Consider the following 72,089-nt stretch of genomic DNA (forward strand, 5'->3'; position numbering starts at 1 on the left):
AATTCATGAAAAATTACTTCTTTCTCGAAAACTATTCCAGTTTTGAGGGAGCCATTTCTCACCATGTTTTATACTACAAACCTCTCCCCATTACTCGCTACCAAGTAAGGTTTTATGCTAATAATTATTTTGAGTAATTACCAACAGTGTCCACTGCCTTTAACCTTGGCTTTATATACATGTATTTCTTTGATCTTTGACAGTTTGTTCACATCACAATGGGCACAGAGAACTGATACTGCATTGTAAACTTGGCTACAAAAGCACAACAACCAAAGCTCTAACATCAGAAGCATATTTAATTATGTTTTTTATGAGAGATCGTCAACTAGCCGGACAGACACTTCAAGATGAGGGCTATGCTTAACTTGCTACACTTTGTTGCAAATTTCATTGCTTAAAAGGAAATGAGTGGGCATCAGTCACAGCAATGGTATTTTGTCTGGTCATCTTTTATTGCTTAGCAAAAGTTTCTGTGCTTAGCAGGTTTTTGTTTAGCAAGTGCTTAGAGGTTTTATGGAATTTGGCCAACGAGAGTGAATGCCAATAAACGACATAAGACAAAAACAAATCTGAAACATGGATCAAAAAGTGATATTTCTCATACAAGGGTACATGTATATCCTGTCCCATTAAATTAAAAAAAAATCATAAAACCAACTCAACAAAATGTCAACAAATTTAATAGTCCCGTGTTTTTCTTTCCTTTCTCAGGACAATGGGACATGTTAGAACACTAGGTGGCAGCAGACTAACCAGGAAATGTGCGCATACTCAGAACTACTCACGACTTGGAGATTTATCTGGTAAGTGCACTGTCACCTAAAGTTAAAAGGTCCATTATATAGATGGATTACACTAAGCGTCAACGACCGCCATATTTGATGAAACTTGATGCGTCACCGTGCAAGGCTATATCATTGGCTGAGAGTTGTGTGGAGCGCCTACCAAAGGCACTTTTCCGTTGTTTATCATCAAATCTGGCGGTCAATGACGCTTAGTGCAATCTATTGGTGCGAGTAAATTAATATTAAAAAATTATACAAATAATTCGTAGTACTTTGTTTTATGGTCAATCATTTTTGTTGACCTGGTAAAAATATGGCCAAATGCAAAATAAAGCCATCGATAGCTTGAGGTTAATTTATGTTTTCTAGCTCTGCCGAGTTACCGCTTATTTGATTCAGACATGATATTTGTTCCTTGGATAAAAGTATGAATATTTTATTGAAAATAAGGACTGACCTTCATGGTGAACGTTTTATCCACAATTTTCTCTTTTATTTGTCCAAGGGCATAAAATGAGACTTAAGTAGGAAGAATTTCATGCCTGTTCATTCTTTAATTCTCTTCTTTTTCTTCTCTAAATATTTGTACTTAGTTTTGTACGAGTCCTCGGTGCAAATCAAAGATAGAATACCGCTGCAAGGCATAAGATGAGCAAGTAGAGCTTTATCTACTGTTAAAGTACAGCATGACGCCATTTTGGTAAGCAAATGTTTTGTTATACTATTGTCTGCACTAATCTTTGGTTGCATCAAAAGAGTCGCTTACTGAAACCTGAGCTTGGCCTCTTGCCTGGGCCTCCCGTCATTTATTTTAGAGCAGTCTATAGTTTGATTGGTGTTTTTATATCAATTGGAGCTTAGCGCCGGAGCTCGGGCTAAGGTTTTCAAAAAGTCCCAAGTATAATTATAACCATTCCTTGAAAACACCCTGTAAATTTTAAGGAAACATCTCACTGGTCGCTAGTTTGGTACATCACCAAATCAATAGTATTACTTGAGTGATAATGCCCTCTAATGATAACATATTATGGGTTATGTACGATTAATGACACAAATACAATTATGGAGCTTTCGTAATACATAAAATAAATCATGCATGTTTGACCTTGGCATTGAAACAGTTTCAAGAAAGATACAATATTGATACTCCTTTACATTTCTTACCACTGGCTCATGATTGTTTATTGGATCTATCAAGTCCTAAAGATCTTCAGAGAGCCATGATCATTTCTTTTTGGGATTGCTCGACAAAAATATAGCTCCACATACCTTGCATACAAAAAATACCGAGTGCTTTGATACGCCTTTAGGGTGTGATAAAGTGCAATTTAAGAACCCATTATTGGTTTTAGTATTCTTACGACCTCAGCACTAAAAAAGGAAGATAACATTATGATCTTGGTTTCTCCGTTTACATTTTCATATCACAGTCTCATTTTTGCCTCTTGGATCTATCAAGTCCTAAAGATCTTCAGAGAGCCATGATCTTTTCTTTTTGGGATTGCTCGACAAATTGTAGCTCCACATACATGACATACCTTGCATACAAAAAATACTGAGTGCTTTGATAAACCTCTAGGGTGTGATACAGCGCAATTTAAGAACCCATAATTGTTTGTAATAATTATTACAACCTTGGCACTGAAAAAGATAAATGAAGATACAATCTTTGTATCTCCGTTTACATTTTCCTATCACAGTCTCATTTTTGCTTTTTGATTCTGTTGAGTCTTAAGGACCTTCGGAGCGCCATGATCTTTTCTTTTGGGGATTGCTTTTTACCGGAGCCAGGGGTAGGCTGTTTCTTCCCTGCTGAGGGTCGAGGTGCGGGGCTTGGGGTTTGGTAGGGGGATGCCTTGGTCTTTTTCCCGGTAAATTGGCGTTGTTTCGGGCTGGGGGTTTTCAGGACTGACTGGGTAGGCTGCTTGGATCCATCGAAAGGAATTCCTGGACTCGATTGGAGTTGTATTTGGTAGTCTTTAGAAGCTGAATAAGAAAACGGAAAGAAACAAAAACTAAACTTACAACTCTAGTAATTTTTTTATCCCCAGTGCAAATTTAACATCTTTTAAAGGCAGTGGACACTATTGGTAATTATTATCATAAAACCACAATTGGTAACAAGTAATGGGGAGAGGTTGATAGTATAAAACATTGCGATAAATGGCTCCCTCTGAAGTTATGTAGTTTTCGAGAAAGAAGTAATTTTCCACAAATTTGATTTTCAGACCTCAGAATTAGATTTTGAGGTCCCGAATTTAAGCATCTGAAAGAACACAACTTCGTGTGACAAGGGTGTTTTTTCTTCCATTATTATTATCTTGTAACTTCGACGACCGATTGAGCTCAAATATGAAAATATGAAAATTTAAATGGCCTTGCCCTCTCCAAAAATGAAATTCCTGGCCTGCCTGGACTGGGACTCTGTGACTAGCTGACTAGAGAAGGGGGAAAGTGCTGCTAGTTGAATTATTGAACTCACCATGTGCTTTGTTTAGTCCTAGGACGATCTTGACTCTTTTCTTGGGCGTGGCCTGGTCAGAGTCCGTATCGTCAGTTAGCAGAATCTGTGTCAGGAGACACACCCCAAATTATCAATGTCGGAATCAAATAATGATAGTATTATCTTGATTTAGAACATAACACAGGCCTTTCATACCAGTTGGATTGTCAACTGTAATGGTCTGTTGTATGGGCTACCCTACTCACTCATAAAAAACTCAGCCACCATCAAAGCATATGGGCAAAGAGTCTTTCAGGTTGCACCGTCTGAACTCTGGAACTCACTTCCAAATAAAATAAAACAAAGCTCCAGTCTAAAACAGTTCGAGTCTGTTCTGTCATATCTTTCTATGAAATAACTTGTATTTTTCATTGTATGCATTTAGTAGTTCTTTCTGTATTTTCCATAATTTTTGTATGCAACAGTCCTGGTTTTTTCACTCTTGAATTTCCAAAAGCGCTTTGAAACAGTGAGACTTCACTGTAATTTGGTGCTACATAAAAACTGTTCATTATTGTTTTTATATCGATGAGGGCTCGAAATTTACATTGGGCCGATGCCAGTGATTTGAGCTTTGGGCTCGTAAACTCATGACCAGACAAGTCCTGAGGTATTGTGATTTTCAATTGAATAGTTATCTTAAACAAATAAAAAAAATGGTGTTCAAATGTTGGGTGAACTATTAACTATATTTTCGCTTTGGAACAAGCTAATCACCCACATTCAAGCAGCTCCTTCATTGGACACTTTTAATCTCTTCTTACACATGACTTAAAACCCATTTGTTTTGTCAATCTGGTTATAGAGCCTAGAAACTTCCATATTTAGTGCTCTGTAAATGTAGTTATTATTATTATTTTTGTTCCAGAGAAACAAATTTCCCAAAGGTAAAATGTGAAATCAATCAAGTCCATCCTTGAATATTTCTGAACTGGTTTTGTGGTAATTTTGATGAAGTTTACTTACTCCCTTTCGGCTGGGTGGCTCACTCTGTGGTTCAGTATCTTTACGTGCTACTGAGCGACGCACAAACGCAGGGGGTGTGCTCGTACGCTGGAATGCTGCAAATGGCTTCTCAGGCTTCGGTTGCTTTCTCTTCTTTTGACTCTGTGGTTTTTCTAGATTCACTAGAAGCTCAGGCTCAGCAGTTTCAGGTTTCTCAGTTTTCTCTGGGCTTTTCTCTGGTGTTTTATCTGATTCAGTTGTTTCAGGTAGGTTGCTTTTTGATTTCCTCTTCCTGCGTTTCTTGGTCGACTTCTCTGGACTCTCCTCCAAATCAACTCCGACTGTCTCGCAAGATTCTTTCGTTTCTAGAGCTCCCATCTTGGAATCTTCCTCATCGGTCGTCTTCTGGATGTCCTTTTGAACGACTTGATCACCATTTGATTTTCTCTTCTTCTTCTTCTGTTTCTTAACTGTGACTTCTTCTCCAGCAGATTCCTTGGTGTCTGCTGTGTCAGCTGTGACATCTCCCGCCTGTTTCGTTGTCGACGTCTCACTCATCTCTTCAACATCCTCATCACTCGTCTTCTGGATGTCCTCTTGAACGACTTGATCATCATCTGATATTCTCTTCTTCTTCTTTTGTTTCTTATCTGTGACTTCTTCTCCAGTAGACGCCTTGCTGTCTGTCGACGCCTGACTCATCTCTTCAATACCTGTTGCCTTCTCATCTTCGGTCGCAGCCGACTTCTTAACCTGTTTCCTCTTTCTTCGCCTTCTCCTCTTCCTTTTTGGCTCCTCGTCTCCGTCTTCATCATCTCCTCTCGCAACCTCCTTAGAAGCTTTCCTCTTCTTGCCTTGTATCCCATCCCTCTCCATGTCCAAGTTCTTGAGCCAGGGGCGATCACCGTAGATGAACTCTGGTCCATCCTCTTGGTAGTTCAGGAGTGACGCCACGTTGTAGTCGGGGAACACGCCTTCTTTAAGATCGCGGAATCTGAAATTTATTTGAGATGGGGATTTCAAAATCAAACATTTTATAATTCTATCAGAATTCCTACTTTTTAAATCTGCCCACGTTTTTTTTTACTTTCATAAAAAAAAAGAAATTAGAGTCTGATTATAATTTTAATGTCATAGATGTTAAACTTGCATCGGGGAAAGAGGAATATTAATTTTAATGTCATTTAGTTACTGAAATCACAAGTTATTGATTTGTGCAATTAAACCAATGTTTCTAAGAGAGATTGGCTGTTGCCAGCTTGGCGTTTAAATCCCCTTGTGAGAGTTTGCCGATTTCCATTGACAGGAAAATCATCTAAACGCTTTACTTGTCATCATTGACTCTCACCCTCAACTTCCTACATAAGAATATTTTCACTGTAAAGGGGTTAACCCTGTTTCAGCCCTAGGAGTAGGTGGCAACGGCCTCTGGAAAAAATAATTGTAGCCCACACCTTGAAGTGGCCTTCAGGCCTTGTGTGTCAGGCAAATTGCATAAAAAAAATTTAAAAAAATCATAAATTGATTTGTCTCACTTTTTCACCATGGCGTAGACTTTCCTCCTGTAGGGTCCTGGGGTGGACTCTTTGCTGGCCAAGGCAAACAGACGGTCTGCAATCGCTGCATAGTTGTACTGCAATAATATCAATCATAACATTTTTGTTAAATCAACAGCCCAATTCAATTCTAAAGAAAGATGTGATCAAAAGTCACTTGTCTAAGTTTCAGCTAAAAACAGTGTCTTCTTGCACGACTTGTTGAGAAAACCGCAAAAAATGTTCACTGTATTTTCATGGGAACTTCAAATCTATCCAAATTTAGCGAGCTTACAGCGAAAACCAACTGCATCTACAGTGTATTGCCACGGCATTCGCAATCAGACACCAACCCTCAGAAATCTAAGACACGATTCAGGCAAGAAACATATCTCAGATCAAAATGTTTTGGGGTGAAAAATTATAAATCCAAACCATGCAAAATAATAGTAAATGTCCTCACGTTTCGGCCCTAGTAAACCCCATCAGGCCATTAACTACATTTTGCATTTATACCACAGGTCCCTTTGGTTGGTAAGCACTTTTCAACGGCTAATTCTATTTCCTCTAATCCAAACTATACTACTTCAAAGGAAATCCGTTTTCAAAATAGTTTATACTATCTCACCAAGTAAGTTTTTAAGGTCATGAATTTTTTAGTTCTTATCAAATGATAACCCATGCACCTTAGCAAATTTCTCCTACGGTAAGCAAAACAATGTGCTAACCGTTAAGCAGCACTTCGAAATTGGGTCCTGCTTTGATCATTAAGACACTGCTACAATGTACTTTGAACGCAAGCAAGTCAATGTATATTTGGTTTGCGGTAACACCATGTGTGTATCAACTTGCCAGGTAGAGTTTGTTCTTAGAGATCTGTCTTGCTTTATTCTACCGCCGCGGAGTAGATAAACGGGGGTTCGGGAGACTTCTCAGTTCTGAAAAGAACTGTCCTGCTTTTTAACTATTACCAGGGCGGATGGTATAGAAAATAGACTGGACTACTACTTTAGCTTATAGGATCGTTATTAACTGTACTGCCGCGGAGTCAGTTCTGAATTGGTCTCAACGTTTCGACTAGCTTGCTCTAGTCATCGTCAGGCGACTGAAGAGGTATGTCAAGTAAGCCATTTGCAAAAGTATTTCTTGTGTTTTGGTAGCTCTCTTTTGACAGTAACTGTGATTCACCTTTAACTTTGGCAGTTCTTTCCTCACAGGCTTCATCTCCTTCTCGTTTGTCTCGTCGTCATTGTTCTCTTCCGCCTCGTCTGGTACCCCGTCTCCCTTCTCATCCTCCCCAGAGTCGATACCTTCATCTTCGTCATCAGACTCTACTGGAAACCCGACGTCCGACTCATCGATGATCTCTTGGAAGAATCCTCGTAAGGTGACTTTCATTAGAGTTTTACTACGATAAACAAAAACAAATTATAACCTCGGGTCAACGCAGGGAGTTCTGTTTTGCATAAATTCAGTTTGGGAAGTAGCAACCCCAAGCGCATCTTTCAAAATGGCCAAAATGACATCGCTCCTTAACCAAACTTCTGGCTCGGTATTCTGTGGCTTGCTAAAGGTCTAGCGACAACAGTGAGCTTACCTGTGGGCAGTGGTAACCAGTACACAGAACGGATCAATCAGTTTTAAAACTTGCTCTGGTGTCAGCTGTCCAAGAAAAGAAAAAATATTGGTTTAGAAATAACATTGGTTTATCAACATTGTAATCATCATCAATAACATTATCGATCTATGGTCACTCATTTATGTCATAACCAACACAAGTAGACTTGGCTAAAATTGGTACGCTTGGCCCAGTGATGTGCAATTGTTAGTTGGTATTATTTTTACGCTATATTTTCTGTAAAAGTGTAACTGCTAAGCAAATCTTTGTATACATTCCATAAATTTTGCAAAGCAAAATAAACCATGGATACATTTTGCAGATACATAACTTTGTGACAAGCGTTGATGTTTCCAAGCACAGTTTCAGAAAATGCTGTTGAGAATCCCGTTGCAATTTTAATTCTTTCATTGTTAAATAAAAAATTAAAAAATACAACCATCAACCCTCTTACTTCATAAAGAAGTTTCTGGATAATTTTGGAAGGTTAGGGTGAACCGAAAACCTTCACCTTACCTCGTTGCCAGCACAGAGAGCCAACTCATCTTTGTAGATATCAATGAAATGATAGCACAGACCGTCTGATGACGCGTCGGAGATGCCGCACAGTGGAGTCTTGCAAAGCACCTCCAGGAACCGGTCAACAACACTACAATAAATTATTTGGATAAAATAAAACAATTGCAATGTTTGTCAAAGAAAAATCAGGAGGGGGGGGGGGCACAGGAGGGCTCAGAAGTATCTGTCCCTGTCTTTCACCTCGGTTTACCCCGGTTGGATTTCACTTTCATAGAGCTGCTTAAGCAGATTTTTATGCTAAGCGGTTTTCTGCTAAGAAGATATAAGCAGGATTGTTTTCCACATACAGATTATGCTTCTCAAGACATCACAAGGTACCGCTATTAAAACTTGTAAATTTATTTCAGGATCTGACCCAAAGGCTACTTCAGCCAGCCCTCTCAAAGATGAACTTCAAGATCTGCTTTTAAGTCTAACTTAAAACTTTTAAACATTTCCATTATTTTGATGACAATTTGACTAACCTTTCTTCCCAGTTGTTATTTCTTAGGACGACCAATGCTTGGCGGAAACAGCGACGGATAAACTGGACAGAAAAAAAACAGCAAAGACTTTACAATATATCTTTACATAAACATGAATATTTGATTTACATACCCTTTGACTGAAAGTATAAAGAAACACGTTGCCTTGAAAGGGTCGAGTTGGTCTTTGAAAACCGTTTGTTTTAAAATGCATATGATTAGAAAGATGTTTTAAAAGTAGAATACAATGATCCACACACATTTGCCTCGAAATTGCGTGGTTTTCCTTTTACTCTGCAAAACAACACGGTCCGCCATTTATGGGAGTCAAACATTTGACTCCCATAAATGGCCGACCGTGTTTGCCGACAAGGTAAAAGGAAAACCCCGCAATTTGGAGTGATACTTGTGTGGATAATTATATTTTACTTTTAAAATATCTTTGTAATCATGCATTTTATAACAAACGGTTACAAACTCTTTTCAAAGACCAACTCGACCGATCCAAGCCAACGTGTTCCTTTAAGTTAACCCCCTACTCATAAGATAAAATGTTCTGGGTTCTTTTAGTGCATTACCAAATTCTAGCAAACGGGACCAACGGCTTTAGAGCCATTTGAAGGACAAACTATGATCAAGTATCTTTCTTAAGAGTCATGACCTGGACTCAAAACCCACATTGTTTATCATAAACACCAGTGATTAAGATTGGTGTTCTTAACAGCTCAGCCACAACACAGAACTTTGAAAAATTTTGACAAAAAACATGTTCTTACCATAAAAAACTTATCCATTCTTAATCTGTCTATTCCGAGCCATTCTCTCTTCATTGTGAGGAGGAATGCGTCAAAGAAATTAATCGCTAAAAAGAAATAAAAAACATAAAAGTGTTATTGAAGAAAAGTAACTCCTACACAAGTAGGATTTGAAACTTTGCATGGTGGAAATACGATATGGAAAGGTTTGCGGTAACACCATGTAATGATCATCTTCAACGAGTTGGGGTGGTTCTGAAAAGAACCGTTGGTTTCAACTTGACGTTTCGATCAGTATGCTCTGATTGTCTTCTGGAGAAAGCTATGCTCTGATCGTCTTCTGGAGAAAGAGCTTTCTCCAGAAGACGATCAGAGCATACTGATCGAAACGTTGAGTTGAAACCAACCACCCCAACTCATTAGAGATAGTCATTACATGGTGTTACCGAAAACCTTACCATAACTCCTACACACTTGTACCACAGACTGCCACAATAAACCATACCTTCCAAGCTAGCATGGATACGTTTTCTTTTACGTTTGTACGGCTGGTACTGGTACCACAGACAGCCACAAAGATAACAATTGAGCTCATCATTCTCTGTGTTCTATTTCTATATTGATATTCTACAAGGATGTGACTGATAGGCTGTTGAAAAAATACTAAACTATGAGCACAAAGCAGGAAAGCTTGCGAGCACAAAGCTTGAAAGCTTGCCAGCGCAAAAGTTTCTGAGTGCGAAGTCTGCTTTACATCCAACTATCTTTGGTTTTGAAAGCCCTACTCTGCAGTCTGGGGCTGTTCCAAATGGTTTTTATCTTCATTTATCTTCATTTTAGGTGATCCCCTAGCTGCCGCTTCCCAGGTTGTATCGTAATTTGGGTGTGATCCCTGGCTACACGGCAGTTAACGGTTGTATGGCTTCTGACTGGCACCCCCGAACAAAGATATTGACCAAATAGGGGACACCGCCAATATAGGGCTAGATAGCTCAGTTGGTAGAGCGCCGGCACGTTAATCCGGAGGTCGTTGGTTCGAATCCCACTCTAGTCAATTCTTTGTTCAACCCCAAATATCTTCATTTTCGTATGAATTGATCTTAGTTAGGGGGTGGAAGTAAAAAAAAAAAAAAAAAAAAAGGATTTTCGGTTAAAAAATTTAGAAATCATCCGCCTGACTCTTTGTCCACAGCTGACATAGAATACAATTAAGCTCTACATTCTTTGTGTTCTATTTCTTTGAAAAAGTTCCCAAGGGTCGTAAGTCTGGCATCTAACCTCCTAGTGGTGTTGAGAAGCTGTGTATCAGGTCAGCAATCTTGTCCGCCAGTTCCTCTTGGACGAGTGGCTTGTCACACATCCACATACAGTAGAATAGACCCTTCCATAGACGCAGCAGCTCCTCCTCCATTCCAACATCTGTATAAAAAATAATAATAATAATAATAATAATACTACAATTTTGTCTTCAAATTTTGTTTAGGTGTGTGTGATTGTTAGACAAAACATAAATGTTTGGCCTGACTTTAATTGAATAACACTAATATCAATTTTTTTAATTGATAAGTCACCCTACATGTATCTTTTGCGACACTTGTCTAGAAGTTTCAATGACCTTTGGTGGGCAATGGGCCTACATAATAATAAGCCTAGAGCATTCTAAAGATGACAGTTGACAGCTGGGGACAAGCATGGAAGTGAGCAAGTGCTAGTTTCGTCTTACTCCTATCCTAGCTAGTAGAACTATGAGATTGAGAGGTTATGTCTCCATGAACATGAAGACGATAACAAACGAACCTCATACAGTTTTCTAGAATCTAGCCTAGACTAGTGTGGAGGTCGGAGTAGTTTTGTCTCTGCTGAGATTCTAAACTTTATCTGACATGTCTGACATGTCTGATATTGAGAACTTGTACAAATCATGTCCAGGTCGGCGTGGTCCTGACCCCAACATGCCCAAACATCTCAGTTGGGCCTAGGCCTACATGATTTAATTACCAGTCCATATTGGGTACCATTTTTAATTTAAATTAAAACAAATTACTGTCAATAGTGTCATCATAAACATGATTCGGAGAATATAATATACCAATATTGACTATTTTTATTGATTTGTCACCTGTCGGCAAATGGTCCGTGTCAACTCAATCAAATCAAATTACAATAAAAATAAAGTGTTGTTTGGCCCCTGTAAATTAACTTTTGTCTTTTAAGAAATTTCAAAACAAATGTAGAAAAGATTAGATAAATATTTGGGGTCTAGATCTGGATAGCACAACTCCCGGTCTGCCGGTGCGTGCGAGGCATGATCGCTAGCAGCAGATAGCACTGTAGCAGTAGCATAGCAATGTACTGTACTAGCCCAGCAAGTCAGAAACTCAGATTCAGATCAGATTGATCGTTTTGAAAAGTGTGTTTTCTAAAAGAAACTAACCGCCCTGTTTTGTAGATCGTGCAGATATCCATCTCTTTAGTTTTTTCACCGTCCTCTCTCGAGCTTTGGGGAAATTTCCGGCTAATCTTTGGGCAAAATGCACCTCCAAAGTAAATTTGAAATCGTCTTCCATGGAGGTCGCCATCTTGCTGCTCCCACGTGTGTCTTTCTTCGGATACTCAAAACAGCGATACAACGTTCGTTTAAAATGCACCCGTAAACTGCTTGAAACACGACTAGTCAACCCGTATAAAAAGCATCAAACAACATTTTTAATTTTTTAACTCATCCAAAACTACCCCAACTACAACAAAATAAACATCGAAATGTGTTTTACATTAATTAATCTTGAAAAAGGTGATTTATTATGTGAGAAATACAACTTGTTTCGTAATCCAAACGCCTTGAACTCTTTTAGCCTTTTTAATCGTATCCGAAAAAGACAAAAATTCCAAATGACTTTCAATAAAATAGCGAGAGAGGGCGCCCTTTAGATTGCTCTTATATTTATTTCTTGATCGGCCGGGGTGGGCGGTGAGTTCTAATTCTGTCAGTTTTCAGTGACTTTTCACCATGGCATTTCTTGACATTCGACTAAAAAAAGTGAACAAAATATACCACGAGGGGGTGAGTAGTGGTTTATGAAATAGTTCTGTTAAAGATGAGGCTTGTATGGGTGAACATTGTTATGTAAAAATGTGCTTATTTTGAAGGGGTGCAGTTTTTTAAGTTTGCAAAAAAGAGAGTGACGTGATATTAAACATTGATTCAGGATGGGGTTCCACTCCCATATCATTCCCTGCCCTTGCTGCATGCTGGAACTGGCTCGTGCAGTGTAATTGGTTGGTTGGTTTTGTATTGACTGTCAAATCAGTCAGGAAAGTGCATAACGTAACCTTTGATAAAGTTTTAAAAAACAAAAAAATGTGTGATGAATGATTTGTGATTTCTTTTTACAATTTTAGAACGACTCAAATTCTAGTGTTCCACAATAAAAATCTGTATTCTATTTATTCTGCCGGCCAGTGTCACCACTTTTTCACAAATTTTTACAGGGTTGCTCTAAAACCCCCACGACCCCTCAACGTCCGCCCCGTGTTCAAAGAATGTCCCGTATTCTAATTCATTAAATGTCGCTTTACGGCCGAAGACGAATTAAGGCGTTAAGTCCTCGATTTAGAATTCACGGTGTGTGAATGATCCAAAGAACAGGCGACGGAACTTCCTTCCACGACTAGACTTGATTTCAAGTCTGAGACTGCGGTTATTTATCTGCATCAGCCCACAGAATCGGGAGTTTTACTCTCTGCTTGAGCACATCACATGCACACTGATGGGGAAGGCCCTGTCCGTGTGTATGGCCGGGGTTGTGGGAGACTGATGACAACAACCCCAAAACACGTGTGGGCCATTTGGTCGGTCGGGTCTACAACCTTGAGTTCCGCATAGAGCAACTAGTAGTAGGCCAACACAGGACGGGAGCGATCAGCTGGAATGGGTCTGCCTGATCATCACGTAACGAGTTGGTCGTAGTCATACTCGGGCGGTTAACGCAGCCACATGTAGGTTCCCAGTTGGGATAATAATCTTATTCGTGCTCGGACATGTCGGATCGGCCAAGAGATACGCATGTAAATGCTGCGTTTTGGTTTTTTTTATGTTTCCCAAAATTGCCAGAGGTCCCTATCTCAGCCAATCACCCATAGTTAGCTTCATGCATACCACATGTGTATGGTCTGTCTCGTACTCTGTGTTTAGATGTGCAAGGCATGGTAAGTCGACGTCAGTATACAAAATTGTGTGCGTGATTGGAGGGGGTTTTAGAACAACCCATTTTTACAAGAAAAGAAAAACGAAGTAGATCATAATAGATACTATTTGTTTTTTATTTCATTTAAACGAAATGAAAAAAATTGTTTGGGTCCAGTAATTAATTTAGATCTACAAAAGCCCTGCGATCTTGTTGATTTTTCTCCTAAATTCGAGCCCTGTTATGATACTTTATTGCCCAACTGTTCAATTTGTTTGCTGATCAATTGCATACTTGGTATTTTTCCTTGTACTGTGGAAGGGGGTAACCCTGTTTCAGCCCCAGGAGTACATTACGTTGCAACATGCCTTTTGTGGCTTGTGGCAGTTGATTTGGGTCGGTGAAGTGTAGCCGTTAGCCCTCACCTTGAAGTGGCTCTCCGGCCTTGTGAGTTGGGCGATATCTCATTATAACAAACATAAAATTAAACTTTACCTGTTTTGTTTTGTATTTTTCTAGGAGGTATTAGCTGGGCTGGTTGTAGTTCAGAGTAAAACTGATGTTCAGCATCAGGGTATAACGCTAGTCGTAGATGGCTCAGTCAACCTTCAGCTCAGCTCCAAGAGTGTCGGACTCTTCGAAGCCTTCTATAACTCCATCAAGGTATGATAAGAAAACATTGTCCTGTCCCCCAAAATGCAAAAAGGTTTAGGCTTCGAAACCCCCTTGACATAGATGCTTCATTTTTTAAAAGGCCATAGACACTACGTAAGTCATTTTCTCCTTGGTAAAGGACACCTATAGATGAGGAAGTTGGAAATTTCTGCTGTTCACAGGCACTAAGGCAATGACAAAGGAGTGTCAGCCAGTCACCATGCTTACATCTGGATGAAGAGAAGCAGTTTATGGTTTAGTTTGTTGCTCAGTAACACATGTGTCATGACTGGTCAGGATTTGAACCCCCGTTGACTAGGCCATCTGAATTTGACTTTTGTTGTACTTAAATTGCTCGGCCACAGCAACCAGTGAAGAATTGTGATAGAAAAGTGTGGCAAAGAGAATAATATCTCATTTGTCTCAAACATACTTCATTACTCAATAGATTTGAAAGGTGTAATATCAGACTCGGCATTTTAACATCACTTAGATATTACACAGTGAGCTTCTATTATTCAATTAAAAAGACACAAGACTGTTGGAGGACTTGAGTTAACAGGCCCTGATACTAAACTCACTGGCCTCTAGCCTGTGGTCCAGTGTAACATTTTAGCACCAGCTACTAAAACTATCTAGGGGCAAGTAAAACGCACAGTGTACTAGCCCTGTGGGCTTTTTTACAACAGGGGTCGAAATTAAGTGTATTTCCATGGTAGTCGGCAGGGCTAGTGACCAATAATTTTTAGTAGCCCTGATTAGATTTTGGTAGCCCGAAAGACACATTATGTCTCGCGTCACGGCTCAAACTTTACAATACACCAATAACATAGTTCTTTATTGTTTGTGATGATGATTTTTGCATTTTTTTTCCACTAGCCCGTCGGGCTATCAAACTGAAAAAATCAGTAGCCCGGCTGTAAATCTGGTAGTCCCGGGCTAGCGGGCTAGTGGCAATTTCGACCCCTGTACAAACAAATTCCAAGTGCAGGTCCTTAAGAGTCGGGCAAATTTATTTTAAAGACGCTGGACACTATTGGTAACTGTCAAAGACCAGTCTTATCACTTGGTATATCTCAACATATGCATACAATTTTGAGCTCAGTTGGTCAGTTGCGAGATAATAATGAAAGAAAAAACACCCCTGGCACATGAAGTTGTGTGCTTTCAGATGCTCGATTTTGAGTCCTCAAAATCAAATTCTGAGGTCTCGAAATCAAATTCGTGGAAAATTACTTCTTTCTCGAAAACTACGTTACTCCAGAGGGAGCCATTTCTCACGGTGTTTCTCACGGCCATTTCTCAACAGCTCCCCATTACTCGTTACTAATGTTTTATGCTAATAATTATGTTGAGTACATGTGTTTTTCTATTTGTCCACTGCCTTTAACAACACGTTAATATTGCTCTTTTATCCTCTCTCCAGCCGATACAAATCCTGAACTACGTTGTAAATGTCGCCAAACCAGGCAAGATCCCCGCCGGGAAAACCGAGATTCCGTTTGAGTTACCACTGAAGCCTAAAGTTAATAAGAGCTTGTATGAGACGTACCATGGTGTCTTTGTCAATATTCAGGTATGTTTAGACAAATCCAGGCGTGCAAGTCCTGGGCGTCGCCATGGGCGCCGCGCGCCACTGCTGCGGTGTACCTGTGCCTAATTTTGTGCACAAAGACTCGTTACGAGGAAATCGTTTCCCTTTTCACTTTTTATGGAAATTTAATGTCTTCCTCGACAATCTATGCGATTTTTCTGACATGGCTGCATATAAAATGACGATTTACTACATTCTTGATATTCTTTTTTAAAATTAAGCACAGAGTAAAATACTGAAATTCTGACAAAATACTAATTTTAGTTACTATTTTATGCAGTTTCCGCGTCTTTTCCCCAAACTCACCTAAGAAATCACCGTTTTCAAGATGATTCGGTTTCTATTTAGTTGCAAATATTTCTGGTCAGTGATCTACATATTATATCATGGCGTCCTGGAAAGGAAATTGTGTAAGTCGTTGAGGAAAACATTTAATTTCCATAAAGAGTGAAAATTAACATGATTTCCTCATGTCTTATTGCACAAAAATAGGCACATGTACTCCGCAGCAGTGGCGCGCGGTGCTCAACACATGTGCGCCCAGTGCGTGCCTGAATTTGTCTATTGAACCTTAATAAACTTCAATCTATACCTCATTGCCTGAAATTACACGGAGGCTACAGGGGCCTCTGTTGCCCCTGGTTTGGGCCTTGGTGCCCCTCCAAATATTGCCAAAAATGAAAGTCCCCATTGCAAAATGAAAATGGCTTTGCCCTCTTAAAAAGCTGTGGAGGCCATGCCCTCTGTTGCCCCGGGTTCGTGGCCTTGGTGTTCCCCCCCCAAAAAAAAAAACACAACATTGCCCATATACCAATGGAAGTGCCCTTTGCAAAATAAAAATGGCTATGCCCTCTTCTCTATTTCTTTACCCTTTCATTGCACTTTATAGTGATAAACTGATCTGATAGACACATTAACTGTTAACTCATTTTTACAAATGGCCCGAACAGGTCACATAAGCACCCTCAAGAGTCTTCTTTCCTATACTGAAAAACTCTGTGGTCGTGCACTCTTCTTTTATTTTAACAACTATTTTTGATAAGGGATTTAAACCGGGCCAGTGTCATAAAAGCTGCTTTATTAAAAGCAAAAATTACTGCTCAGCAATTTTTTCTTTGCTTAGCAAAAATTGAGTGAGTCACAACAATGTAAGCTTAATGTAATTTTGGCTGCTAACTTTCTTCTGTTAAAGGGAAGGTACACGTTTGGTAGTTACTCAAAACAAATATTAACTTAAAAACTGACTTGGTAAACGAGCACTGGAGAGCTGTTGATAGTAAAAAACATTGTGAGAAACGGCTCCCTCTGCAGTAGCATAGATTTTGAGAAAGTAATTTCTCACTCCTATCTGAATTTTCTCGCAACTTCGATGACCAATTTCAATTAAGTTCAAATTTTCAAAGGCTTGTTATTTTATGCTTATGTTGGGATACACCAAGTGAAAGACTGGTCTTTGACAATTACCAAACATGTACCTTCCCTTTAAGCAATAATTTTAGGTGCTTAGCTAGTTTTGTGCCTGCAGGCTTTATGAAATTGAGCCAAGGGATCTAGCAACTGATTGCGGCAGGAAAGAGTTAAAACATGAATAACGAACCATAGCCAAATGTCATCGATTCTATTTCAAGCCATTAAACGATTAATCTCACTTTATTTCTTACAGTACACCATAAAGGGTGAAATGAAGCGCCCTCTACTGGCCAAAGATCTGACCAAGTCGTTAGAGTTCATCGTTGAGTATAAAGAGCAGAAGGAGAAGGCTCAGCCTAAACCGGTTCCGTTCAGCATCGCTCCAGACTCTCTACAGAATATCAAAGATGTAAGTTCAAAATATCTGATACGCCTGTCTTCCAGGCACACAAAGTATGACAGGCCATTAGCCACGGTGGGTCGTGCTGGGCAGGCCTGCCGTGGGGTTGATTTCACAAAGAGTTAGGACTATTCTTAACTTACATGACTTAGGGTTAGTCCAAGGAGATATTGAAAACTCAAGACTAGTCCTAAGTTACTCGAGATAAGACCAGTCTTAACTCTTTGTGAAATCCACCTGTTGACATGTTTTTGCCACCGCCTTGTGCACCAAAGGGTCAAACATGAATATTTGTGTTGATCCGCTTGCCATAGTGGACGAAAATATTTGATTTATTGCCAACCACTAGATTTGTTCTTCATGTAGCTACATGACAACCCTGGCCAAAAGCAAACAAAATGGTTTAGACTTGGAAAAAAAAATGTGTCATTACGGTTAAAAAAAATTACTCTGGTTTTACCCGTATACACCAATGTGTGTTAGCACTGTATGCTCAGTATTTTCGCTAACATAATACTCGGGTGGGATTCAAACCCCTGACTTTTGCAATTCTAGATCAGTGTCTTTCCAATTTGTTTTTCAAAGAGCTCGGGAAAGTACCATACTGAGTATACAGTGCTAACACACATCTAGGTGTATATATGGGTAAAACCAAAGTTAAATTTCTTTATCCCCGATGCAAATTGCCATCTATTATTAACAAGATGTTATGTTGTTAATTGCAGAAAAGCGGTCTGCCACGGTTCAGCATCAAGGGTAAGCTAGACTCGGCCTCGTGTTGCATAAAGAACCCCCTGACCGGCCAGGTCATCATTGACTACTGCGACGCACCAATCAAATCTGTGGAACTACAGCTTGTACGTGTGGAGACATGCGGCTGTGCTGAGGGCTACGCAAGGGATGGTGAGAATGCTTTACAAAGTTTATTACTAAACCTGCACATAATTCACCTACAAGCACATAGAGTCGAATTTAACACTACTGGACTGCAGGTCAAAGGTCGATGGTCTTTCAGTGTCGAGCCAGTACATTAACCACCTGACAAGTTTGACGGTCTTGTGTTTTTCAGTTGAGCATCAATACGTGTGATATCTTGGACAGAAATAAGTTTGTTGAAATGTTGACTTTGAAAAAGGCAGTGAGATAAATAAATGTTGGAAGGGCCTACATGTAGGAATTTTGATTTTGATTCTGGTTACCTGTACACACTTTTTGGATCCAGTAGGCCTAAACATTTTGTCATTTAAACTTCAAGCCCTTCAGTCTTGTGGATTTTTCTCCCCAAATTCAAACCCCACTCATATCACCTGGTGATTTTTTTTCATATGATGACAGTGCTTAAAGCCATTGGACCCTTTCGGTAAACAGTATTGTCCAAGGCCCACACTTCGTGTATCACAACTTCTATATCAAATAACAAACCTGTGAAAATTTAGGCTCAATCGGTCATCGGAGTCGGGAGAAAATAACAGGAAAATCCACCCTTGTATCCGCGCGTTTAGCTGTGTCATGACATGTGTTTAAAATAAATCTGTAATTCTCGTTAACGAGAATTTATATTTTTTTACTGTTTTCTCAAAAAGTAAAGCATTTCATGGAATAATATTTCAAGAGAAGTATTTCACCACTACCTTCTGTAAACTCTGTAAGTTATTTGTAAATCTGTGAACTTTTTTTTTTCTGTACAGAAAGGGTCCAATGGCTTTAAACTTATCAGTGAACCTTAGGCCAGAGGCCAGTGATTTTAGCATTTGCTAGTAAATACACTATATGTGTCGTGACCGAGCAGTCTAAGTTGTCCAGAACTTGTCTCTGGTGTTTTCTGTAGCAGAGTGTGTGGGTTCGATACCCAGTCATGGTACATTTTCAAGTGCCCTTCAAATTAGCAAAGCACTTAAAGGACGTTACAGAATTGGTAAGAAACAACATTCGTTACACGGTCTAATGATGATGGTAGTAGAAAACATCCCTTGAAATATTTCTGTCTGGGAAATGTCGTATTTGATGAGAAATAAATTTATAATCTACTTTCACGTTTGGAGTTTATCGCTCAGTGGGCGTTTTATTCATTTTTGTTTTGGCATCGATGCAATGCAAAATTTGCAATCGTTTTTTTACTATTCTATCGTGACCCAGATGGCCGATCGATCTCAAACTTCTACAGGTTTGTCAGTTTATGTACATGGTGGATAACATAAACTGCTTACACTGCCAGCAACTATTATGTTAGCAAAACCAATTCTGTAATTGCTATGTAAAATGATGGGAAGGTAATGCATTTTGCTCTACCAGCCAGGCTGATAGTTGATGATACCCATGCCTACATCCTTATGGACTGTGAAGGGCGTAACCCTGTTTCAGCTCCAGGAGTAGGTGGCAATGCCCCTGGTGGCAGTTGATTTGGGTCGACAGCACCCCTTGAGAAATATAGACTGTGAAGGGGATAACCCTGTTTCAGCCACAGGAGTAGGTGGCTTCTGATGGATGATACCCATGCCTACATCCTTATGGACTGTGAAGATGGTAACCCTGTTTCAGCCCCAGGAGTACGCGACATTTTGTGTTCATGGGGGCAGATGATTTGGGTCGATAGCCCAAAGTCTTTTAAGTGAAGCCCTCACCTTTGACGTGTTGGAGTAGCTGTCTGGCCTCGTAGTGTTAGGTGATCTCCCATAAATATAATGTCACATATTTGTTTGAAGTCCTTTGATCTTGTGTTTTTGTTTCCAATGTTGACCCTGAGTCCAGGTCTCTACAATTGAGATCTCTCCTCTCTTTGTTCTTGTTTAAACCAAAATAGTTTCAATTCAAGTGTTAAAGTGCGTAGGCAACATCTATTTTTTATTGTAATAATATAATTATGTAATAAATGTTAAATTTGCATCGGGATAAAGAATGTTAATTTTGGTTTTTACCCATACTGCTGTTGTGTGTTAGCACTGTATACTCAGTACTTTCCCGAGTCCTGTGAAAAAATCTCACAGGCATATTACTCAGGTGGGATTCGAACCTAAAACCTTCAATTCTAGAGCAGTGTTTTACTAACTAGACTACCGAGATTGCCCGGTAGCTAGAGGCAGTTCAAATTGTAATGTATGTTTTGGCATCGGGTAACGCAACGATATATAATATAATTGTTTGTTCGCTTGTCAAACAAATTCTGGTCCAGTACTTTGTGAGCTATCCCTGTGGTTTTGAGAATTTTCACCCTAATTTGAAATCCAGTTTACTCTGGAAAGTTGATTTGTTATGTTGTTAATTTTGGTGAGCAATTATTATTATTTTTTTTTTGCTGATTTATTTATAGCATAAATACATGTAGGAGCTCTAAATCTGTATAGAACAAGTAGATTACCGCTTAGAACTTCCACCCATAGTCAACCATGCTTCCCCATCCCAAACAGTTGCAGAGCAAATTGAGTTTTTTTGATATATTTACAGCGACAGAAATACAGAATATTCAGATCGGCGAGGGCGACGTATGTCGTGGATTAACGATACCAATGTACATGGTGTTTCCGAGACTCTTCACTTGCCCAACGCTCTCAACGAGTAACTTCAAAGTCGGTGAGTCAAACTTAAATATTTTTCACCATGCGAGGGCGCTTTCAATAGCGAGTTTCCTTGCATCACATTTGTAGTCTTATTCTATTTTGACTGCCTGTACATGTATGTTGTTTTCTTTTATTATCAACATGATCAATAGCCAAATGAATAATAGTAACAATGCAAAATAAAAGTTTGATTTATTTCTTCTGCATAATAAATTATTAGTCATAAGTTACTTGGTTCTAAAATCTAAAAGTCTATTATATGGGACTCTTTTGAAAAGGTACAAGCCCAATTTCATATTGCTGCTTAAGCATAAACAAAATATGCTTACCAGATTAAGGTTACCAGCCAAACTACCCTGTACTATATATGTGACTGCTTAATTTCCTGCTCGTTTCTACTAAGCAATAAACTGTCAAGCAATATGTTTCTGCTTAAGCAGCTCTATGAAATTGGGCTCAGGGGTAACAGAGGCAGTGGCCATTGTGTAGTTCCAGGCCCGGTTTGTTAAGGTAAAGGACAATTTGTTGAGCAGAAACTTTTATAATAACTTTTATCCAACTGTTTTTTGTTTTGTTTACAGAGTTTGAGATCAACCTTGTGGTAGTCCTGCAAGATGACCATTTAATAACAGAGAATTTTCCCATCAAACTCACCCGATTTTAGATCGCAACAAAGAACAGAATTTCCTTCCATAAAAACAAATGTAAAGTTTGCATTTGGTTTTTTTTTTTGCCAATGAAACCCGTGGGTCAGCAACTGACTAGCACAGTCTATACTCAGGCATTTTGTAAATACGAATTCTAATCATATATGCTTATAGGAACATTACAGAATTGGTATGAACAAAGCTTGTATAAGATCACAGATTTACATAAAACTTACACGGTCTAATCATGATGATAGAAAACGTCCCTTGTAATATTTCTGTTTGAAATGTCATATTTGATGAGAAATAGATCAAACTAATATCCCGGTTGGAGTTTATCGCTCAGTTGTTTTCAATCGATGTAAATGAAAATGTGTACTCGCTTTTCACTATTTTCTTGTGACCTAGATGGCCAACCGATCTGAAACTTCTACAGGTTTGTCAGTTAATGTATGTGGTGGATTACATAAAGTGCGTACACTGCCAGCAACTGTTTTGTTAGCAAAAACCAATTGTGTAATGTTCCTTTGAATATGATTCAGAGATACCAACATACACGATTTGGGCGTTGCAAATACGATTTCGAGCCGTGACTACGACGCTACGATAATACTCAATAAAACACGCTAAACAAGCCGCCCAATATAATTTTATTAAATCGTACAATACATGCAAACAACGAATGAAGTATTAAATATCAAAACAATTGTAACAGAAAAAGAAAAAAAACACTTTTAATTTTAGAACGCAGTGTTGAATAATAGCGGCGAATTCACTCCAACAATGTACGTGTCTCGACGTAGCATCGTTCAGAATATAAAGTCAAGGTAAATTTTGGACCGTTTCATATTTTTATTAGCAATTTTCTAATTACTCTAAATGTTCAATATAAAGTGGGCGAAAAAGGCAGGTATCATTTTCATTAATTAGTTTGTGAAAGTTGAGGGTGGTTTTAAAGGATGGGTATACCATTGGTAATTAACTCAAAACATTAATGACCATACAAAAATACTCGGTAAAGGGCACGGGAGATTATTAAAATATTGTCAGAAATGACAATTAATGTGATGTAGTTTGGGAGAAAGAGGTAATTTCTCATTAAATAGTTTGATTCTGAGACCTTTCTCTGGCATCTGAAAGCACACAATCCGCTGTATTTTTAATTGTGTGAGGGCACTCTTTAAAACTGTTTTATCACTTCCGGTGGATATGCGATTGTCCTGCACAGTTTTAGTAAGCCTTCTGTCATTTCTGTTGGGCCGTAGTTTATTCGGCGCATTCTGTGCAACAAGGGTGTTCTTTCTTTCATTATTTTCTTGCAACTTCGATGACCAAGTTTGTACAGGCTTATTCTTTTTGTTGGGCTACACCAACTGAGGATACTGGTTTTCTGGCCAAGCGGTTAAGAGCACCGGACTCAAGCTCTGTTGTTTCTGATCAGCAGAGTGTTGGTTCGAGTCCCGATCTTGTTTGTGTCCTTGAGCAAGATACTCTACCAGAAATTGCTTTGTCCTTCGGATGGGACATTAAGCTGTAGGTCCCATGTCTTGGGATTGGCATTGCACATAATCCCAGAACACTTTACATGTGGAAGAATAGGGGTTAATCACGGTGTAAGCTTTTTGCCGTCGATTTCACCAAAATCTTCCTAACTTAGGATTATGCTTAGGACTTAGGAAAAGTTCATTTTCCGTATCCAATGACAGTAGGACGCATTGAACCCATTCTAAGTTAGGACTGGTTACTCGTCCTAATTCGAGATAGGATTAATCCTAGCGTTTCGTGAAATCGGCTGCAGGTTCACGTAGTAAGCACTATTATCTACTGGTTTCCTCAGGCTTGCTTGCTAAGTTAATTTATGAGGCATCCTTAGTTTCATTACCACAAATATAAAGTTTCCAACTCTACAAATGATGTATCTCACAAAAACGGATGTACACACAAAACTTTGCTGAGCACGGAACAATCTTGCTCAACAGAAACTGGTTACCAGACAAAATTCCATATAATTGTCATTGTTGCAACAGGGTGGATTTCATAAAGAGTTAAGACTAGTCTTAACTCGAGGTACTCGTCCTAACTTAGGACTAGCCATACATTTTTAATATCTCCTAGGACTAGTCCTAATTTAAGACTAGTCCTAACTCTCTGTGAAATCGACCCCTTTGTGCCCCACTGCTGTTTTTGCTTGGCTAGGCAAGATTTTCTGCTTAACAGCTGCATGAAAATGGGCGATGTTGTTTTCTCACAGACCCTCTCAAAATCATGATAAAATATTTGTGCATTCTGGGTCGTCAGCCACGATCTTGAAATCCAAGGAAAATATCAAGTGAACTAAGAATCGTTCCTTGAAATTGTAAATATAAACTTATATTATATTTTGTATGTAAACATAAATTACTAATAAAAAGAAACAAAGACAAATTATACTTGGTGTACTTGCATTTATTTCCTCTGTTATAAACACTAACATGTATATTTATGATCATATTTATATTGATCACTAAATTTTTACATATTATAAACATTACATTGGAATGCATGTTTTGCCCCATACTTGGGTTGGTGTAATTTTGACTGAACATATCTTGGACATGTGCCATCTTTCCTGCTATATTTAGTGTCCGGCATATTTTTGACTCCAAATTAAAAGTACTTTGTGACGTGTCACAGCCGAGTGGTCTAGTTCACCGGAGCAAAGCTCTGGTGTTGTCAGAAGCAGAGTGTAGATTAAAGGCGACAGTTGACAGTTGATTGCACTTTAGTCGTAACAAGTCAACTATTTTTTTTTCACACACTTAAAATTTGTATCAACTTACAAAAAAAATGTTTTGCTACTTGGATATAGTTTGCTGTTTCCCCCAATCCACTGAATATATCCTTGATTTGGGATTGAACAAAGAACATTTTACTAGAGTGGGATTTGCACCAACAACCTTGGTTTAACATGTCGGTGCTTCACCAACTGAGCTATCTAACCCTATGTTGGCGGTCTTCTTATTTTGTCAATATCTTTGTTTGAGGTGTCAGTCAGAAGCCATACATCCAGTAACAATTTTAACTGCCATGTAGACAGGAATCACACCAAAGTTAAAGGGATGCGACTTCTTTATTTAAAAGTTCAAAATATTAACCACAAGGGAAACCGACTAGGTAAAATATATCATTGTGTGTTTTCAAACGGATTCCGGTTCATTTTTCGGTACAAACTCAAAAATTTACGACTTTCTTTGAAAATCAGTTGGAACAATGGTAAATCTAAACCGACTGGTCTAGGACACTTTACAAATTTACATCCATATTGCTTGCTGTTCATCTTTAATTTTATACACAAATTCACACTTTGAGTTTCTGTTAGAGTAGGGTCTAACAATTACATGTAAACTGAATGAAAGGCATTGGGTCCATTTAGGACCTTGTTAACTATTAAGCAAACCTATAGCACTAACCGACACTTTATCTATGTTTAATATTTCTTTTAATTTAATTAATTAACACATAGTTAGACATTGTAATTACTTAAATACAAAAAGCTATTTGTAGTGTATAGCATCTTATGGTGGTAGTAACCAAACAGACAAGAAAGGTGGAAGAACAAAATGATGACAAAATACAAATTAAATTTTTGGGCGAACAAAAGACAAATGGACTGGAACTACCGGTAAACAAAAACCGGAAATCAGACTAAAGAAGGATAAATATCATGTCTGCTAGAACCACTGTGCTCTGGCGTTCGTAGGTCATGGGTTCGAATGCCAATCCAGTGGTTTGAATCCAACCCCAGTAGTTCGATTCAATCGTTGCCAAAATGTAAAAGCAAAGGTGCACAAACAGTTTCCCTAATACCTTGTAACAATACACACCAGGTTCGACTAGTCTTGGAAAATACAATAAATTTACACACTTAAATAAAGCACCATAACGGGGTTAATGATACAGTTTCTGACGAAAGTAACTAGACAGTCTGGGAAGTGTGGACAAAGTATGACAGTCGGTGGTAGCCTCCCCCCAAAAAAATAACTGCCAATCCTCAATTGCAGAGTTGCTTGAATGCATGATACTTGGTGCTTGAGAAAAAGTAGGAAGGTTTGTTGAGTAAAAGGGCTGACCTATGTTCATGTTCACATGGAGTCAACTTTAATACTCGTTTCAGGCTACTTAGCATGTTAAATCGATATTAATAAATCACAAATTTTCTGATATTTCAAGGGCCACAAAAACCGGAAATCAGACTAAAGTAGGAGAAATATCATGCCTGTTAATGTTTGGCCAGGTACATGTATGGTAACCTAAGTTCTTCATGTGGCCTGGCACAACAAACACAAAAGTTGTTGTACTGGCATTGTAGTTTTTGGTGAGGTTTTTTTTTTTCTTTTACATTTTTAGAAAGCCAGTTTATAATCAGCTGAACATTTGAACATAGTGTTGAATATGTTTACCCGAAGAAAGTTTCATGTTGAAATATCTTGGGTTAGCATTTTGTCTCTTCAGTCAAATAAAATATTAACAGCCCGTATAATCGACCCAAACATGTTAAAAGTCAAACACCCAGACATGTTAAAAGTCAAACACCACCCCCGCTACACTATAACAACAGGGACACTACTGACAAAAACACCTGACGTTAGAGGGAAAATATATACTATACCACTTAGAACAGATGTTTAATAAAGTACTATTATCGTTAATACTGTAATATATTTATAAACCTTTTTTGAATTTGTTATCAGTTGTAGGGAGTTATTAGTTTTCTAGTCCTCTAAGTTTCGGAACTGTGTCTGCATGTTTTCGGCGAGCTCGATGTAGTCGGCTTTGATCTTGGCTTCGCCGTCCTTAACAGGATCCTGAAAAGGCAAGAGGATAAACAGTTAAAAAGTGTCTATGGACCCCTTTCTCTAATGATTTCAGAACAATGCAATCCGTGAGTCGATTTAAGCTCTTGTGTAAAATAGTCGTCCTCTCTCACTATGTAACATAGCTTTTTCTCTCCTTCACTACGTATCTATTTACTTTTGTTGTCTTCAGTTAGCCTAGTACTTTAATTCTTTGTATTTTGTCACAGCATTTTGTAATGTCGTTGTTCGATTTGTCTGTCTGGTCCTCGTTATGTGATTTGCTGGGGTTTTTTCTTCTGTATTTAGGCTGTTTATATAAGCCTCGAGTTTTGCTAACAGCATCATAAAAACCTTTCAAGAGTCTTATAAAAACCTTTCAATTCTTTGGGTAATGAAGTATGTATGCCCATAAAGACCAAAAAAAAATAATTCTCTTTGACCAAACGATAATTATGTCATAGTGCTTGTTCAAATAAATACAGTACGTTTTTAATTATATTGTGGAATGAAGTACGTACACCCATCAAGAAAACCGAGATAAATCTTCTCTTATATACCATAATATGCCATCGTGCTTGTTTAAATACCAAATAGTATACAGGTTAAACAGTCTGGTCTTGTTAGAACCATTTCTGGCCAGTAAACAATTCGAGCAACAAGCCCTTTTGTCTTGTTGATTTGTCACCCAAATTCCATCTCCATCTCCATCTCCATTGGTTTAGTCAGCAAAATATCCTGCCGGATACATCAACGCTAACTTGCACAGTGCGTGTGGAAATGGACTACTGGTGGGTATTTCTTATGCTTCCCTTAAATTCAGCTAGTGTTGGGCTGTTCACAGCAGCCGAGGGGAGTGAGTTCCAGAGTTTAACAGTTGATACGAAGAATGAATCTTTGAAGGCCCTAGCTTTGTGACTGACTTGAATGAATTTTTGGTTTGAATTTCCCCTTGTATCTCTGGTATTACCACACATTATTTTTTTTGTTCAACCCACAATTATTGACCTTTCTAACAAACGAGTATGGTAGAGAGATATAGCGGAGGTCAGATATGGAAAGATTGGCAAGACCTACCTTGAATTTCATACTACTGAGTTGGTACATAATGTCGCCCATGTTCTCTCGGATAATTGCCCAGGTGATCTTGTTCTCCGATTGCGCTGTCGTCTCCACGGCGTGCCTCGCAAGATCGTAAAATAGAATGATATTCTGCAGCATTCCGACTGTCTTGTAGAATGGACAATACCTGGAAGGAAAGAGAAGGAGGGTCACCCACAGGGCGTGAAATTTATACTGGACCACTGGTCCGAGGCCAGTGATTTCAAACTGGACTACTGGAAGTGTCGTGGCCCAGTGGTTACGAGCACCAAATTCAAACTCTGGTGTTTCTGATGTGGGATTTGAGTCCTGGTCGTGGCACTTAAGCTAGCTATTGCTTCGTCCTTCAGATGGGACATAATGCCATTGATCCCGGGTGTTGTGTAAGGCACGTAAAAAAAAAACAGTGCACTCATCGAAAAGTGAAGGGGTTCACCCCGATGTTCCTGGTTTGATTGGCAGCATATTGCACCACAGCACCTTGTACATGTTGTAAACCATTACATGGTGCATTGTAGTAGATCACATTGTTTAAAACGTAGTCCCACTAACTTCAAGGATGTTAATCCGCCTTTATCACAAAATCCAAATCTCTTCTCAAAACTTATCTTATGTCACAGGTTTGAAGGACTAATTTTATTTTGTCTCTTTACTTTCGTTTTGTTTTTGGTTTTACTGCGCCTTGAACGCTCAGCAGGCTAATTATGTGCGCATTCCAAGTCTTTATTATGTATGTTCTTCTAGGTTGAGATACTAACCGATCATAGGGCGTGTAACCGTTCTGTTGTAAGAAGTCATCCTTGAGAAGTTTGGCAACCTCTAAGGTGATCTTGTCTGACTCGGCCAGAGATGCCTTGCCTACCAGCTGAACAATCTCAGATAGATCTTCCTCCTCCTGCAAGATCTCCTTGACCTGTTATGCATATTCATGAGATGGGTTCAAGGTTAAAGGTTAAAAGTCACATGTTTGTCTCTCCCTTCTTCCAATATGAATATTCATAAGGTTCATGTCATTGATTCTTCTCTCCCTGCAAGATCTTTTTGACCTGTTATGCATATTCATGAGATGGGTTCAAGGTTAAAGTCACATGATTGTCTTCTGTTTTAATCTCCCAAACCAGTATGCAACATTCATAAGACTAGTTTAAATTCAAAGGTCACATGTTCGTCTAAGCGGTACTAACTCTGTGAAGTTCTTGTAAGAACTACACCCCATTCAACCCCATGGTCTGAATATCCAAGAAGGAAATGACGCATACCCTTTTGTCTCTCTCCTTTTCCCTACAATATCCCCTTTTTCGCCTGCCTCATTCACTAGTTAACTACCTCTTCCCCCTCTTCCCACCTATGATATTATCCTTTGTGTTTTCATCTCCTTGTGGTCAAACAAGCCCCTTTCCCTCCAACCCTCCCTTTTGTCTCCCTATTCATTATTTACCCCTGATATTTTTCTTTGTGCTTTCGTGCTCTCTCTCTGTCTCTATCATGTCTATTCATACTTCACTGCTTATGTTACGCTTATGTTACTCTTGTATGTTGTGTTGTCATTTAGCCTTCTTCGAAACGTCTGGCCATTAACTATTTTTTTGCAACCTCAACTTACTTTAGTTCTATGTGGTACAAAATCTGTGTTATTCTTGTAAAAACTTACTCTAGTTCTAAGCGAAGAACTTTAACTTACTTTAGTTCAAAGCAGCACAAACTGTGTATTTCTTGTTAGAACTTTAACTTACTTTAGTTCTAAGCGGCACACACTCTGTGTTTTTCTTGTTAGAACTTGAACTTACTTTAGTTCTAAGCGGCACAAACTCTGTGTATTTCTTGTTAGAACTTTAACTTTCTTTAGTTCTAAGCGGCACAAACTCTGTGTGTTTCAAGTTAGAACTTGAACTTACTTTAGTTCTAAGCGAAGAACTTTAACTTACTTTAGTTCTAAGCGGCACAAACTCTGTGTAGTTCTTATCGTAGAAGTCGTCCAGCACCCTCATGTACTTGGAGTAACTGATAAGCCAGTTGATCGAGGGGAAATGTTTCCTTTGGGCAAGCTTCTTGTCCAACCCCCAGAAGACCTGGACGATACCGAGGGTAGCGGTGGTAACGGGGTCAGAGAAATCACCACCTGGTGGGGACACACTGTTAAGGGAGGTTAAAGGGGAAAGTTAGAAAGCCTGTTCACACGGCGGAAACAAACCATGATTCATGGTGACATTTTCTCAATGTCAGTGAAATATTACCCGAAGAGTCAAATGTGTGAAACAGCAATTACGATCACCATTCTCCGCTTCGCTTTTATGGTCCTCGTCTGTGGAACGTTATTTGGTAAAGACCAATTCTGTGTGTCATTTTAAAGCCTTGTTCAAAAGAGCTCATTATGTACACTTAAAGAGTCATTTTACAGGCCTCGTTCAAAAGAGCACCACTCGCTCATTATGTAACTTGGTTTTCTCTCTTGAGTGCTCGTCTTCAACTCTCTTTTTGTTCTGCTTTGAACTGGTCCTAATTTTGTCACTATTTCTTTGGCATTATCTGTATAACTAGCTCATTACTGGTACATTGCTTTGTTATGTTGTCTTTGCTTATTAGGTGTTCGGGCAACAGCCCGAACAACTCTTTGATTTTGTTCGTTTTTTTTTTTTTTTTTTGGTTTTTCTTATTCTTCTTCTCGTCGATTGTCCGCAAGAAAAAGCATAGTTGCGAAGCTTGCATTAAGTTGAAATTTTGCACACAGGTAGACAATAACCAGTAGATGATGCAAAAGTTGTTACGTCACGATGACGTCATCAGTTGACGAGATACACGCATTCAAAGTTTATTATTTCAAAAAATCATAGCTTTAGATCTACATGAGGGATTTTTACAATCAATACATCATCGGAAAGGGCATTAAAAACTCCGTAAACGCCTCACAGACATGACCCCATTTTGATTTTGTCTTTCGGCTCAAAAGAGAGGTTGAAAATTTCAAAATTCATGTATAAAGAACTACAAAATTCCCCATTGATTGCGCGTAAAGATTTTACGATTACATGTACATGTACTTTGTCACCACGTGTAAGCATGTGGTGCATTGCGGTCACCACGTGTAAGTATGCGGTGCATTGAGGAGCATAACCACGCTCTGCACCACGTGTTGAGCGTTTTAGTCTGCGTTCGAGGCGTTCTCAACACAATGTCAATTTTAAATACTTGGTTTTATCTACGACCATACTGCGTTGATATCACCGGTTCTCGTCCGGTCACTGAGGTTAAGCAAAATCGGGCCCAGTCAGTATTTCGATGGGAGACCACGTGGCGACCAAAATTTGTACTATTTATTTTTGTATTTAATTTTTTTTTCTCCTATAAATAGCCTCGTTTTTAGTCTGTTTTCAAGGCGTTTTCAACATACATTTCCCTTCCGGTTAGTCTCTTCTCCAGTCGTCATTATGCATTAAGCTCCTATATCCTCAACCACAAAAGCTATTTTGACAATCTATACATCATATGAAAGGGCTTTACGTATGTAGTCTGTTTTCAAGGTGTTTTCAACAAACACTTCCCTTCCGGTTAGTTAGTCTCTTCTCCAGTCGTCATTATGCATAGTTCCTATGTCCTAAACCACAGACAAAGGCTATTTTGACAATCTGTACATGATATGAAAGGGCTCTACGTACGTAGTCTGTTTTCAAGGCTTTTGAACAAACATTTCCCTTCCGGTTAGTTAGTCTTTTCTCCAGTCGTCATTACTCATTAGTTCACATTTCCTCAACCACAAAAGCTATTTTGACAATCTATACATCATATGAAAGGGCTTTACGTACGTAGTCTGTTTTCAACAAACATTTCCCTTCTGATTAGTTAGTCTCTTCTCCAGTCGCCATTATTCATCAGTTCACGTTTCCTCAAACACAAAAGCTATTTTGACAATCTATACATCATATGAAAGGGCCTCACGTATTTCACAAAAATGGGTATATTGGTGACCTTCTCTTGACTTTTTGACCTTTTTAAACTGGAAGAGACTTTAAAATGCTTTGAAAAGGAATTATCTAAAGGCTTTTAGATTGAAATGTACACTTTTTGATGCTTTTTCCATAAAATTTTTACACATCGAGAAAACTGTTTGGTTTTGATTTCTTTGTAATTTGACGGGATACTTACAATTCTTGTTTCATTTATTCAAACACTGACCCAACAACAGCCGAACACCTAGTGTTTGTTTTTACAAACACTATATCTAGTTGTTTATGTATTTGTCTAGGGCTGATCCCCACAAGCCTCTCCTTACTCATAACTTAGGTAGTTACATTGTTTTCAGTATCATTATCATCAGTCATGTTTATTCTTTGCTTGTTGAACTACTATTTTTTTGTCAATATGATTCTGACTTTTCTGATTGTGGGTACAGAAACAAATTTTACATTTTACAGTCGTTATTATTATTATGAATACTTACGCTCCTACGATACTGACACTTCCTTCTCTGCTTGGGTTACCGAGGCATTTGACTCGGCCCGCACGCTCGTAGAAAGACGCTAGGCGCGCACCGAGGTAAGCTGGGTAGCCACTGTCTGTAGAACAGAAAAAACAAAAACAAATGACTTCCACTGCTCTACTCTAACAGAACAGAACTATTTTATCTGATAAAGTATATTTGGTTTGCAGTTACACCGTGTGTCTACTTGCTAGGTAGATTATGTTCTTTTGCAAACTTGCCTTGCTTTATTTTCTACTACCGCAGGCTAGATTTTTCATAACTCAGGAGACTTCTCTGAAGTAACATCGTGTGTCAACTTGCTGGGTAGATTATGTTCTTTTGAGAACTTGTCTTGCCTTATATTCTACTACCGCAGAGTAGATTTTTTGTAATTCAGGAGACTTCTCTACTACTGCGGACTGTTTTTTTTTTTTATTTGGGAGACTTCTCAATTCTGAAAAAAACTGTCCTGCTTTATTACCCGGGCGGAAGGTAGGACGTCGGTCAGGACTTATACTTTCTCTTAGTGGATCGAGGGGACTTCCCATTATTAATTTCATTAACGCAGAGTGTTTTTTTATTTAGTCTCATTGTTTTGACTAGCTTGCTCTGGTAACTTTTCTGTGTACAGCATAATTTGTTTCTGTGTAGATCAGTCACCACATGATATAGTACTGTACGGCTCGCATAGTTTGTAAATCTAGCACTAAAAACCACAGCGGATGATATTTAACATGTTTAATGGTCAGACAGTAGGAGGGTTGACTGTGATCTGTGTATTTTTATATGCATTCAACACATGAGATTACAGGCTGACATAGTTTATCTATCATTTATAACCACAGTAGATGGTTGAATGGACATACAGTAGGAGGGTTGACTGCATACTGTGATGTTGCTGTCACCACTAGGTTGGCATAGGATCATTTAAAACCAGAGGATAATATTGAATAGTCAAACAGTGAGAGGGTTGTGACTATGAAATACATTCGCCAAACATTGTATCTTGTTGAAGAATGTCATAAGTTACATGTAATCTTTCAAAACCATCGTGGATGATATTAAATGGTCAAACAGTAGGAGGGTTAGAGAGATGATTAGTCTTCCTTACCAGCAGGCATTTCAGCCAATCGTCCAGAGATTTCTCTCAAGGCTTCGGCCCATCTGGATGTTGAGTCAGCCATCATGGAGACGTTGTAACCCATGTCACGGAAGTACTCTGCTAAGGTGATACCTGCCATCATAGATAACACAAGAATAACTCTTAAATTACTTATTCTCCCACTTCCCACCTTTGATTTTGTCTTTTGTGTTTCCAATCCATCGTAAATAAAGGTAGAGTATACCTTTGGTTTTTGGAACGGTATCATTGCTATTCCTACAAAATTGTAGATGTATTTTTATACCTGAAATTCTTAATTTGTTGTTGAATAATTTTACTGTACTGTTTGAATCATGGCCGGTTTTAATTTCCTCAGTGTGGGATAATTAAGTTCTTATCTTATCTTATCTTATCTTATCTTATTTTACTATAAAACTAACATGTAAGCACTTCATTTCAAAAGGTGGATGCGTCTTTAAGATATTGACGAAAATCCGGAGCGAATATTATGTACATGCAGGAATAACACTACGAATACACAATCTGAGATGGGCCATATCACACCCTGCTATTGCACTTTTCTAACTCCACGTATTGAGCAATGTTAAACTATACGCAGACTGTACAGCTGTTCTAACACTGCATATTGTGCTAAGCTGCGCATCAAGTTTGCTTGAAGAAAACTCATTATCACAACACACACACTCGGGGAATACTGAAAATTGTAGTGCGTCTGCGTCCCATATCCAACTTGGCCAATATGGGATGCACAATCTGGAAGAATTTGTTTGTTTAACTACGACTGTACTTTGTCTATACTTTGTTTCAGACATTGTTGTGTTTAGATCTTGTATTTACCTGTGTAGATTAGAAGCCTCTCTAGTGAGAATACTAATCTTTGACAATAACCAAAGCTGATCAGTTCCTTAAAGATATTGCACTCATGTATTTACCTGTGTAGATAGAAGCCTCTCTAGCCGCTACTGGCATGTTGGATGTGTTTGCTACTAGCGTCGTTCTCTTCATAATTGATTCTGTCTTACCACCGATCTCAACAGTCAACTACGACACAGAAGAATAAACTATAAATAATAGTACACTTGCGGGTACAAATCTCTTTTGAGGGAGTGTTGGCTCTAAAAAGAGCTGGTTTGGGTCTCGATGTTACAAACAGTATGTTCTGCTTGTATTTAGGAGAAAACTGGAATGCTGGTGGTGATGCTGCTCATGTAGTGCTCAAAATTCAAGAGACTTCTCAGATCTAAAAAGAACTGTCCTGCTTTTTAACTACTACCTGAGCGGAAGGTATGAAACCGGTCACGATCTACTACTGTCACTGAGTGGATCGAGGGTAATCCTACTTCTTGTTATTAACTTCACTACCGCGGAGTGAGTTCTTAATTGGTCTCATTATTTCGAGTAGCCAGCTCTAGTCGTTGTAAGGAGACTGATTATTTATCATTATTAATCAAAGTTGCCGACACTTGGCTTAGGATTTCACTCGTACCTCAGGGAAATCTCTGAGTACTTCAGACATCTCGTTGCCACGTTCCCCGCATCCAACGTAGCAGATGACATCACTGTTGGAGTATTTGGACAGCGACTGGGAAATGACGGTCTTACCGCAACCGAAAGCACCGGGGATGGCAGTTGTCCCGCCTTGCACACATCTACACAAACAGGAGACAAATACAAATACATTGCAATGACATGGCCTGGTGATATACCATGCTCAATATGGGTGGAGGGAGTCCCCCCTATTGTTTCCGTATTTTGAAATCAGAGCAATTCCAGCAATGGCTACATCAACCAGAGGGGACAACAAAACCAGGTTATGAGGAACTAAAGCAAACTTACAACCCCTAAATCTCTTGAAGCGCTTTGAGCAATGAGTCTACTCTCTCTGTGTGTTCTCAATACTAACTGTAGGGTGGTGTATGAATTGATTGTCTCAAGAAACAATAATAGTAGGAGGGTTAAGAAAACATCGATTGAAGAGATGCTTGTATGCTCTGTAATTTACAGAATGTGGGTTCGAATCTTGGCATGGTCAGTCCCCACACTTGTGTCCTTGAGCAGGGCACTTTTTTATAATTGCTTCTCTCCACCCAGGAGTCCAATTTGTTACCGGTGTTAGCTGGGGAGTAATCTGTGATGGACTGGCATTGAATGTGTGCTGTTTGTAGGGGAAGTTTGAGACTGACAAGTGGATGGGGTAGAAGCGAGCACTGAATTTTGTTGAAGATTGTTTGAGCCAGCAACTCGTCTTCCGTGGGTTACTTACGGGAATAGAGCATCGAGAACTCGTTGTCCGGTTAGGAGAGGATGATTTGCCGGCAGCTTCTCTGAGACTGGTCTCATCTGTCTAACGGGCCAAACTTGCAACATGCTGTGTTTGGTCAGTTCACCGTCAAACTCTGTCTCCAGGATCACGTCCTATTAAGGTTACAATCAAAGATAAATAATGTCAGTCCTAGATACACAGTGGTCCAGGAAAGTATGTAGTTGATGACACAGCACAAAAACTTTTCCATTGGTATTCCCTTCTGGGTTTGAGGCCTTGTTTGTTGTTTGTTTCTATTATTGTGGAGTCAGGTTGGTTCAGTGGTATTCTGCCCTGCTTGTTGGTTTGCTTAGATGATTTTCCCGTCAAGAGAACTCAGCAAACTCCCACAAGGGGATTAAACACCAAGCTGGCAACAGCCAATCTCTTTCATACAAACATTGGTTTAACGTATATGATTATAAATTGCACAAATCAGTTACTAGACGACAGCACTTATTTTAGTAATTGTGAAACCAGCGGTTGGCTTGTAGGATTTAAACCTACAACCTTGTGATTGCAAGACCTGTGGTTTATGGTGAGGTATCAAAGTATATTCAGTTGCGCCACATACACAAGTATGTATGTATGTTTATTTGTACTTTGCTGTGTAGATTTTGCTCTTTGAGAACTCGTCTTGCTATTTTTTTTCTCCTGGTGTGGAGTAGGCCTGGAACTTCACGGAGGACAGGACTCAATGGCCTCTGTTGCCCTGCTCTTGGCCTTGGTGCCCCTTCAAAAGTTCCCCATAGACTTTAAGACTCCCCATTGGAAGTGCCCATTCAAAAAAGGCCTTTCCCTCTCAAAGATTAAATTCAAGGCATGAGTAAATTGAAGACTTTGGGAGACTACTTAAATGGAAGGTACATGTTTGGTAATTACTCAAAACAAATATTAACTTAAAAACTGACTTGGTAACAAGCATTGGAAAGCTGTTGATAGTATAAAACATTGTGAGAAACGGCTCCCTCTGAAGTAGCATAGATTTTGAGAAAGAGGTAATTTCTCACGAAAGCACACAAACTCGTCCAACAAGGTTTTTTTTTCTCTAATCATTTTCTCGCAATTTTGATCCCTTTACTTCTGAGGCATCCTTGGTTTCATTACCAGAAATATGTAATAATATTTCATGCTGTTAGCCATTACTAGTATCCGATACTTACAGTGATGTCGTAGTTACCAGGAGGTGCCATCCACTTGACCGTCCCACGACATTTCGACGGAAGCATCAGTCTGTGTTCAATGAGGGAGTTTTCATGGACGATGCCATAGAAATCACCACCTGTGATGTGACTGCCCACCTGTGGAGTCAATAGTAAACATGCGTGAGAACTGTTCACACTATCGAGCTAAATCCTGGAAAATTCCTGGGAAATTGTTACTCAATCCTCAAAATTCTATACAAAATGTAATGTGGATGTTACACACAACCTATAACAATAAATAAGGGAATAAAAGGGTAGCGACGAGTTCTTCAACGGCCGTTTAAAGCCGGCAGGGTTGGCGGCCGTGTGATAAAGGACTGAGCCGCAGGCGAGGGCCTTTATCTCATGGCAACGACCCTGCAAGGTTTTAAACGGACGTTTAAGAACGAGTCACTACTCTTTTATTCCCATTCATAAATTCCCTTTTGTTAAAAAACATTAAAAAATACAAATATAGACACTTTAACAATTGAAAATTCAAGGTTTGAAAAAAAAATTCTAAAAAACTTTGTGAAGAATCTGTTCGATGCACGTGGGTTGTGTACGCGCACGCGCTTAGATTACACACGCGCACTTAGATTACGCGCTGTTACTATAGCTTTCGCGCTTGACACGCAAAAGCCAGCTTGTTATTTATTTAAACAGCTCCAGCTGGTCATTATCAAAGGTTTAAACACCCCCACGTGACGCGCTCTCCACCAATAGGAATAGCGAAACTGTCTGGAGTATTTATGAATAATTGTTGACGGTAGTGTTTGCCATTTGAGGCATTGCATTGTGATGTATCAATGTCTTTAACTTGAATCCATTCTCACCCTAATCCCTTGGTAGGATTGATATTCCCATTTCAGGGATCGATTCAGAGCAGAGATGTTGATACCACGTGGAATGTAGATACTGTCTGTCAGTACGTTAATGTCCTGTTACATTAGAGACAAAAAAACAGAAGCAAAAATTAATCAAGTTTTCTCAACCCCCTGGTCTGAACATCCAAAAAGGAAATGACTAATAACTTGTTGTCAATGCCTTCTCATTTTCCCCACACATATCCTCCTTTTAAAGGCAGTGGACACTATTGGTAATTGTCAAAGACTAGCCTTCACAGTTGGTGGGTCTCAATATATGCATAAAATAACAAACTTGTGAAAATTTGAGCTCAATCGGTCATCGAACTTGCGAGATATGAATGAAAGAAAAAAACATTCTTGTCACACGAAGGTGTGTGCGTTTAGATGGTTGATTTCGAGACCTCAAGTTCTAAATCTGAGGTCTCGAAATCAAATTCGTGGAAAATTACTTCTTTCTCGAAAACTATGGCACTTCAGACATGTCAGAGGGTGCCGTTTCTCACAATGTTTTATACCATCAACCTCTCCCTATTACTCATCACCAAGAAAGGTTTTATGCTAATAATTATTTTGAGTAATTACCAATGGTGTCCACTGCCTTTAAGCCAGCCTAATTCACTTATTAATTACTGACTGCAATGGAGTGAGTTCTTATTATTGGTCTCAACGTTTTGCCTAGCTCGTCAGCAGACCGAATAGTGTGAGACATGTTAGCCTATTTATACTAGTTTAGAAGTTTCAGTGTAGAGTCAGTCACTGCTCTGATTGGTTATTATGAAAGGAGAATTATGGTTGGAGGGCTCAGGGTTATTGTGTGGGTTGCCCATTGTGTATGAGAGGCCTTTGTGAAGTACCTTTATCTAGCTACTTATGCGATATGTACAGTTAGAACTTGATATGTTTAGCATTATTCCTTATGCCCTTTTTTTAGCCAATAGCAGGAACTTACTCGGAGCGGTCTTTGAATACCATCAAAGATAGAGCCAAGGATCCCGGGTCCTAGTTCCACGGAAAGTGGTTTACCGGTCCTTAGCACCGGGTCACCAACCGTCACACCAGCTATAAGAAGAAACATGTTAAGGATCTAAAGTTCTGTCCTGTCGATCTTTTTTGTTCAATTACCAGTAGGTTTATAGCATTTGAGGCATTGCATGGTGAGGTATGAATATATATTTGGTTTGTGGTAACACCATGTGTGTATTTACTTGCCAGGTAGAGCTTGTTCTTAGAGAACTGTCTTGCTTTATTCTACTACATTGAGGTTCTTCTCAAATGAGGGTACCACAATGTTGCCAGTGTACCCTTAGCCCTTTAAAGTTATCATTGCAGTCAGTACAATAGAGATCTGGGCGCAAAATTCATAAAGCCTGTTAGCACAAAAACTTGCTAAGCACAGAAAAATATTGCTTAGCAGAAAATGGTTACCAGCCAAAAGTGCATTACATGTAGTTCTTACTTTTTGCTCAGCATAGAAATTTACCAAGCAGTATTTTCAGCTAAACAGTGGGTAAAAACAAGACGGATGCAGTTTCTTTTTAATGTTGTTATAACTTTTTAGTTTTTTGTTTGTTTTTGTTCTTGTTGATGTTTTTGTTGTTGTCATTGTCATTGTGGAAGTGACGGTTGTGGTGGTATTATTGTTGTTGTTGTTTACAAAGTTAAAGGATACAAGTTTCCTCGTAGACCTGAATGGTTGCAAACTCTCCTTCCAGTCTGATGATCTCTCCTACCAGCTCGCTGTGTCCGACACGGACGAGCTCGTACATAGCAGCTCCAGACATCTTCTCTGCTGTAACAACTGAAGAAACAACAACAAAATCAAGAGCTTTTTTAGCCTATGGTCGGAGTTACATCTCTTGTTTAAAATCAAGGCAAGAGCACAAATGTGATCTTGAGAGGTTTTCACAATACCAAAGCCTACCACCAAGCAGAGAAAAGAATGTCCTCCACCATTACCAATGAAGAAACAACACAAAACTACAATGAAATTGATTTTCTTTGTCTGCAGAGCTCAATCGAAAGTTTGTCTAACCAGGGGTGGCCATGGATTTCACAAAGAGTTAAAGGAACACGTTGACTTGGATCGGTCGAGTTGGTCTTTGAAAAGCGTTTGTAACCGTTTGTTATAAAATGCACATGGTTAGAAAGATGATTTAAAACTAGAATACAAAGATCCACACACATTTGCCTCGAAATTGCGTGGTTCTAACCATATGCATTTTATAACAAACGGTTACAAACGCTTTTTCAAAGACCAACTCGACCGATCCAAGGCAATATGTTCCTTTAAGACAAGTCTTATCTCGAATTAGGATGAAATACCTCTTCCTAACTAAGGGCTAGCCTAAAGTTTTTAACAACTCCTAAAGAGTCCTAGGACTACACTATGTAGTCTCAAGTTTGGACTATCTTTGTGAAATCGACACCCCTGGTGCGAGTTACATTCTCTTGTTTATGAAATCAAGCCCAGAGTCCAACCTCATTCCCAGTAGTGTAAGATCTCGCCAGAATGTCTTGCTTGACCAAAACGATCATATGAGGAAAATTTCAATTTGTGTTGAACTTTGCGAAGGGCACCAAAGCAAAAGCACAGGGCAATAGCTGTGGGTGCTGTTGGGTGTTTCGAGGCCTGCTCTCAACAGGAAAATTCCTGTGGGTGCCGTGTTTTTTTTTTAGGCTATACACTAACCAGGGCCGGAGACGGCGTGGACGTAGCCATACTCGCTCTCCTTCTCTGCATCTCGGACCTTGGCAAGCTTCTCAAACTGGGACATCTTGAAGTCTGAGATTTATCTGGAAAACAAAATCATCAAAAATAATAATAACAACTAGCTCGTATTTAGCCCATTTCACAACAACGGTCTCAATGCACTTAGGACCCTGGTCATTGGGCCAATATCGTTCCTTTAATCTTTCTCAGCTTCCTTGGGAGTACTACAACCTTGGCAACTGTACAATGTAGGGCTCCAAATGCGTTTTCATACACATTATCAACCTCTACCCTCGCAAGTACCCATTTATACCCCTGGGTGAAGATAAGCTTGGCTGTAAAAAGACTGAGATCACTCAATAAAAATAATAAAAAGAGCGACACAGCTTTTTTAATAAAATGTAATCTCGATCCAAAGTCAAATTCAAGGCAACTATCCCCAATGCATTTTGATGAAACCATTTGGGATCAGAGCAGCTGTTTCTTTCACATGCATTGAACTTTGTTCTCTTGAGCAGAGGTTGTAAAATATTAAATGTGAGACACAATCCACAGAGGAATCTATCAAAATGTGGAGTTGGAGACGAACTTGTACAAAACATTCTGACAAGAATTTAGAAAGAACATGAAATATCAAGAAATATAATATTACTTAGTTAGTTTGTGGGACAAGTAGTATTACTAAAAACCCAGGAGTTTACTTTCTACTAAAAACAAATATACTGTCCAATTTTGACTGCTGAATACTGGATGAACATTGATATTGTTTTTTGAATGAAGGACTGTACATGCTGTACACCAGTACACTACTAAATAATAATAATAATAATAAGACTTGTAATGCGCACATATCCACCCTGCTGGGTGTTCAAGGCGCAGTAAAACCAAACACAAAACAAAAACAAAACACAACACAAAGAAAAACAGACACAACAAAATTAGTCATTGAAAACCTGTGACATAAGATAAGTTTTGAGAAGAGACTTGAATTTTGCGGTACAAACACAAGATCGAAGATTAAGTGGTAGAGAGTTCCAGATGCACTACTAAAAACATCTATGGTAGGCATATTTTCATTTTAACTTCACATTAATTTACAAATGAGTATGTAGATAGAGCTGAAAATGAACTACTTTATGTACTATTTAGCATGATAATAAAAAAAGGGAGACAAACTAAAACAATCGCCTGATCACTACACACTACTCACTAGCCAGGCTAAAAAACAATTGAGAGGGGGAGGGGTCCTGTGTTTTAGTTGTTTACACTAACATATAACACAATTATTGTCCTTTTCCTAAGTTTTCTACCACCAAATGGCTCTTTCTGTGTAAAACCTTATCTCAAAATGATAGTTCAAACTAATTAACGTAAGCGTAATCAATTATTAATTTAATTAACCAAGTAATTAATTCGGATAGCCACAAAATGTGTTTTTTATTTTTTGCCTGTGCAAAAATTAATAGGGTTAGGCATAACGGGAATGAAAAAAAGGAAAAAAATACGCTGGTGAAAATGCACTGTCATTTAGTTGTGAATATATAAAATTTCACTATTTATATTGGAGTAATATATTATTTTTTAACAAATTTTACAGGTAGCTTACCGTTCAGTGTAGTGGCTCAGTGAATTGTAAATCCAATACAAAAACACCAAGCTGAAGCTAGCCGCGAATTCTCAGCCGCGAATTCCCAGCCGCGAATGCCAGCCGCGAATTCTCAATTTACGGCCGAAAAGTCCAGCCGCTAATTCGAGTCGCCGCGGCAGCCGCGCTTTTCCCGTTTCACGAAGCGACAACATTTCCTAAATTGTTCACCCACACTTTAGCCACTGTTTGTTTAGTTTGGTCATGGAGGTAGGATTCCTACCTCCATGGTTTGGTAAATTCATGACAATTTTGAATATTGGTTTTGTAAAATTTCGTTCATTATAACAAAATGGAGGCCAAATTAGGGTAAGATAATTGATTGTTTAATGCTTTATTCGATCCATCAATCTTTAATAGTAACGTAGTCGACTCTCTCTGCATTTGTTTTGAAAAAGAAAATCGTTAAACCAAAATACCGTACGTAATTAACAAATAATTTAATCATTAAGACCATTTCATAACACATCTAAATATTCCGTTGAGCTAATTAGAACAACAAATTTGTTCCTAGTTTTACCATTTAATATATTGTTTGGGGTTTGTCTCTTTTGAAGGGAATTTTTACTAACTAAATCAACGTACTTAGTCACTTTAAAACAAAATGTACCTCACAAAATTGACAAATAATTAATTTTGAGTGTTTGATCATCAAGACCATTTCATAACAGATTGAAATATTCCGTTGCAGCTAATTACACCATCTAATTGGTGTCTAATTAAACCACTTTATATGTTGTGGGTTTTGTCTAATTTGAAGTGAATTTTTATCAAAGAAATAACGTAAGTAGTCACTTTAAAACAAAATGTACCTTAGATAATTAACAAATAATTAATTTTGAGTGTTTAATCATTAAGACCATTTCATAACACATTGAAATATTCCGTTGCAGCTAATTAGACCATGTAATTAGTTCTTAAATAAAACACTTTATAAGTTGTGGGTTTTGTCTCATTTGAAGGGAATTTTTAATCAAAGAAATAACGTAAGTAGTCACTTTAAAACAAAATGTACCTCACATAAATAACAAATAGTTACTTTGTAGTGTTTAATCATTAAGACCATTTCATAACACATTGAAATATTCCGTTGCAGCTAATTAGACCAACGAATAAGTTCTTAAATAAACCACTTTATATGTTGTGGGTTTTGTCTAATTTGAAGTGAGTTTTTATCAAAGAAATAACGTAAGTAGTCACTTTAAAACAAAATGTACCTTACATGATTAACAAATAATTAATTTTGAGTGTTTAATCATTATTACCATTTCATAACACATTGAAATATTCCGTTGCAGCTAATTAGACCATGTAATTAGTTCTTAAATAAAACACTTTATAAGTTGTGGGTTTTGTCTCATTTGAAGGGAATTTTTAATCAAAGAAATAACGTAAGTAGTCACTTTAAAACAAAATGTACCTCACATAATTAACAAATAGTTACTTTTTAGTGTTTAATCATTAAGACCATTTCATAACACATTGAAATATTCCGTTGCAGCTAATTAGACCAACGAATAAGTTCTTAAATAAACCACTTTATATGTTGTGGGTGTTGTCTAATTTGAAGTGAATTTTTATCAAAGAAATAACGTAAGTAGTCACTTTAAAACAAAATGTACCTCACATAATTAACAAATAGTTACTTTTTAGTGTTTAATCATTAAGACCATTTATAAACACATTGAAATATTTCGTTGCAGCTAATTAGACTAACGAATAAGTTCTTAAATAAACCACTTTGTATGTTGTGGGTTTTGTCTCTTTTGAAGGGAATTTTTATCAAAAAAATAGCGTAAATGGTCACTTTAAAACAAAATGTACTTCATATAATTAACAATTAATCACTTTTCTGTGTTTAATCATTAGGACCATTTAACAACACATTGAAATATTCCGTTGCAGCCAATTAGACCATGTAATTAGATCTTAAATAAAACACTTTATATGTTGTGGGTTTTGTCTCTTTTGAAGGGAATTTTTAATCAAAGAAATAACGTAAGTAGTCACTTTAAAACAAAATGTACCTCACATAATTAACAAATAGTCACTTTTTAGTGTTTAATCATTAAGACCATTTCATAACACATTGAAATATTCCGTTGCAGCTAATTACACCAACTAATTAGTTCTTAAATAAAACACTTTATATGTTGTGGGTTTTGTCTCATTTGAAGTGAATGTTTATCAAAGAAATAACGTAAGTAGTCACTTTAAAACAAAATGTACCTTACATAATTAACAAATAATTAATTTTGAGTGTTTAATCATTAAGACCATTTCATAACACATTGAAATATTCCGTTGCAGCTTATTAGACCATCTAATTGGTGCCTAATTAAACCACTTTATATGCTATGGGTTTTGTCTCATTTGAAGGGAATTTTGTCCAGCCCAAAATAGCTAAAGTAGTCACTTTAAAACAAAATGTACCTTACATGATTAACAAATAATTAATTTTGAGTGTTTAATCATTAAGACCATTTCATAACACATTGAAATATTCCGTTGCAGCTAATTAGACCATGTAATTAGATCTTAAATAAAACACTTTATATGTTGTGGGTTTTGTCTCTTTTGAAGGGAATTTTTAATCAAAGAAATAACGTAAGTAGTCACTTTAAAACAAAATGTACCTCACATAATTAACAAATAGTCACTTTTTAGTGTTTAATCATTAAGACCATTTCATAACACATTGAAATATTCCGTTGCAGCTAATTACACCAACTAATTAGTTCTTAAATAAAACACTTTATATGTTGTGGGATTTGTCTCATTTGAAGTGAATTTTTATCAAAGAAATAACGTAAGTAGTCACTTTAAAACAAAATGTACCTTACATAATTAACAAATATTTAATTTTGAGTGTTTAATCATTAAGACCATTTCATAACACATTGAAATATTCCGTTGCAGCTAATTAGACCAACGAATAAGTTCTTAAATAAACCACTTTATATGTTGTGGGTTTTGTCTAATTTGAAGTGAGTTTTTATCAAAGAAATAACGTAAGTAGTCACTTTAAAACAAAATGTACCTTACATGATTAACAAATAATTAATTTTGAGTGTTTAATCATTAAGACCATTTCATAACACATTGAAATATTCCGTTGCAGCTAATTAGACCATGTAATTAGTTCTTAAATAAAACACTTTGTAAGTTGTGGGTTTTGTCTCATTTGAAGGGAATTTTTAATCAAAGAAATAACGTAAGTAGTCACTTTAAAACAAAATGTACCTCACATAATTAACAAATAGTTACTTTTTAGTGTTTAAACATTAAGACCATTTCATAACACATCGAAACATTCCGTTGCAGCTAATTACACCAACTAATTAGTTCTTAAATAAAACACTTTATATGTTGTGGGTTTTTTCTAATTTGAAGGGAATTTTTAATCAAAGAAATAACGTAAGTAGTCACTTTAAAACAAAATGTACTTCATATAATTAACAAATTGTTACTTTTTAGTGTTTAATCATTAAGACCATTTCGTAACACATCGAAAAATTCCGTTGCACCTTATTAGACCATCTAATTGGTGCCTAATTAAACCACTTTATATGCTATGGGTTTTGTCTCATTTGAAGGGAATTTTGTCCAGCCTAAAATAGCGCAAGTAGTCACTTTAAAACAAAATGTACCTCTCCTAATTAACAAATAATCAACTTTTGCAGTTTAATCATTAAGACCATTTCATAACACATTGAAATATTCTGTTGCAGCTAATTATACCAGCTAATTATACTTCTTAAATAAACCAAGGAAGTGCATTTTTCTAATCAAATAAATAACTTGTAGTCGCTTTAAAACTATATGTACCACACATAATTATCAAGTATGGAATTGTTAGTGTAAAATTACTAAGAAAACTTAATAAAACGTCTTAATATTTCGTTGCAGCAAATTTGACCCACTAATAAGTGTACAACTACACCCTTTTGTGATTGTGTTTGTTTGTTTGTAGCTGATTAGGCCCGCCGTGAACTTCTTTATTTTATGTGAATGTGTTTTATATTTCTTTAATGACATCTAACGAAATAATGTAGTCGCTTTAAAGTAATACGACTTCACGTAATTAGCAAGTATTTAATGTTGGTCTTTACTCATTAAGACCATTCAACAACGCATTTATTTATTCCGCTGCAGCTAACTACACCAAATAATTAGTTCATAATGACACAACTTTATATAATGGTCTGGGTTTAAAGTCGTTTAAAGAGAATTTCACACCAAAAAATAAAAAATAAAAAATATTTGTTTATGTTTGCGCATTAAGACTACTCCATAACACTTGTTGTTTTAAATTAATTGTTTTTCCAAATCTGAAAGGTATAAGGGTATTCACTGCCCTTTTAATATCAATACATAAAATGTTTACACTCCATTCGTTGTTAAAATGTAAAGAAAAAAGTTCGACAACCCGCAGCATCAACAAATGCACCTACCCACCTTCCACTTGACCGTTTACATCATCATAATAATTGTATAGCCTAATGATCGATGCGTTTAAAGACCATGATGATAACAATTACTACAAGTGTGCCTACCCTTTTAAACAAAACTGCAAAACGTGTTTAACCTTAAACATTTGCTGCAATTCTAGTGTAAGTGTAAAAATACACTTATGAACAGGGTGTTTTAAAGGCAGTGGACACTATTGGTAATTACTCAAAATAATTATTAGCATAAAATATTTCTTGGTGACGAGTAATGGGGAGAGGTTGATGGTATAAAACATTGTGAGAAACGGCTCCCTCTGAAGTACCGAGGTTTTCGAGTAAGAAGTAATTTTCCATGAATTTGATTTCGAGACCTCAGATTTAGAATTTGAGATCTCGAAATCAACCATCTAAACGCACACAACTTCGTGTGACAAGGGTGTTTTTTTCTTTCATTTTTATCTCGCAAATTCGATGACCGATTGAGCTCAAATTTTCACAGGTTTGTTATTTTATGCATATGTTGAGATATACCAAATGTAAAGGCTAGTCTTTGACAATTACCAATAGTGTCCACTGCCTTTAAGCGCATGGCAATAAACGGATGTCTAGTTCGACGTCTCACATACTCTTTGTAATAACTTTCAACTTTAACGTGATGTCTCAAACTTACCAATTGAGTACTGCTGATATGCAAAAGAAACAACAACTTGCTTATTTATAGACCAAGAAAAATTGGATGAGGTAAGTGTCTGAAAATGTCCTCAAGTTGCCATAAAAAAGTACAACTTAAAAAAAAAACAGGTGTGTCTCATAAAAATGTATTGTGAAAACTACGGTGTTGTTAGTTTTCTTAGTTTTAAGAAGAACAGACAAACCTTAGTATGAATAAAATGACTCCTTTTCCTCGAACCTGAGAGTGCAATTTGATGCATCAAAGGGTTGTTTAATGTTAGCCTGCATTGAAATACTGACTATAAATCTGTTTTACATGATTCAAACTGGCTTCTCAATGAAGGATCAACGATTGTGGATCTTGTTAGTAACTGCTTTGTTATGTATATCCTAAGATTTTCAGCAGTATCTTTGCAATTCATGTTAGTGGTGAGGTACAGTTCTTCAACAAATAAACAACAGTAAACGCCACAGCTTGCAGAGTCAGATTGCTGTACACATGTTGCTTGTTTGATTGTGCATTTATCTCGTACCTCAAACGCACGCGGTAAATTTGTCCAAAACCTCTGTACTCTTCCATTTATGAAAAATTGTAACAAAGCATGTCCGTGTGCAGTCATTTTACTTCTTGTGTCATGGCTGAAACTTAAAGAGTCGTAACATTGGACTGTGTTGAGTTCGTTGTCTATTATGTAAACAGTGAAATGTTTGTTTTGCAAAAGTGGAAGTATAAGAATGTCGCAAAATTTTGCATTCTTGAACCACTTTCTTGAAACTGACTTAAATGTTTCAGTGGTAGGTTTTTCTGTCAGAATATTCAACGAATCAATGCAGTGTATGACACCAAACTTGTTTCTCTTGTGTTCGTCATTTAAAATTTCACACACCTGGGACAAGTAAAAGTCAACTAAATCTTCACTCAACCAGCCACGGTGATAACTTGGATACAGTCCGCGTATTTTGTTGTATACTGCTTTTGATGGGTGGGGATCTAGCATTGCTAAGTTGTAGAAAGTTAGCACATCATTAGTGCGGTCATCACGAAGAGCAACATAATGTAAATTACTCGAACTGATTCTTTTCCACATAAGCTGTATAAAATCAGTTTCATTGTGAAGTACATTGCAACCATCGTCGTTAAGTGTGGCTTCAGAAATAGCAGCGGAGTCTACTGTTAATATGTTAAGTGGGTCTATTTTTTCATAAAACAACAGATACCCAGATGAGCATGCATAGGCAGAGAAACGTAAGTTACTGACTTTTCGGACCCGATCATCATCAAATTCAGTTATTGAGCCATTGGAGTGACGTAAGAATGTTTTATAATGACCACTTTCCAAAGAATCTCCCGTATGAACAATAACTGAGCGCAAACGATAACACGAAGGCGTATGGTTTACGCAGTAATTTGACAAATCTATGTCAATATCGGGGTTTACTGTCGAAGTCACCTTCTTCGTCTTGCCATTTTCTACTGCGAAACGTAATAGTTGTATTACAATCAACGATGGACAGTTAACGATACGGTTGGTGTACAATTTAGGACACCTTTGGTTGCAGTGACTGCAATAAATACCATCGACAGTTTCATCATTAAAATGAGACTGCAAACATTCAACAATGTTTTGTTTTCCTATAGCAAGTGGCAGTACACCTGAAGTAGAATTTTCGACATCGACTTTAGCATTACAGTTGAGACACAAAACACTTTGGCAGATTTCAATTTTGTTAGTCAGGCATGATTCTTCCAAAAAAGTAACCATAATCTCCGCATAAAACTCAGCAGCGTCTTGCTGTTGATTGGCCTTTAATTTCATTTGTCTAGCACAATCTTTTACCATCGGTTGGATGTGACGAAATGGGACCGGTTGAGAACTGTTGGATTTTAAACTTTCGTACAAGAGTACAAATTTTCTCCAAAGAAAAGTGTCACTTCCCTCCCACTTCGAAACATCCAATTTAGCGTGGTGTATGAAAGGCTTGAGCGCTTGCACTGTCGCAATCCACCAACAGGATACACTGTTATTTGCAATACCTTTAACACCAAGTTCAATCTCGGAGGCAAGTTTAAGTGATTGTTGTGGGTTACTTGCTGGTTCCGGTTTCGGGCTTTTCGCTTTTGACTGAGCATTAGGTTTATTAGGCTGTGGTTCTTGTTGTAGAAGATTGGCAGAATTCTTTTTGCCACTTTTGTTGCCCTTGTTTTCTTTCTTTGTGCTGTCATGTTTTGTTTTCTTCGTCGGTTTGTCTTTAAAGTTTAAACCTTTCAATGGAGGTGTCAAATAAACTCCTTTACTTTTGGGAGTACTGTTCCTCACCCGTTTGCACCATTTCTCGCTTGTGAGTGTTACTAACTGTCTACGTGTTTGTTTCTTTGATTTGCAAAACGCTTCGCAGAATTCTCTGTGTACCGGCAACAAGTCCTGCTCATACAGTAGTACAAAATCATTTAGCTTTCTACATCGGTTATGCTGTAACTTTACGCGTTTAACTTCACCCATACTTTTCTCAATGATTCCCTGGGTGCGATTATTTGAAGTGATGTTTTGAAATTTAGATGTACTAAGAGACTTGTAAAATTTCGAGTATCGTGAATATATGTCAGATGTTCCATGCCTGCCTAAATCGTGGATCATAAGCCCAGACCAATTTGGTACATTTGGAAGCGCAAAATCCAGTAAGTACTTTAAGAAATCTTTGCCAGCGTATGTGTTTTCCGTTAAAAGCGACGTGTCGTTGTGGCTTTCGTATTGAGTCACTTCTGCAATAGCACCTTTAACAATTGACTGAAAGTGACGCTTAAAAGGTGAATTGGGTGATTTTGAGATAAACTCGTCTTGTGTTAATAAATGTCCATGTTCGATGTCAACATATGCGGGCTGTACGCTGTCTGCACCTTCATCCTCACAATCGTCATCTGACCAGTCATCATGTAACTCTGTTGCTGCTGCATCATCCAAATCCTCAACTTTGTGCTTGAGTTTATTGAAGTGAAATTTTACGAGGTCAGTAGAGAAATGTGATCTAGTTAAAACTGCAAGTGATTTGACTATTTCGTTTATTTCCGCCATGTCAGCACTTTTTACAAGCAAACCGATCCAAAACATTGCTTCGCGATAGTTCTTCTTATAGTACTTTCTTATCATCCTTGATGCATTTTTCAAAAAATGACTGGCACAACAATGCATTACGGTTTTATTCAGATCTTTGCCTTCTGCGCAGCCGGTGGTTATCCGATAACAACGATTAAGGTACTCTAGCACAGTTTCTTTACAAAAACTAGTTAGGCAAGAAAGTAGAAGAGTTGAGCTCCCGTCAATCATCACCATTACTGGTTCTTTGGGGGAGTTATAACCGTAAATAGTTTGCTCTTTGTGCAAAAACATTTGTAGAAAATGCGACACTCGGAAAGCGCTATGATCTGTCGTTAACATTGAAGCAATCACAAGAGGCGGTGATCCTTTAAGTGGATGGCGAACAACGAGATCGTACAGTTGGTATTTCTTTGTTTTTGAGAACGTTGAGTTGTTTTGCATTATTGAACCAGTGGCATCAAGGTAAATGATATCTCTAGAAGAAATGTGGTGATAAACGTTTAAGCTGTATTGTGAGAACAGTATCACAGTAGGTGGGTATAGAGAAACGTCACGCACAATACCGGGGATTTTCCTTCTTGAGTCGCTTTGTTTTTCACATATACTTAAAAGTCCTTGTAGCTCGCTCTCACTAGGGTCTGACAATTGTTTGGCTTCGCTAGATATTTTTTGCAAAACCTCCTTGTTCGGGGCTTCGTCCCTACAGCCAGAAAAAAATTGTTTATCACTTAATGACCTCAGGTTGTCAATGTATTCACGTCGTGGTTTTTTGTACTTCAATACCTTTTTTAACTTTTCTCTGCGAGTATTTCTTATATATCTTGCGCGTCGTTCAGTTTTATCATGCTTCATCTCGCCATCAAATTGTACTTTAACCTTCAAAGACTTTTCGTCTTCCATTGATAGATTAAACTTGACAGTGCAGTCCGTGAAATTGCAATACCCATTTGCTTTAAACGCAAACTTGGATTTCTTTCGTTTGTTCCCGGAGACGTAGTGTCGTTTTATTTGAAAAGAGCAGTACGGGTGGATTTGCTTAAGTCCTTTTATAAATACATGAATCCACGACCTTCGGAAAGAATTTCCAGTTTGATTTTGTTTAAGTTTTTTCCATTCCGATTTGTCTATGGAAAAAAAACACTTCCGACGGTCTGGCAATGGGACTTTGCAAAATTTTTGTATGTTATTTATGTTGTTGCTCCGTGAACACATGCCGACGATAACATCATTGGGCAAGAACTCATCGGCATGATTCCTACTAAGGTCTGATGTGTTACTATTATATGTGTTAGAACAATGCGGTTCATAAATGGCGTCTTGTGAGTAACACTCTGAAAACGAGAGGGACTCAAATTTGCGTTTGTTTCCCCGTTTGTGAAATTTATCCACAACAGGTGAAAGTGTATTTATTGACGAGAAGCATGCTCCTATTGAGGAGACATCAGGTGTTGCTTCAAGAAAATTAGTGTATTGATGGGAGCTTGCACTGTTTTCTTTGTCCGCCATTAACCATTGCCAAACTTTTGTTGTGTTGGAGTGCTCATAATCGGGTAATTTCTCAGAAACGAGGTCGTCTTTGTATTTCTCTTGATGCAAATCATTTCCTTTGTATTGTTCTATATTTGTTTCTCTGTCTACTTCTCTGTGAGGTATTCTGTAATTTAGTTTGCCTTTTTCTTTGATATGTTCTTTATTTTGTAATATATCTTGGTATTCTTTGTATTGTTCGTTGTTTTGTGATGTGTCCTCCTCATTGTCTGACGTTGCTGTGTCTGGTTCTGTGTATTGTGCTCTGTCTTGTGCTCTGTCTTGTTCTTTGTCTTGTGCTCTGTCTTGTTCTTTGTCTTGTTTTTTGTCTTGCTGTTTGTCTTTTGCTGTGTCTTGTTCTTTGTCTTGTGCTCTGTCTTGTTTTTTGTCTTGCTGTTTGTCTTTTGCTGTGTCTTGTTCTTTGTCTTGTGCTCTGTCTTGTTCTTTGTCTTGTGCTCTGTCTTGTTCTCTGTCTTGTTCTTTGTCTTGTTCTTTGTCTTGTGCTCTGTATTGTTCTTTGTCTTGTGCTCTGTCTTGTTCTTTGTCTTGTGCTGTGTCTTGTTGTTCTTTATCTTGTGCTCTGTCTTGTTCTTTGTCTTGTGCTGTGTCTTGTTGTTCTTTATCTTGTGCTCTGTCTTGTTCTTTGTCTTTTGCTGTGTCTTGTTCTTTGTCTTGTGCTCTGTCTTGTTCTTTGTCTTGTTTTTTGTTTTGCTGTTTGTCTTTTGCTGTGTCTTGTTCTTTGTCTTGTGCTCTGTCTTGTTCTTTGTCTTGTGCTCTGTCTTGTTCTTTGTCTTGTTCTTTGTCTTGTGCTCTGTCTTGTTCTTTGTCTTGTTCTTTGTCTTGTGCTCTGTCTTGTTCTTTGTCTTGTGCTTTGTATTGTTCTTTGTCTTGTGCTCTGTCTTGTCCTTTTTCTGATTGTCTGTCTTGTTCTTTGTCTGATTGTCTGTCTTGTTCTTTGTCTTGTGGTTCTCTGTCTTGTTTTGAGTCAGGGGTACTTGGGCAAAAAAACACCCTCTCACCCTTATTACAGTTATTAACACCACATATAAATGAAACATTGTTCATGTACGATTGATTAGTAGAAAGCGGTTGTAGATTTAGGCAAGTGTAATGGTACCATGCATTGCATAGATCACAAGCAACCATACTAAGCGAAGGGTCGTACGGTTGATTGCAAATGCAATATAATAATGGTATGATTGTCGAATCTGATGAAATGTACGAATGTGTTGATGAAATTGTATCGCCATCGTCTTCATTGTCAGCATAGTTTAAATCGCTTAACTCGTCAATATTCGCCAGTATTTCAACACTTGGACTTGCAACCCGAGGAACATTTTCATCGTGTTGGATGTTGTCAGAATATACAGATTGCATATCAGCATCACCACATTCACTGCTATTCTGGTTATTCGCACCCTGTTCACAACTTGCTGTTTGCTTTCGACACTTTGAGACTTGGCTCTCCGTATTTATTTTGTCATGAAACAAAGCCCTAACTGTTTGTCTAAACCCAAACCTGTTACACTTCCACATCAACTGAATCATTTTAAAACCATTATTTTTTCTTAGACAGTGTACCTGGTCCCGTAATTGTTGCATCATTTGTGCGGAAATATCTAGAGAGTCGTCGTTTCCCGGATAAGTGTGGAGGATGTCAACCAAGACTCTCGCAATTCGAGTTGTTCTCTTCTCCCCAGTTAACTTCTTTCCACCACCAGTTTCGCCGTAGACAGTTTCCGTTTTCTGTATAAGAGAAATAACGCGATATTTGTTTTACTTAAAGCGTATTTCTGAACAGTGTTGAGGACCTTACCGGCCAAGCTTCTTATTCAAGTTTAATTTGTTTGTGAAAAAAAACAATTATATATTATGTTTTCAATTACTGCAGTAGACCTACTTCGAAGTGAAATGCACCATCAAAAGATGATGTAGGTCACGTAACTTTGTATACTTTCCAGAGTCATTACCGAACGTTAATCACAGATCGTTCAGCAGGATTCACAATCAGTTATCTAGGTAAAGTCCTATACTATGATATGACAAGCTTTTATAACAATTAGTTTAAACGTGTGACAACCGGTTGCATTGATCGCTATTGCTCTTTGACAGCTTGGCGGACATACGCCGTTGTAATGGGAGCAGACCAACTGTGCAATTGTTGATAATATTATGCTATAGGGCTATGAGATAAAATAATACATCTTCAAAAATATCATATTGTACACGATGATGAATACGAAATGATGTACAAAAAAAATATGTATTGCCCAGTAAAGTGTAAACCCACTTTGAATGCTTTCGTCACATGCATACACATTGGATTTAAATGAACCATTGAAAAGGGGATTGGGCTACAATTAGCACAATATTGTAATAGCGCGACATCCACAACTACACCACCCGTGACACTAAAGACAAAACAAATAATTGGTTTCACACAAATTCAGATTAGAGTTAGTAGGGACCTTTAGATTTAAGTGAACGCGGACTTCGTTCACGTTGTAACGGTGGCCTTTATTCAAGGCGCCTCGCTGCGTCGCTACTCTCGCTCTTCTTATTTCTGATTTATGTGTTATATAATGAATTATATGTAAATAATTGCGTTTAATAAATGTTTTACATTTGGCGCCCCATAGAGTCGCGACCCCTAAACTATGGTTATGACGTCACTTCGAAAAAACACAACCGTGGTCGACGTGAACGAGGTCCACGTTCACTCAAATCTAAAGGTCACTAGTGTTGACTTACACTTGCCTCTTTCGGTCGATGTTTGGCGTAGAAATGGTCTAGGAATGCAAATTCAGATGTGCATATTCGTTTGCATTCGAAACAACGAACTGCAAGAACGGTTCTCCTGTTGCTTGTTTTGTGGTCATTGCTGGTCCGTTTTGATTTGTGGTGAGATGTCATCCGAGGACAACATGTTGTAGTTTCATGTCGTCGGTCCTATATTGCATAACAAAATATTTTCCACATTTTAATTATATACAGTTCCAAACACAATTGAATATCTATGGCCCACAACTTGTTTACCTTCAACAGTTTAGGGATTCCAAATATTTGTCTGTTAAACATCCCTAAACCATTGAAAATTATACGAATAGGTCGAATTTGTTGGACAGTTTATAAAGTGATTAAATTTTAAAGAGGGCAGTGGACATTTTTAGTATTGACTCTCACTTATTCATTAAATTACTCAAAAGAGTTTTTAGATTCACGTCGATATTACTTGGTGTATAGTTTTTAGGAAAAATAATGAATAAACTAAAATGATTTGAAACGTGAAACTTGCCTTATAAAGTGATGCCCTCGGAAGTGGAATGATGTACTCCACAGACCACATGTCATGCGCCCCTCTGCCGGATACGCAAATCCCATTTCTGTAAAGTAAGATTATTTGAACATAATTATTGTGGCACCAAGATTCCTATATGGAAACATATATACATTAAGTATTAAAGATGCTATGTCAGATTTTTGGTCACAAACATTCAAAAATTGATTTGTTTGAGTGAATGGTATTTAAAGTATCACCCGCTCTAACGAATAAAAGTTTAACTTTTACTTTTAATAGTCAGGATTCATGACACAAATTTAAAACGTTTCTTATAAAACACATGAGAATTGGTCACGTGATATATTGACGGGATCCCGACAAAAACTAATTTTGAGCACTTTATTTCACTGCTAATTGGCGAACAGTTTCGAGCAATGGCTCAAATTCGACCCCATCAAAATACCTATTTAAATCAAAACTTTGGGGTAAAATCGGCCAAAAATCTGACATAGCATCTAACCATTTGTAAACCATATGTAAAGTGCAGGGTGTTTTAAAGCGACTATTTACCTTAATTCTATGATATAAAAATGCGCTTCAAAAGAGACAAACCCATACCGCATTTAAAGTGGTGTAGTTAGGTACCAATTAGTTGGTATAATCATGGTCTAATTAGCTACAACGGAATATTTCGATGTGTTACAAAATGTTCCTAATGATTTAATACTAAAAATTAACAATTTGTTAATTATGTGAGGTACATTTTGTTTTAAAGGTAGTACTTACATTATTTCTTTGATAAAAAATCCCTTCAAATGAGACAAAACCCACAACTTCTAAAGTGGTTTAATTAGGCACCAATTAGATGGTGTAATTAGCTGCAACGGAATATTTTAATGTGTTATGAAATCTTTAACATTACTAAACGTATCCTGTAAAAAAAAACACGTCCATTGTGAACGCGTCTGTTTGTTAATTTTTTAGACGCCTCCTTGTGTATGACGCGTTAAGTGTTGATGTTTAAACGTGTTTTGGCGTTCATAAAGTGTGACCAGCCTTTAAACGTGTAATTGTGTCTTGCTACACAACAATGTGTCTTTGGTCCACATTTATAAACGAATAAACGTGTTTTTGTATATAATAATAAACACCGCAGTGCGTTTTTGATGTAAGGGTTAACTCAAAAACGCGTTCATATAAAGTGTTACCCAAAATGCGTTTAAAAGGCTTTTAATTAAAATATTAACACTTGTTTTTACATTGTGGAATCTTGTAATGATTACTGTGTTTTGATGTCATCTATGCATTCAAAAAAGGGATGAGATAGAGTGACCCCTTAATCAGACGTTAATGTTAAAAGCGCTACAGTAATTGTCTTATTATTTTGAAGGGTATACGATCGCGCAACGACGGTTAATAAAAATGACCGCATTTATTATATAGGCTGAAAATAGACTTAAAGTAGCTACGACTATAGTTGGTTCTTTATTTTACTCTTAAATACCATCTTGCAAAAGGCAGCAACTTCGCAATATCATTTAACAAACTTTATGTTCACACATCAGTTAATTAAGGTATATTGTTTAGAATAGTGTTTTTCAACAAGAGAATTGTACATACCTGACATGTCTACTAAATACCTCTTGGATGCGATGTTTTGAAGGTTCTGTGATTCCTTGTACAGTGGAATCGCTGGCGATTGGCTGAGAGACTCCCTCCGTTTCCTTTCGAGTATCCCTCCGTAAAGGTTGGATATTAGGATTACAAGTGCTGGTCATGTCTTACAAGTTTAGCCATTCGATTTTCATTTTAAAACGGCACTGTCCAAAAAACCCGGAAGAAAAGGCTCTTCATGTGTATTACGGAACACCACCAGGCCGAAACTACGCAGATTGAAACTTATGGGATCAATATTAAATTTGTTTAAGTGTACATGTATGTTTAAAAGGCCCCCAAAGGGAGGGGTAATTTATCAACATTATCTCTTTAACAGGAAGGTCTTTGTTCTTACTCAAATTCGGGAGGTACCGCAGCCGTGCGAGTTTCGTGTGTTTGTAACCTTAAACTTTTAACATTAAAGTCACGGTCCAATTAAAAAAAAAATGTATTCAGTCACAATTCTTCAGGGATAATTACGTCATTTTTGTCGTCATTCAAAACTGCGATGTGTGTTTAAGGACATAACCAAAAAACATGAATACTGTAATCAAGCTGCAATCATAAAAATTACACTTTTATTTATTTGTTAAAAACCTTAATGGTGTTAGAGTGTTATTCCTTTAATCCCTTTGGTCATCTCGAGAGACAGCATGGTGCCATTGACCACTTCAGATCACTCATCACTTGTCTCATGGAATGCAGCTTGAGCGGACCACACCACATTACGCAATTGAATTACATTAAAGTGAAACAACCCAGTCAGGGTGTGTTTACGTTGAATTAATTGGGCACCTTAACTTAATTTGACGACCATCTGCCAGGAGCAGTCAGGCTACCGGTTCAAAGTATTGCCTACCATACCAGCAAATCTTTTTAGTGTTTAATAATTAAATTGATTAAACTTTAAAGTTTTATTTTTATTGGATAACTTTCCGTATGCCATGGTCACCTGTGATGGTGCCAACACTTTTTCACACTTTTTTTACAAAAAGGGTTATCTCATTCTCATTGACATGATTGAGGTAAATTACATACTATTATTATTCCATATCGAATGAAAAAGTGGTGGCGCCATACAAAAACTTTTCCTTTTTGTCATTCATCATTATTAATTGATTGTAAAAAATAAGTTGCGACCACGTAACTCTCCTGCCGACATTGTAACACGATTCATTTAAATTAAGAGTTAAAATTTTTGTAATTTATTAGGCACCAATTAGATGGTGTAATTAGCTGCAACGGAATATTTCGATGTGTTATGAAGTGGTCTTGATGATTAAACACTAAAAGGTAACAATTTGTCAATTATGTGAGGTACAATTTGTTTTAAAGTGACTACTTATTATTTTTTAGTCTAAAAATTCCCTTCAAATGAGACAAAACCCACAACATATAAAGTGGTTTAATTAGGCACCAATTAGATGGTGTAATTAGCTGCAACGGAATATTTAATGTTTTATAACATGGTCTTAATAACTAAACACTAAAAAATAACTATTTGTTAATTATGTGAGGTACAATTTGCTTTAATTAAAGTGACTACTTACGTTATTTCTTTGATTAAAAATTCCCTTCAAATGAGACAAAACCCACAACTTATAAAGTGTTTTATTTAAGAACTAATTACATAGTCTAATTAGCTGCAACGGAATATTTCGATGTGTTATAAAATGGTCTTAATAATTAAACACTAAAAATAAACTATTTGTTAATTATGTGAGATACATTTTGTTTTAAAGTGACTACTTACGTTATTTCTTTGATAAAAATTCCCTTCAAATGAGACAAAACCCACAACATATAAAGAGGTTTAATTATGCACCAATTAGATGGTGTAATTAGCTGCAACGGAATATTCTAATGTGTTATGAAATGGTCTTGATGATTAAACACTAAAAAGTAACCATTTGTTAATTATGTGAGGTACATTTTGTTTTAAAGTGACTACTTACGTTATTTCTTTGATAAAAATTCCTTTCAAATGGGACAAAACCCACAACATATAAATTGGTTTAATTAGGCACCAATTAGATGGTGTAATTAGCTGCAACGGAATATTTCGATGTGTTATAAAATGGTCTTAATAATTAAACACTAAAAATAAACTATTTGTTAATTATGTGAGGTACATTTTGTTTTAAAGTGACTACTTACGTTATTTCTTTGATAAAAATTCCTTTCAAATGGGACAAAACCCACAACATATAAATTGGTTTAATTAGGCACCAATTAAATTGTGTAATTAGCTGCAACGGAATATTTCGATGTGTTATGAAATGGTCTTAATAATTAAACACTAAAAAGTAACAATTTGTCAATTTGTGAGGTACAATTTGTTTTAAAGTGACTACTTATTATTTTTTAGTCTAAAAATTCCCTTCAAATGAGACAAAACCCACAACATATAAAGTGGTTTAATTAGGCACCAATTAGATGGTGTAATTAGCTGCAACGGAATATTTCGATGTGTTATAACATGGTCTTAATAACTAAACACTAAAAAGTAACAATTTGTTAATTATGTGAGGTACATTTTGTTTTAAAGTGACTAGTTACGTTATTTTTTAGTCTAAAAATTCCCTTCAAATGAGACAAAACCCATAACATATAAATTGGTTTATTTAAGAACTAATTAGATGTGTTATGAAATGGTCTTAATAATTAAACACTGTTCTTAATAATTTAACACTAAAAAGTAACAATTTGTCAATTATGTGAGGTACAATTTGTTTTAAAGTGACTACTTATTATTTTTTAGTCTAAAAATTCCCTTCAAATGGGACAAAACCCACAACATATAAATTGGTTTAATTAGGCACCAATTAGATGGTGTAATTAGCTGCAACGGAATATTTCGATGTGTTATAAAATGGTCTTAATGATTAAACACTAAAAATAAACTATTTGTTAATTATGTGAGGTACATTTTGTTTTAAAGTGACTACTTACGTTATTTCTTTGATAAAAATTCCTTTCAAATGGGACAAAACCCACAACATATAAATTGGTTTAATTAGGCACCAATTAGATGGTGTAATTAGCTGCAACGGAATATTTCGATGTGTTATAAAATGGTCTTAATGATTAAACACTAAAAATAAACTATTTGTTAATTATGTGAGGTACATTTTGTTTTAAAGTGACTACTTACGTTATTTCTTTGATAAAAATTCCTTTCAAATGGGACAAAACCCACAACATATAAATTGGTTTAATTAGGCACCAATTAGATGGTGTAATTAGCTGCAACGGAATATTTCGATGTGTTATAAAATGGTCTTTATAATTAAACACTAAAAATAAACTATTTGTTAATTATGTGAGGTACATTTTGTTTTAAAGTGACTACTTACGTTATTTCTTTGATAAAAATTCCCTTCAAATGAGACAAAACCCACAACATATAAAGAGGTTTAATTAGGCACCAATTAGATGGTGTAATTAGCTGCAACGGAGTATTTCGATGTGTTATGAAATGGTCTTAATAATTAAACACTAAAAAGTAACAATTTGTCAATTATGTGAGGTACAATTTGTTTTAAAGTGACTACTTATTATTTTTTAGTTTAAAAATTTCCTTCAAATGAGACAAAACCCACAACATATAAAGTGGTTTAATTAGGCACCAATTAGATGGTGTAATAAGCTGCAACGGAATATTTTAATGTGTTATGAAATGGTCTTGATGATTAAACACTAAAAAGTAACCATTTGTTAATTATGTGAGGTACATTTTGTTTTAAAGTGACTACTTATTATTTTTTAGTCTAAAAATTCCCTTCAAATGGGACAAAACCCACAACATATAAATTGGTTTAATTAGGCACCAATTAGATGGTGTAATTAGCTGCAACGGAGTATTTCGATGTGTTATGAAATGGTCTTAATAATTAAACACTAAAAAGTAACAATTTGTCAATTATGTGAGGTACATTTTGTTTTAAAGTGACTACTTACGTTATTTCTTTGATAGAAATTCCTTTCAAATGGGACAAAACCCACAACATATAAAGAGGTTTAATTAGGCACCAATTAGATGGTGTAATTAGCTGCAACGGAGTATTTCGATGTGTTATGAAATGGTCTTAATAATTAAACACTAAAAAGTAACAATTTGTCAATTATGTGAGGTACATTTTGTTTTAAAGTGACTACTTACGTTATTTCTTTGATAGAAATTCCTTTCAAATGGGACAAAACCCACAACATATAAAGAGGTTTAATTAGGCACCAATTAGATGGTGTAATTAGCTGCAACGGAGTATTTCGATGTGTTATGAAATGGTCTTAATAATTAAACACTAAAAAGTAACAATTTGTCAATTATGTGAGGTACAATTTGTTTTAAAGTGACTACTTATTATTTTTTAGTTTAAAAATTTCCTTCAAATGAGACAAAACCCACAACATATAAAGTGGTTTAATTAGGCACCAATTAGATGGTGTAATTAGCTGCAACGGAATATTTCGATGTGTTATAACATGGTCTTAATAACTAAACACTAAAAAGTAACAATTTGTTAATTATGTGAGGTACATTTTGTTTTAAAGTGACTAGTTACGTTATTTTTTAGTCTAAAAATTCCCTTCAAATGAGACAAAACCCACAACATATAAATTGGTTTATTTAATAACTAATTAGATGTGTTATGAAATGGTCTTAATAATTAAACACTGTTCTTAATAATTTAACACTAAAAAGTAACAATTTGTCAATTATGTGAGGTACAATTTGTTTTAAAGTGACTACTTATTATTTTTTAGTCTAAAAATTCCCTTCAAATGGGACAAAACCCACAACATATAAATTGGTGTAATTAGGCACCAATTAGATGGTGTAATTAGCTGCAACGGAATATTTCGATGTGTTATAAAATGGTCTTAATGATTAAACACTAAAAATAAACTATTTGTTAATTATGTGAGGTACATTTTGTTTTAAAGTGACTACTTACGTTATTTCTTTGATAAAAATTCCTTTCAAATGGGACAAAACCCACAACATATAAATTGGTTTAATTAGGCACCAATTAGATGGTGTAATTAGCTGCAACGGAATATTTCGATGTGTTATAAAATGGTCTTTATAATTAAACACTAAAAATAAACTATTTGTTAATTATGTGAGGTACATTTTGTTTTAAAGTGACTACTTACGTTATTTCTTTGATAAAAATTCCCTTCAAATGAGACAAAACCCACAACATATAAAGAGGTTTAATTATGCACCAATTAGATGGTGTAATAAGCTGCAACGGAATATTTTAATGTGTTATGAAATGGTCTTGATGATTAAACACTAAAAAGTAACCATTTGTTAATTATGTGAGGTACATTTTGTTTTAAAGTGACTACTTACGTTATTTCTTTGATAAAAATTCCTTTCAAATGGGACAAAACCCACAACATATAAATTGGTTTAATTAGGCACCAATTAGATGGTGTAATTAGCTGCAACGGAATATTTCGATGTGTTATAAAATGGTCTTAATAATTAAACACTAAAAATAAACTATTTGTTAATTATGTGAGGTACATTTTGTTTTAAAGTGACTACTTACGTTATTTCTTTGATAAAAATTCCTTTCAAATGGGACAAAACCCACAACATATAAATTGGTTTAATTAGGCACCAATTAAATTGTGTAATTAGCTGCAACGGAATATTTCGATGTGTTATGAAATGGTCTTAATAATTAAACACTAAAAAGTAACAATTTGTCAATTTGTGAGGTACAATTTGTTTTAAAGTGACTACTTATTATTTTTTAGTCTAAAAATTCCCTTCAAATGAGACAAAACCCACAACATATAAAGTGGTTTAATTAGGCACCAATTAGATGGTGTAATTAGCTGCAACGGAATATTTCGATGTGTTATAACATGGTCTTAATAACTAAACACTAAAAAGTAACAATTTGTTAATTATGTGAGGTACATTTTGTTTTAAAGTGACTAGTTACGTTATTTTTTAGTCTAAAAATTCCCTTCAAATGAGACAAAACCCATAACATATAAATTGGTTTATTTAAGAACTAATTAGATGTGTTATGAAATGGTCTTAATAATTAAACACTGTTCTTAATAATTTAACACTAAAAAGTAACAATTTGTCAATTATGTGAGGTACAATTTGTTTTAAAGTGACTACTTATTATTTTTTAGTCTAAAAATTCCCTTCAAATGGGACAAAACCCACAACATATAAATTGGTTTAATTAGGCACCAATTAGATGGTGTAATTAGCTGCAACGGAATATTTCGATGTGTTATAAAATGGTCTTAATGATTAAACACTAAAAATAAACTATTTGTTAATTATGTGAGGTACATTTTGTTTTAAAGTGACTACTTACGTTATTTCTTTGATAAAAATTCCTTTCAAATGGGACAAAACCCACAACATATAAATTGGTTTAATTAGGCACCAATTAGATGGTGTAATTAGCTGCAACGGAATATTTCGATGTGTTATAAAATGGTCTTAATGATTAAACACTAAAAATAAACTATTTGTTAATTATGTGAGGTACATTTTGTTTTAAAGTGACTACTTACGTTATTTCTTTGATAAAAATTCCTTTCAAATGGGACAAAACCCACAACATATAAATTGGTTTAATTAGGCACCAATTAGATGGTGTAATTAGCTGCAACGGAATATTTCGATGTGTTATAAAATGGTCTTTATAATTAAACACTAAAAATAAACTATTTGTTAATTATGTGAGGTACATTTTGTTTTAAAGTGACTACTTACGTTATTTCTTTGATAAAAATTCCCTTCAAATGAGACAAAACCCACAACATATAAAGAGGTTTAATTAGGCACCAATTAGATGGTGTAATTAGCTGCAACGGAGTATTTCGATGTGTTATGAAATGGTCTTAATAATTAAACACTAAAAAGTAACAATTTGTCAATTATGTGAGGTACAATTTGTTTTAAAGTGACTACTTATTATTTTTTAGTTTAAAAATTTCCTTCAAATGAGACAAAACCCACAACATATAAAGTGGTTTAATTAGGCACCAATTAGATGGTGTAATAAGCTGCAACGGAATATTTTAATGTGTTATGAAATGGTCTTGATGATTTAACACTAAAAAGTAACCATTTGTTAATTATGTGAGGTACATTTTGTTTTAAAGTGACTACTTATTATTTTTTAGTCTAAAAATTCCCTTCAAATGGGACAAAACCCACAACATATAAATTGGTTTAATTAGGCACCAATTAGATGGTGTAATTAGCTGCAACGGAGTATTTCGATGTGTTATGAAATGGTCTTAATAATTAAACACTAAAAAGTAACAATTTGTCAATTATGTGAGGTACATTTTGTTTTAAAGTGACTACTTACGTTATTTCTTTGATAGAAATTCCTTTCAAATGGGACAAAACCCACAACATATAAAGAGGTTTAATTAGGCACCAATTAGATGGTGTAATTAGCTGCAACGGAGTATTTCGATGTGTTATGAAATGGTCTTAATAATTAAACACTAAAAAGTAACAATTTGTCAATTATGTGAGGTACAATTTGTTTTAAAGTGACTACTTATTATTTTTTAGTTTAAAAATTTCCTTCAAATGAGACAAAACCCACAACATATAAAGTGGTTTAATTAGGCACCAATTAGATGGTGTAATTAGCTGCAACGGAATATTTCGATGTGTTATAACATGGTCTTAATAACTAAACACTAAAAAGTAACAATTTGTTAATTATGTGAGGTACATTTTGTTTTAAAGTGACTAGTTACGTTATTTTTTAGTCTAAAAATTCCCTTCAAATGAGACAAAACCCACAACATATAAATTGGTTTATTTAATAACTAATTAGATGTGTTATGAAATGGTCTTAATAATTAAACACTGTTCTTAATAATTTAACACTAAAAAGTAACAATTTGTCAATTATGTGAGGTACAATTTGTTTTTAAGTGACTACTTATTATTTTTTAGTCTAAAAATTCCCTTCAAATGGGACAAAACCCACAACATATAAATTGGTGTAATTAGGCACCAATTAGATGGTGTAATTAGCTGCAACGGAATATTTCGATGTGTTATAAAATGGTCTTAATGATTAAACACTAAAAATAAACTATTTGTTAATTATGTGAGGTACATTTTGTTTTAAAGTGACTACTTACGTTATTTCTTTGATAAAAATTCCTTTCAAATGGGACAAAACCCACAACATATAAATTGGTTTAATTAGGCACCAATTAGATGGTGTAATTAGCTGCAACGGAACATTTCGATGTGTTATAAAATGGTCTTTATAATTAAACACTAAAAATAAACTATTTGTTAATTATGTGAGGTACATTTTGTTTTAAAGTGACTACTTACGTTATTTCTTTGATAAAAATTCCCTTCAACTGAGACAAAACCCACAACATATAAAGAGGTTTAATTATGCACCAATTAGATGGTGTAATAAGCTGCAACGGAATATTTTAATGTGTTATGAAATGGTCTTGATGATTAAACACTAAAAAGTAACCATTTGTTAATTATGTGAGGTACATTTTGTTTTAAAGTGACTACTTATTATTTTTTAGTCTAAAAATTCCCTTCAAATGGGACAAAACCCACAACATATAAATTGGTTTAATTAGGCACCAATTAGATGGTGTAATTAGCTGCAACGGAGTATTTCGATGTGTTATGAAATGGTCTTAATAATTAAACACTAAAAAGTAACAATTTGTCAATTATGTGAGGTACATTTTGTTTTAAAGTGACTACTTACGTTATTTCTTTGATAGAAATTCCTTTCAAATGGGACAAAACCCACAACATATAAAGAGGTTTAATTAGGCACCAATTAGATGGTGTAATTAGCTGCAACGGAGTATTTCGATGTGTTATGAAATGGTCTTAATAATTAAACACTAAAAAGTAACAATTTGTCAATTATGTGAGGTACATTTTGTTTTAAAGTGACTACTTACGTTATTTCTTTGATAGAAATTCCTTTCAAATGGGACAAAACCCACAACATATAAAGAGGTTTAATTAGGCACCAATTAGATGGTGTAATTAGCTGCAACGGAGTATTTCGATGTGTTATGAAATGGTCTTAATAATTAAACACTAAAAAGTAACAATTTGTCAATTATGTGAGGTACAATTTGTTTTAAAGTGACTACTTATTATTTTTTAGTTTAAAAATTTCCTTCAAATGAGACAAAACCCACAACATATAAAGTGGTTTAATTAGGCACCAATTAGATGGTGTAATTAGCTGCAACGGAATATTTCGATGTGTTATAACATGGTCTTAATAACTAAACACTAAAAAGTAACAATTTGTTAATTATGTGAGGTACATTTTGTTTTAAAGTGACTAGTTACGTTATTTTTTAGTCTAAAAATTCCCTTCAAATGAGACAAAACCCACAACATATAAATTGGTTTATTTAATAACTAATTAGATGTGTTATGAAATGGTCTTAATAATTAAACACTGTTCTTAATAATTTAACACTAAAAAGTAACAATTTGTCAATTATGTGAGGTACAATTTGTTTTAAAGTGACTACTTATTATTTTTTAGTCTAAAAATTCCCTTCAAATGGGACAAAACCCACAACATATAAATTGGTGTAATTAGGCACCAATTAGATGGTGTAATTAGCTGCAACGGAATATTTCGATGTGTTATAAAATGGTCTTAATGATTAAACACTAAAAATAAACTATTTGTTAATTATGTGAGGTACATTTTGTTTTAAAGTGACTACTTACGTTATTTCTTTGATAAAAATTCCTTTCAAATGGGACAAAACCCACAACATATAAATTGGTTTAATTAGGCACCAATTAGATGGTGTAATTAGCTGCAACGGAATATTTCGATGTGTTATAAAATGGTCTTTATAATTAAACACTAAAAATAAACTATTTGTTAATTATGTGAGGTACATTTTGTTTTAAAGTGACTACTTACGTTATTTCTTTGATAAAAATTCCCTTCAAATGAGACAAAACCCACAACATATAAAGAGGTTTAATTATGCACCAATTAGATGGTGTAATAAGCTGCAACGGAATATTTTAATGTGTTATGAAATGGTCTTGATGATTAAACACTAAAAAGTAACCATTTGTTAATTATGTGAGGTACATTTTGTTTTAAAGTGACTACTTATTATTTTTTAGTCTAAAAATTCCCTTCAAATGGGACAAAACCCACAACATATAAATTGGTTTAATTAGGCACCAATTAGATGGTGTAATTAGCTGCAACGGACTATTTCGATGTGTTATGTAATGGTCTTAATGATTAAACACTAAAAAGTAACTATTTGTTAATTATGTGAGGTACATTTTGTTTTAAAGTAACTACTTACGTTATTTCGTTGATAAAAAGCAAATGAGACAAAACCCACAGCATATAAAGTGGTTTAATTAGGCACCAATTAGTTGGTGTAATTAGCTGCAACGAAATATTTCGATGTGTTATGAAAGGGTCTTAATGATTAAGCAAAACAAATTAACAATTTCGTTAACTATGTGAGGTATAATTTGTTTCAAAGTGACTACTTATGTTGTTGTTTTTTTGTGATAGTCCTATTCAAAAGAGACAAAACCCATACCCTTTAAATGGGTGTCATTATGATTAATTAGATGGTGTAATTAGCTGCAACGGAATATTTCGGTGTGTTATGAAATGGTCTTAATGATTAAACACTAAAATTTAATTTTTTGTTAATTATGCGAGGTAAATTGCGTTTTAAAGTGACTACTTTTGCTATTAACAAAAAACACAAAATAAATGTAATTAGGAACTAATTAGATGGCCTAGTAAAGCTGCAATGGAATATTAATTTAGTGTCTAAAAGATTTAACACTAAATTTATTATCTGTGGATCATATTAGGTAGATTTTGTTCAATGCAATGTTTATTATTTTATTTTATTTTCAAAACAACTGATATTCAGAAAGTCGATATGTAACCAATATAGTTTGATGGATCGACTAAAGCATTAAAAATTCAATTATCTTAACCTAATTTGGCCTACATTTTGTTATTATGACCAAAATTTTACAAAACCAACGTTCAAAATTGCCATGATTTTACAAAATTTAAGAAATAGTGGCTTATGTGGATGAACAACTTAGGAAATCCTGTCGCTTCGTGAAACTACTTTGGTAATGAAATTCGCGGCTGGCGTGGAGGCTCGAATTAGCGGCTGGACTTTTCGGCCGTAAATTGAGAATTCGCGGCTGGTATTCGCGGCTGGGAATTTGCGGCTGAGAATTCGCGGCTAGCTTCAGCTTGGTTACAAAAACATCATGTGATTGAGCCCTATGTCGCGCAACACACCTAAACTAAGTAGCCCAATTGTTCCGTATACAAAGCGCACTGCTGGATTTAAATTGGGCGTTAAATATCGCCCAAAATAACTATTGAATCGCCCAATATGTATAGTACCCAGACGTCTTAGGTAGTTTAATTCAATAGATCGAGAGCTGACTATTTTAAACAGGTGACCAATTTATGTATAGTGACTCATAACGAGAAATGACCTCAGTGGACAGGATACCAGTTTCCGAATCGTGATTGTGAAATTTCGCATCAAAGTGTGTGAATTTTCTGGGAGGAAAAAACTTGCAGCTAAACTTCGTACGAAATGTCAAACATGTGAATTTCTCTGTTAAAAATTTACACAGTTGTTCATTTTGTGAAGTGGTTGACATATCAGAGCCTTTAGGATTTCAGACTTCTAAAGAATGACACGGTGAGTGCTTCAGTTTTGGTTTTGAGTTGAGAACTTGTAAGTTACAAATGTAATGTTATTTTTTTTTTATGTGCACTCAGCATGCTCAGCTAGCACCACACTGCATCTTCCCATGTAATTCTACTTCCATGATCTTCCTTACCTAGTCAGTGCGCTATGGTCAGAGCATGCATCATGCAGCATGCAGCATGCATGGCCGGTGAAGTGAAAATCAAAATAGTTAACTGAATTTATAGTTAAAATTAAACCTTATTTTAGTACACTAATTATGAAATTGCCATTTCCGTACCCTGCTGGCACCACTTTTTCATTATTTTTTTTACCAAAGGAATTTCTCATTTGTTTTGACTCGATCAAATTAAAAAATGTTAATTAATTATTCAATAACAATATTGTTATTATTGTTTAATTTGTTGTTATTAAATGTTAATCATGTTTGTCAATTATCAATATTAATTAATAACAAATATGGATTACATTTTAAATACAAGTGCCATTGCCAATTTGATTTAATTAATTTTATTTATTTAATAATAATATTGATAATTTAATGTTTTTAAATTTAATGATAATAAATTAAGTTGTCATTTTTTAAAATATTTTTTTGACATGTTTGGTTTTGAATGGAAAAGTAAAGTGGCGGCTAGATATCCAAAAAGTTAATACAAAAATTTTGTAATATTTTTGTAAAGATGGTACCTACAATGTGCATGTAGTAAAAGTTAAAATTGTCATTAAAAAAAATGCATTATTAATATTTATGACTGTTAATTAATAATTATTTATGTATATTTTTTAAGATATGCACACAACGATACATCATTCCTGTGGCTGTGCAGTGGCCGGCTGTGCAACGCAGCAATACATACGTGTGCGTGCTGTGTGATCTTTTGGCTGCATGCCGGTGCTGCATACTCCTAAGGAGTTGAGTTGGACACAATAAATATTGGTACAAATGTAAGGCACTTTATGAGAGGCCTACATGTCATGTACTTGGCTGCTTTGTTTAGCTTCCCTGTGTCGACCCCGTGGTGCTCACTCGGGTGAGCCCCAGACAAAAGCTAATCGAACCGCCAGCCCCAAGTGACCCACTCCACAAGCAGGGCACTTGGGGCTGACCCGGGTGAGCCCCTTGAATGACGTCAAAGCTATTTGAATGTACCGGGGCAGACCGGGGTCGACCCAGGGGAGCTAATCAAACGCATCCATTGTAAAGTCTTATCCTTGAGATGGTTGACCTTTGATCTATGACCCTTGACCTTTTTGACCTACAGGGGAAGGATAGAGCTTGGGGCCATCACCCCTCATAATATTAAACAACTGAAGAGACTGAACTCCGTCGTCTTTCCTGTTTCCTACAATGACAAGTTCTACAAAGATGTGTTGGACGTAGGAGAACTTGCAAAATTATGTAAGTATTTGTGGGTGTGTTGTAAAAAATTGTACATTCTCCCAATTTTATAGAGTATCTTAAGCACAATACATACCTAAGCACAACCAGAAAATAGTGCCTGGTTACAGCGGCCTCTCTTGACCTGAATCGTGAACAGCAACTACAAAACTTCTTTTCTTTTCCAGATATCTTTCTTATTTCACATTTTAAAGATCTAAATTTTCTAAAACACATAATGACTGGCAAAATTTGGTAACTAGTATACGTCTATTCCCCCTCGGGCCTGTGAGTGACCAGAAGAAGGGCCTATTTCCCTCGGTCAACTCGTATGTCATTCTTTGACTGAATTTGTTGCATTCAGCATTTAGGGTTAGTTATCATTTTTAGTGAAACTAGAGGACGGAAATTCATTTTGCTTTTTTCAAACGCCACTAATTGTACTTTCGGATGTGATGTTTATTTGCAGGTTACTTCAATGATATAGTCGTCGGTGCTGTGTGTTGTAGAATAGACACAACAGAAGATGGTTCTAGAAGGTTATACATCATGACTCTGGGATGTCTTGCACCATACAGAAGACTTGGCATCGGTGAGATAATACATTGTAATGCTACTAATAATAACTAAAGTGCACTTCACAATAACATTTCAATGTGCTTTCAGGTCTGTATGCTTCGTTTTTGAAAGGGCAAGGGCACAAGGCATTTTCTTTTTGGTAAAGGGCACCCTATGATGAAATTTGTACTGCAAATTTGTTCTTGAGCATTTCAAGGGTACCAAGGCAATGACCAGGGGACACGGAGGCAATCGCCTTCGTTGCCTCCGTGAAGTATCAGGCCTGTGCTTTATAGGGAGTGCTCAAAAGTCGGAACGGCTATATGCCCGCGGGAACGTTCCGCCGGGAATACTCAAGCGATCCGTGGGAACTTTTCATAATCTCAGTGGGAACAGCGCGTATGCTCAGCGTATCTAACCCTAATGTTGGCGGTCTCCCTATTTGTGGTTTATTACTTGATATTTGAACTAAAAAGTTACTTGGAGTAACAAGGGCGTCTTTCTCCGCCACAACACCTCCATCACCTCTATTTAGTATTCAGGTTTCCAGACAAAGTCGCTTGGGTTTCAGAGCTAATTGGTACTGGCGCTCCATAAGTTGACCTTTGACATGAAAAAACAAACACTCTCTAATGTCGGACTTGTGTTTGAGCCTCGATACATTAGGTGTCAGAAGTGGGAGGGGTAAGATAGGGGTTAACGTTCTTGTAAATTACTTTATGTGTAACTCATTTTGCGTTTCATATCTTTTCATTCACACAGGCACAGTGATGCTGAAACACGTTCTGGACTACTGCGCCAAAGATGGAAATGTCAACAACATTTATCTGTAAGTCTTAATAAGAAAACTGTATTTATATGGCGCCTAACACCTTAAGAAGAAAGTCTCTAAGCACTCAGAAGAACAACAAATTAGACGCATATAATTATGAACAAGTTCTGGTGAGCGACTAGATTTAACTACACCGACTAGACTATAAACCAGAAACCATAAAGCCCAGGGAGATTGACTAGCGAACTATGCACCAGAGCATGGTCGATATGGTCAATGCGAGAGCAACGTCATGTACGTCACAATTTCTGGTCAGTCTTGTCCGTCTAGTGGCTCACCCGAACTTGCTCTATGATGATTTCAACTTGTTTTGAGAAGAGTCTTCAAATGTGAGATAGTGGTAGCTTGTTTGAGGGAGATTGTTGCATAAATGAGGTACATCAAACTGAAAACTATGTTCACCTTGGTGTAAGCTTGGGCGATATCACAATATTATCGAATATCGCGATATTAATTTGGAAACGATTTCGATATCGGATGGATTTGGTTTTAATCGAAATATCGATATATCGCGATATATCGCGATAATCGCGATATATCGCGATATCGATTAAATATCGCGATGTATTTGCTAGCTGAGACATCTTGCACCCCATAGGTTTGGAGTAAAACCAGAAGAATAGGTCATTAGAACACCTCTCTTATGCTATGACTGTCTCTTCTACAACTTTCACTTGGAGTTTGAAGACTGATGATGTCAAATTTAATTAATCGCGATTATATCGAATATCGCGATATATTGTCGGCGATATATCGTGAATAAAATAAATCGATATCGCCCAAGCTTACCTTGGAGTAACAATGGTGTCTTTCTTTGCTGAGCGGATGATTCTTACATGCATGTATGCGGTGAGCATGTCTTTTAAGTAAATTGTTGGGACCACTTCCACATTAGCGTTGAAATGCTAGCTGAGGAGAATCTTAAAGAAAATGCGACCATGAATAAGAAGCAAAATGTAGAGATTGCATAGCTGGAGTAGTAGGTTCATGTTTCAGTGCTTCTCACCCAGTAA

At 36.5% G+C, this 72,089-nt stretch overlaps 4 protein-coding genes across 4 annotated transcripts in view; 2 read left to right on the top strand and 2 right to left on the bottom strand.

The window, feature by feature from the left end:
- Positions 1 to 1,480: 1,480 nt before the first annotated feature.
- LOC139951864 (uncharacterized) lies at positions 1,481 to 11,779 on the bottom strand. Its single transcript, XM_071950932.1, has 11 exons — positions 11,622 to 11,779; positions 10,466 to 10,606; positions 9,209 to 9,294; positions 8,433 to 8,494; positions 7,906 to 8,038; positions 7,369 to 7,433; positions 6,960 to 7,179; positions 5,772 to 5,869; positions 4,258 to 5,230; positions 3,271 to 3,355; positions 1,481 to 2,774 (listed from the first exon to the last, which is right to left on the bottom strand). The coding sequence occupies exons 1-11, from the start codon at positions 11,764 to 11,766 to the stop codon at positions 2,491 to 2,493; spliced, it is 2,292 nt and encodes a 763-aa protein (XP_071807033.1). The 5' UTR covers positions 11,767 to 11,779; the 3' UTR covers positions 1,481 to 2,490.
- A 338-nt stretch (positions 11,780 to 12,117) lies between these two features.
- Positions 12,118 to 24,051, top strand: LOC139951866 (vacuolar protein sorting-associated protein 26C-like). Its single transcript, XM_071950934.1, has 7 exons — positions 12,118 to 12,248; positions 13,891 to 14,034; positions 15,452 to 15,601; positions 17,283 to 17,438; positions 18,155 to 18,332; positions 20,871 to 20,996; positions 21,565 to 24,051. Exons 1-7 carry the CDS (start codon positions 12,195 to 12,197, stop codon positions 21,645 to 21,647), a joined length of 891 nt encoding a protein of 296 aa, XP_071807035.1. The 5' UTR covers positions 12,118 to 12,194; the 3' UTR covers positions 21,648 to 24,051.
- Positions 24,052 to 24,054: 3 nt separating this feature from the next.
- Positions 24,055 to 41,882, bottom strand: LOC139951865 (V-type proton ATPase catalytic subunit A). The gene is made up of 15 exons (XM_071950933.1): positions 41,814 to 41,882; positions 40,187 to 40,290; positions 39,167 to 39,295; positions 38,447 to 38,556; positions 37,465 to 37,569; positions 36,608 to 36,745; positions 35,406 to 35,557; positions 34,629 to 34,791; positions 34,075 to 34,183; positions 33,131 to 33,253; positions 31,999 to 32,113; positions 29,489 to 29,696; positions 28,322 to 28,476; positions 27,540 to 27,711; positions 24,055 to 26,474 (listed from the first exon to the last, which is right to left on the bottom strand). The coding sequence occupies exons 2-15, from the start codon at positions 40,269 to 40,271 to the stop codon at positions 26,382 to 26,384; spliced, it is 1,857 nt and encodes a 618-aa protein (XP_071807034.1). The 5' UTR covers positions 40,272 to 40,290; positions 41,814 to 41,882; the 3' UTR covers positions 24,055 to 26,381.
- Positions 41,883 to 68,109: 26,227 nt separating this feature from the next.
- Positions 68,110 to 72,089, top strand: part of LOC139951665 (N-alpha-acetyltransferase 50-like) — an 8,201-nt gene continuing 4,221 nt past the window's right edge. The window contains exons 1-4 of the mRNA XM_071950647.1: positions 68,110 to 68,296; positions 69,571 to 69,707; positions 70,156 to 70,278; positions 71,007 to 71,073. Coding sequence (XP_071806748.1) covers positions 68,289 to 68,296; positions 69,571 to 69,707; positions 70,156 to 70,278; positions 71,007 to 71,073 — 335 coding nt within the window. The 5' untranslated portion in view covers positions 68,110 to 68,288. The remainder of the gene's footprint in view (positions 68,297 to 69,570; positions 69,708 to 70,155; positions 70,279 to 71,006; positions 71,074 to 72,089) is intronic.

Source organism: Asterias amurensis, chromosome 19 (assembly GCF_032118995.1).
Source record: "Asterias amurensis chromosome 19, ASM3211899v1".
NCBI lineage: Eukaryota > Metazoa > Echinodermata > Asteroidea > Forcipulatida > Asteriidae > Asterias > Asterias amurensis.

Bases quoted from the DNA above. Each gene is read 5' to 3' on its own strand.
- LOC139951865 (XM_071950933.1), bottom strand. From the start codon at position 40,271: ATGTCCCAGTTTGAGAAGCTTGCCAAGGTCCGAGATGCAGAGAAGGAG. The intron at 39,296-40,186 runs GTTAGTGTATAG...TTGTTTCTTCAG, and splicing joins CCACGCCGTCTCCGGCCCTG to TTGTTACAGCAGAGAAGATG. The intron at 29,697-31,998 runs GTAAGTATTCAT...CTCCCTTAACAG, and splicing joins AGTGTCAGTATCGTAGGAGC to TGTGTCCCCACCAGGTGGTG.
- LOC139951864 (XM_071950932.1), bottom strand. From the start codon at position 11,766: ATGGCGACCTCCATGGAAGACGATTTCAAATTTACTTTGGAGGTGCAT. The intron at 10,607-11,621 runs GTTAGTTTCTTT...TTTTTTATACAG, and splicing joins ACGATCTACAAAACAGGGCG to ATGTTGGAATGGAGGAGGAG. The intron at 9,295-10,465 runs GTTAGATGCCAG...ATTTCTTTTTAG, and splicing joins CTTCTCAACACCACTAGGAG to CGATTAATTTCTTTGACGCA.
- LOC139951866 (XM_071950934.1), top strand. From the start codon at position 12,195: ATGGCATTTCTTGACATTCGACTAAAAAAAGTGAACAAAATATACCAC. The intron at 12,249-13,890 runs GTGAGTAGTGGT...GTATTTTTCTAG, and splicing joins ACAAAATATACCACGAGGGG to GAGGTATTAGCTGGGCTGGT. The intron at 18,333-20,870 runs GTGAGAATGCTT...ATATATTTACAG, and splicing joins TGAGGGCTACGCAAGGGATG to CGACAGAAATACAGAATATT.